This window comes from Trachurus trachurus (assembly GCF_905171665.1).
Source record: "Trachurus trachurus genome assembly, chromosome: 16".
NCBI lineage: Eukaryota > Metazoa > Chordata > Actinopteri > Carangiformes > Carangidae > Trachurus > Trachurus trachurus.
In genome coordinates, this window is record NC_139902.1 from 19,290,744 (window position 1) to 19,351,691 (window position 60,948).

Consider the following 60,948-nt stretch of genomic DNA (forward strand, 5'->3'; position numbering starts at 1 on the left):
GTGTGCGTGTGTTTGTGTGTGTGTGCATGTGCGTGTGCGTGTGTGTTTTCATCCTGCAGGGCTCCTTTGCAGCTAATTTTATAGTCGGCCCCACACACTAATCAGTGTGCCAGCAGTAATGGAGTTGTTATTGGAGTCCATTACAAAGACCTAGGTTGGATCAATGCTGGTATCAGTGTTCACAGATGCAGTTGGTTCAACCCATGCAGACGCAGAGATTCAGAGGGGAATGTATGTGTGTGTGTGTGTGTGTGTGTGTGTGTGTGTGTGTGTGTGTGTGTGTGTGTGTGTGTGTGTGTGTGTGTGTGTGTGTGTGTGTGTGTGTGTGTGTGTGTGTGTGTGTGTGTGTGTGTGTGTGTGTGTGTGTGTGTGTGTGTGTGTGTGTGTGTAAATGCTTTCTCACAAAAAAAAAAGAAAATCAGACCATAGGCTCAGTGGTTCTTACAGAGAGGCCTTTTGATTACAAATAGTATAAGTATAATGCATTTCCATCTGGGATAAAATTCATTCAGACCAAAGATCCTTATCGTCTTTGTAGTTGAATGTTTTGACTGTTTACAACAATATAACATGGATGGCCTTTACCTTTTCCACCTGAATCACAAATTGTCACAGGTTCCTTCTGTGAAGTAATGTAGTAAAATGTTGTTACAAAGTCATTTCACAGATGAACTCAGAGTTCATCACGAGGTGGGGTTGTACTGCAGGCGCTGGGCTGAGCGCAAAAATATATGCGGGGAAGTGTTGGGACAATTTCTGTGGCTGGTTTACAGACGTGCGACCACCAAATTCAGCCAATAATCACCCGCTGTTCAGACAGTCAGTATTATTGGCAAGCAGATGAGAGAAAATCCCTGCAAGTGACACTCAGTCCCTTCACGAGTAAGAGCTAAAGAACACATGGCTTACTCTAATGGACAGTGACCTCATGTATTGACTCACTTGCACCTGCATGTGTGCACACAGGGATATACATGTACAGTAACGCACTAATGCACACACACAGACACACACACACACACAATATCCAGAGGTCCAGTATAACACTCCAACATTTCCTACATTGATACCTTTTTTAATCATGTTATTTTAATGTAATCTACTCTTTATTAAGACAACACAGTCTCATTTCATTGGATAATTCTTTTTTTTCTCCCCTCCACAATCATCTTCACTCTTCTTGTCCTCCTCTTCTTTACACTAGCCCACCCCAGCCCCTCACCCTACCTCAATTATTCATTCTCCTTCTCTCCCTCCCTACCTCCTACAGCCTTTCTTTTCTCCTCGTCTCTCTCCTTTTCCCTGTTTCCTTCTTATTTATTCCCCTGATTTCTTTTACTACATCATACCATCTCCCCTTCCTTATTTCAGGTTTTCCCGTCTTTTCCCCCTCCCATTCCTCCCTGCCTGCTCTCCCTCCATCTCCGTTTCCCCCAGAGTCACTCATATGGTATTTAAGTGGAATGGGGCCCATTAACCCTGCCAGCTTGTGTCTCTTCTCTCCTCCATTGATCAGAATGCACACTGGAGATATTTTATTACTGCTGGGTGTGGGGGACTGGCAAACCCATTTAAGCAACTCTTCATTCGTAGTCATGATGGAGCGGAATTGTGTGTGTGTGTGTGTGTGTGTGTGTGTGTGTGTGTGTGTGTGTGTGTGTGTGTGTGTGTGTGTGTGTGTGTGTGTGTGTGTGTGTGTGTGTGTGTGTGTGTGTGTGTGTGTGTGTGTGTGTGTGTGTGTATGTTATGTGAATGAATATAGGATTGGACACAGATTAGGAGGAAAGTTGTTCCCCTGGGACCTATCAGACTACATTATGGGTGTATAGTTAAGCTGGAAATGGTTGATGAAAAGAGACTTTCTTTTTTAATTACACCTTTGTTATTGTTAATTTGTGTCCTCGATCATTCCACCAGTCACTATCAAATGTTGCTTGAACTTACAGATTTCTTTATATTGTCTTAGCAGTCAATATTTCCTCTTTCCTCTTTGTCTGTTCATTGTACTGAACTCTCAAAATACAATTGTTCTTATTGGCTTGATATTCTTAATATAGTATCTTCATATTGTCTTGAATAGCCCTGAAGTGATTAAACTTGTTTACCTTAAAGCCACATGTTGAAAAGCTGAAAACAGTGCAGTTGTGGATCTCTCTGTGATGTTTCATCTTTTATTTCTTACAGTATATCACTGGAGATGGATCAATGGCTAAGTTTGGCCTCAAGCATCTCTGTCGATTTTTGATGTGGTAAACCATTGTATCAGTTCTGATTCACAATAAACCTTTGAAACTAGAAGGAGGAACTGGCAACAGCATGTAAACGTGTGTGAAGAGACATCGGGAGAAGCTCTCGCAGGTAAATGTCAAGAAGGCTCAAATCCAACTGCTCATAACTCTGCATAGATAAGATTCATCCATGGCTCTCCATGGCAATCCCATAGCTCACAGGGCCTCTCTTTTTGCTGTGATATTGGATACTCCACCCCGCTGCTTCTCTCTCTTTCTGCCATGGTTATTCCATACCCTTTAGGCAGGATTGCACAAAGGAAGAGTGGATGAGTCATGGAATAATCCTGGGCTGAAGCACAGTTCAATTATTAGATGCTCTGAAGTGCAAGATCCTCTTGGAGTACTGTTCAGTGTGTGCTCATATGCTCATATGCTAATAGAAATATCGAGAGGGTTACCAAAGGACATCATATATTAGCTACTCACTCTGTTTAAATAATCATAATTATAATCATAATAATAATGTAGGTGGTATAAGGTGGAAATGTTTGTGGACGCCACTGAGGTGTGTATTCTAATGGTACTGCATTGGATGTGTTGAACCATCCAGTAACACAATGGTGGTTAATATAACATGTTATTTTAATGACGATTTTCTTTAGAAGCGATGACCATGGTAACAGTGCAGAGTTTATTTTCTTTACTTTTTTAATTAAGAATTCCACGACAGCTTCTGAGATTGAAAGTGGGCGTTCAGAACTATGAATCACATGGGGACAGGAGCAAATGAGGAGATAATAGGGGATGTGAGCCTGGGGAGAAAGTCAAAACGGAGTCAATGAGTGCGGTCCAATTTATCCTTAGCGCAGCAGTTCTTGGCGTATTAGTTAGACTTGATTCAACATGAGGAGATGTCAAATTGCAGGTCTTTTACCATAATAAGCACACATGGAGGCATGCACATGTATAGAAACGCAAATTCTGCAGGTAAGCCATGTAAGCATTAATACAAATTTTACGCCCTTGAGCTTTTATCACCTGCTGAGATACAAATGGTTTGTTTTTTTAAGTTCCAAAGCGGAAAAAATAAAAATAAAAAAACTCATGAAAACTGGTAGAGTGATTTTCCATTTTAACAGTTTCATTCAGTGTAATAACCCACAAGGATGTACACTACCACACTACAGTACCACAAGCTCTACATAATAGATTGCACTGCACAAGACTGTACAGTGTACCCTGATGTATTTCATTGTAATGTATCTTGTATGGCACCAGACCAAAGTGAGATCTCAATCATTCACGCAGAGCAGTTTTATTGTTATTGTTGCTGACATCTACGTGTTGACACATTGTCAGCAGGAAGAGAGAGAGGGGAGGAGGGGAGGAGGTGGGGGGGGGCTTTGGCAGCTCTGTTCCGTGTGGAAAAAAAAAATCAACTGGACGTGGCTCAGTCGGCTCAGCACAAGGAACTGGCCAATTATTTCTGAAATGGCAGGGGAGTTTTTGAAATGTGAGAATATTTCCCCGGATATACACCACAGACAGCAAATAAATGACAAGCACATAAACAAGACATTCGAGTGATGACTATTTCCCCTTCCTTTTCCCCTCTCTCTCTTTTTCTCTCTCACACACACACACACACAGTGGACAGAATACTGTTTCTGATATCAAAATTATTGACTCAAAGCTCTGACCGCTCAGTATATGCATTCTGTGTTTATGTTTTCCGTGTGTGTGTGTGACGTCTCTGTATGTTTGCTTGTGTGAGCTCACAAATTCCATTCACTTGAAGCAGTGTTTCAAAGGTTGGCGTGTGTATCATAAACCTGTGCTGTTTGACAATTGATTAAAGAGCATTACTGCCAATCAGCAGAGCGAGATGCTGAGCGTTGGGTCACACGGGTTGTGGATTCTTTCCCTTTGCTATTGACAGGCTGCCCGGATAAAAATATTTACAAGTCCATGTCTGCAGTTAATGTGTTTATGTCCACAATCAATTGGTTACACATGACAAAGTGTCATGACCTATATGGGTAGGGCTGACCTCATAGGGTTAAACCCTAAAAACAACAATTTATTTTGGAAGCATAGCTCACAAATTAGCATCAATTTCTTTTTTAAATTGTGGATACAAAAATATGCTGTGAGGCAGGAGTTGTCTTAGTATTTGAGACATAAATATGCTGCAAAACACATTACCTCCAAAAGAGAGGAAAGACAGTTGGCCACAAGTGGTGCACTACCCAGAGGTGCATTAAACCTGGTGAGGACATGGTCCCAATGGAGGGAAAGTAAAACCATTATGTCAAAGTGTTTTCTTTCTGTATTTGACAAGCCAAGCAGCATTATTACACACTTTTACATTCTCAAATGACTCCTCATTCAATATTTAACTTACTTTCTTGGCCAACTGCTTCACAAATAGATGATCCTTGGCAGTTTGATCAAAACACAAGAGTCAAGTATCAGACTGAAAGAAAAACACCAGTATTTATTTGTTTTCAGGTCAAGCTTCTTCAACAATAAAAGGTTGACCCCTGACCCCTCTCTCCATTAATCAATGTAGAGATGAATAAATAAGTGGGATATCTGGCAGCTGGCCTTCCAACAAGCTGTCTACAACCTTCCAAACCACTTCAGAGTCATTTGCCAAGGGGAGGCCTATAGATCAGCCAAATGGAGTTTGAAACCTAAAGAGTGACCGGGGGATTGGAGAGGAGAAGAGGGGATGAAAGCACAGCAATCTGCTACTGGTGTGGGGGGTCTCACCGGTGAAGGAAGACACAGGGAGAGAAAATGGGGGACAGGGAGACGAGCGAGTGTCCTGGAATATTTTAGAAGGGGAAGATGAAGGATGGGTGGGAGGTTAGAATGGGAGAGGAGAGGTTGTGCAACAAGAAATCAGAGACAGAGATGCTGGATAATTTGTTGCTGTGGGTGGTCTGGGTAGGCCAAAACACTGAGAAAAGAGGCAGGATGACTAAAAGGGACAAACAGGAGGAGAGGAGAGTATTATGAAGGTGGACTGCATGGTGAGGAACTTGTGTGGGAGGAAGAAGTAAGATATAGTTTTTAAAGTGAATTACAAGAGGAAAAAGTGACTGTGTTTGAGTTGGAGAGGTGCTTTGACTCAATATTTTTGGTCTCCATATTTGTCATAATGGGCAGCATAGTAACTTCCTGATGCAGGAGGAAACGTTGGATTAGCAGAGCAAGGATTGACAGAGAGTGGAGAGAGGGATGGAGTGAACAGAGGAGAGGGGGTATGTGAGTTCTCCACTCCTTCTATTATTGATCATGATCTGAGCCCACCAGAGGCACCAGATGTTAACCAGGCAGTTTAAGTTTCCATTGGCCTGTTTAAAGCTGCCAAAACTCATCTCCCTCTGTCATCTCCCCTATAATTTTCCCTCCGCGCTACAAAATCCCAGTTGTTTTTATTGTATTTTTTTCTTTAATTTCATATCCTTGGAGGCTACTTCAGCAATTCATGGTACTTCCATTAAGCTTGCAAGGAAAGAGAAGCAGCCTAATGCCATCTCATAGCATTTTTTATTTTGTGACCAAAACCACACCCACCAAAACTCCAGGCATCAGTTTGTGAGGAAGGGTTTCTGTTGAAAACCTGCGGTGAGACTGATATGAGCGTGATGATGTCAAACCTTTGCTTTCACAGAAGATATTAAACGTTTTTTTCCCCACAGTCTATAATGACTAAACTTTGTGTTTAAATTGAGTGAATTTGCCCTTTAATGTCTGGTCACCACCGTACCCATTCTTACATGCTGTGCATGTTTAATCTTTCTCTCTCTCTCTCTCCCCCTCTTTCTCTCTTTGTGTCCCACTATCTGCCACCCACCGTTATTGCTAATGGGCAAATTGATTTAGAGCTAATGACATCTGGGATACAGTGATACTCCGCACATCACAACTGACACAACAATCACAGAATGGAAGGAAAACTGTCTGTGTGTGTGTGTGTGTGTGTGTGTGTGTGTGTGTGTGTGTGTGTGTGTGTGTGTGTGTGTGTGTGTGTGTGTGTGTGTGTGTGTGTGTGTGTGTGTGTGTGTGTACACACCTCTTCATGCTGTACCAACAGTAAGTCTCTGTTTCAGAGTGTGTGTGTTTTACACTCTATATTTCTCAGGTAGTATCAGTGGGACACATCAGGAGCATCCCAGTGACCTGATCCTGAACAAATGAAATAGTAACGCTTCGGATAGGAAACAAGAGCAACCACATAATTCTATTTGAAGAGAAAATCAATTCAACACCAAAACACAAGCCACTCATCCAGCACACTGTGTCTCCACTATGGCTGAAGATGAAGTCATTGTCCCAGTTTGTGTGATGTTGTTGTTGTTGTTGTTGTTGTTACTTCACGTTATTTTAAAATGCATCTTTTTTCAGGGATATTGGTTCATGTCTCTCTTTGATTTCACTCTGGCTGTTCTCTTTTAGTTCTGTGGCACACTTTATGCCATGGTAAAGACGGTGGTGCTGACTATGAGTTTGAAACTCACTCACTATTACCATGTCTCTCCTTTTTCCTGCACAATATCAATATCATCATACTGCCTGCACCACAGGATAGTAGTGTATATGTATGGTTCTTTCACTATATTAAAAACAATTCAGTAATAAAAACCCACATAGAAAAGTGTAGAGTTGTTACAAACATTGTATTAGTGCTCCTTTGAAAGTTTTGTATAGAAGCATTTAGTGGTTACACCTTAAAGTTACATACATTATGGCAAAAAAGTTTTGTTTGTTTCATTATGTGCATTTCATTTCATGATATTGAACATTAAAATAAATGCAATCAAGTATGTGTCACATTAAAGTGTGTTTGACCATTTGCATCCACGTGGATGTGAACAAGTTAATAATAAAGCTGGAAGTCTGTACTTAAACTTCATGGAAGTGACTAAGATCAGATCCCCTATGTAGGATTATTATTACAAAAGAAACAGTGTTTATGTCCAATAAGGCGCAATGTAAATTGGAAAAAGGCAGACGCACACATGCAGACACACAACCATATGAGACACACATGATCAGACAAAAGAGGGAGATTGTTTTTTAGTAAACTTCACCTCTCTTCTCTCAACCTATTGATTTCCTGACAGAGGGACCTATTAAAGACCATTGTCTGGCGTCTTAAAGGTTAACTAATCAACAGTAATGGAGAAGAGTGAGACACTTTAACCTCACCAACACACACTAGTACATTTGCATCACGTTTAACTTTTCATACAATAACATTACACCCAGTGTGTCCATGTGTGTTTATGTGTGAGGTGGATTTTATGCAGTCACATGAAAATGAAACCCACTTTTTTCTTTTTCTTTTTTACATGTTTTGAATTTGCAGAACCACATGTAGGATAAATGAAAGTGGGGAAGGCAACGTACATTTGTGTATGTGTGCATGTGAATTTCTTTTGTATGACTGTGTATGCAAGTGTAAATGTGTGGGTTGCATCAGATGCTTAAGTGGTATTAAATCACATTTAGTTTTGCATGGTGCAGATGTGATGTCCAGGCCCGTGTTTAAATGTCGCAGCATTGATAAGGTGTGACTGGACCCAGTCAACTGTTAAGCTTTTGATGTCGTATTATAGAGTGTTTAGTTCTGCGTTAATGGGCTGCTGCACAGGAGAATGTTACATTTACATCAGTCAATGTGTATCTCATGTAGGACATGGATGAGATTTTTTCATGTATTTTTGTATTTTCTCAATAGATTTATTGTGCATGGATGAATGCATTTTGTTTCAGAGTATTCTTTAAATTACTATACATATTTTGTTCAGCATCTACTACTGCTTTATGCATATTCAGTGTTTCAAAAACATTTAGTATGTGAAGTTCCCCACAATCATCTACTGTCCATTCTATTGGCTTAGAATATAAAGTAATTAATTTTATATTGCATCATTTGACCTCCACATCAATAGATAATTCACATTTGTGTCCATATTTCTTTGGCTGGTTCTTGCAATACAAGCCCACTATGTATGCAATTTTTTTCCAGATTTTGAGAAGCACAGTTGCAATACTTTAAGAAACCAGGAGGTGGCAGCTCTTATACTGTTTCCACAAGCTCCTGACCCAACGACTAGGACGCTCACTCCATCGGCAAGTCTCACCCCATCTGCAGAATATGACTATACTGTAACTATTAAACAAAGAAATAGCTAATCAGAATAATAAAACAAAGTTATTTTTATTACCTTTTTTCACTCAATATTTTTGAATGAATTTAAGTTGAAATAAAGCAGAATTTTTGCCAAATCAGGAATGTAAAATATGACAGTTAATTGTAATATTTCTACTGTAAATGTCATTCATTTCACAATTCCATGCTTTATTTTCAATAAACAAAAGAAGAAAAAGTAAGGATATTTAGGCCAAGTCAGTTCAATTCTCCCTTGACATCCCTAAGTGACTGACCTGACTTTCAAACTGCCACACTAACACCGCCATCATCATATCCTGAAATGTTCTGCAGTGACCGACTTGCAGGCACGTAAAGGAACAATCAGCCATTGCCTCGTCCAAATACCTGTTTTATTTACATTATAGGAATTGAGAACCTTCCCAGGGGGTGTTTTGTGTCCATTTAGTCCCCCTTCTTCCTCTGCGAGAGGTCACACACCCACACGGCCAGTTTACATTTCCTCTGTCACAAAAGCAATACACTGCAATTTCCCTGCACGAAATACACCCTCTGGTCACCACCAACAGAATGACCTTTTCTTTCTCTCTTCTTTCTTTCTCCTTTATGTGATTTAAACACTGACAATCCATCTTCAAATAAATATACACACTTATGTTTTTTTTTTCTTTCTTCTCTCCCCCACTCCTCCAATCCCCTCTATCCATACAGGAATGGAGGGTAATCCACCTTTAAAAAAAAAAGACATGTGGGGCTCAGAAACCGAAGTAGAGGAGTGTGCATCCAGAGAGCAAATCAGGAGGAATTCATCGCTGACCTGCTGCAGCAGCGTGGATGGGCAACAAGAGCTATTCCCTCCTGACTTCACCCTCTCCTTTCCACACTTCTCCTCTCCTCCCACCTTTTCAACCCTTTTCCTCTACTTTCCCCTGGGTGCGTCCTCGCCTTTCCATAACCCCCCTCCTCTCCTCTCCTTCTCCTTTTTCACTCTGTCTCCCACTTTTCCCCCCCTCTGCTCTCCTCTTTACTTCACTTTACTCTTCTTCTCCTCAACCTGTCTCTCCTTCTCTCTGCTCTGTCCCCCTGTAGCCTTCTTGACTTTTCTTTAGTTTTTTCCACCACTTCTGCTTTTCTCCTCTGTATTCCCTCTTCTGCGTCTGGCGACCATTTCTTCACTTTGCCTTTCTCCCTATCTGGCCTTTCTCTTCCTTCTTACTTCACTCTTTTCCTCCCTCATTCCTCCCACCCCACACATCCACCTAGAGCCACACACACATACACACACGGAGCACTGTTCCCTCTCTTCCCCTCTCTCAGACTAACACAGGGTCTTTCCAGCCCACTGCCTCTCCTGTTCAAATGTAACAATGCTCAGCGTGATTTGATGATGGCCTCAGTTCACTGGCCTGTGTGTGTGTACTTTATGTGTGTCTGTTTTGTGTGCATATTGTTATGTGTGTATACCCAAACCTCCCACTATGGCTGAAACTGTGTATGTGAGCAAACACGTAAATGGAATAATAAAGAAATAAGCAACAATATAATAGAGTTCAGTATAATTTTAAGTAAATGCAGCATAACATATATGCATATTTTACCTTTCTATTTTCTCTCCATCAGTTTCGCTTGTCTATTTTGTCACCTGTATCTTGTGTACCTTTTTATTGTGTCCTCTTGTAAGTATGTTCAGTAATTTTTCACGTTTGTGTCATTACCGTCACTCTATCTTTGTCAATATGTCTGTTTTCCTTTAATGTTCATCACAGAAACTAATTGGCCTTTTATGACACATTCATCTATAATTCTGTTCATGAATCTTTCTTTTTCTTTAAAAAAAAACCCCTGCTACCTGGTCTCTCGTAAAGTAACTGTATATCCCTCGATATGCCAGATCTGCTTTTAATGTGAGAAACACTCATTTTCTAATGATCTGTCACCACACGCTTCACGTGCGTGTAACAGTAGGGTTTATGTGTTTTTCATCGGTGTGTTTGTCTTGATCTTTGAGAGTGTTTGTGACTCAGTGTTTTTGTATTTGGATGTGCGTGTTTTTGCACACGTACAGTACAGTCTACAGAGACATGTGTCAGTAAACAGTGCACCGTTGTTGCATTGTCACCTCCTGCAAGCGACCAGTGCAACAATAAATAAATACATAGATAAAAATCAGCTGCCACCAACTCCTTATGTAAGTGCAACCTGCATCACAGAGAGAGAAAGTTAACTTTGATAACAGCATCGTGTGTGTATGTGTGTGTTGTGTGTTTGTGCAGGTGTTGGCTCTCCTCTCTATGCAAGCGCAGGCATTAAAACACATCAGGAGGCGGGGGGATATTGACTAGGCTGTGTCTCCCTCACACTCGTGTTTGGTCGGCAGGCAATCTACCAGCCGTCAATCACACAGAGGCGACCCAAGTTGGGAACCATCAAACAGCCTGACTTCTGGTGTCAGTGCTGAGGGGGATCTATTTCAGCGTGACACGCCATCAGCAGCAAATCTAAAGGGTGCTCCATTGTCAGAGAGGGGAAACACATAAGGATACACATATTCATGAATGAGCGAGTAGATGTGCACACACATGCAAACACTGTGCTCCTACCTACATGTTTTATTTCAGATGGATAGATTATTTACATTCAAATTTATATTTTTTTCCCCATTAATAATAGTTGGTGCATTAGAGATGTGATAGAGGATACATTCAGTTTCGAAGAAGATCTATTGATATTGAAATTTCTATGAATGATTTAGAGAACGTTTATTTCACATGTATGTTTTTATTATTGTATTGTTTTTATTTCTTTTGTTTTTACTGTGAAAACAACTTTTTTATGCAGCATATTTTGTGGGGTTTTATGTATTTTAATCATAAAAAATACATAATTTACTCATCAATTAAATAATGTTAATCCATAAACTAGATTAAAAATCAAACATCCACTTTCCTTTTTACCTGTGTTCTTAGATTGGTTTGAATGAGACAATAATAAAGCATTGATACCTCCGGGGCTTATAATCATTTGAAATCGATTGATAGAAAATTACTTTTCCTCCTGTAATAAAGCATCACACTTTCCTTAACCTTTGAACTCTTGCCACCGTTGCCCCTGGCTCCTCAGCAGCCATTGATGGTAAAGTTCAACATGACATTCAGACACATTTAAGTGCTCTCAAGCTTTGAATACAATTAAAGGGTCGCTCTGTCTTTTTCAATGAGAGTGACTGAATCAAACCTCATGGGAATAAATGCAGACCTTAATGAAAAATTAAAGAAATGCAGTTGTTGACAGTGAAACAGATAAAACAGTTTTACAGTAAAAATAACATCTTAAAAAGTGTATTTAACTACAAAGTTTGGCATATTGGTTTGGCATGGTTATGAGTTATTAACTCCCCTTAACACCCTTTAACACCACTGCCTTATATGAATTCCTAAGGTGTTACTGATCTCAAGGCCTTACACCAAAGTCATTGCGATACTTAAACTGTGCTCCCAAACTAACAAACAACATGTCCTGTTAGCATAAAGTATTACTTAAGCAAAACATATTGATCCTAATTTAAATGTACAACTATATGCACATTGATTATCTGAAAAACCATTAACACAACGATTCAGCAAGGAGAGGCATAACTTATTGTTAATTATTCCTTAGATAGATAGTAGGTAGACAGTAGGTTGGGCCAGACAGTACAGTGATTTACCTTAATAATTATACAAGGGGTAAAAAGAGGAGATAAATGTAAATAGTTTATGATGCATGGAGCAGAGTGTTCTTGGAGAGTCCTTGTGGCTGATTTGTCATTTGTTGTTTGTAGCAGGGAATAAACAGAGAACGAAAAAAGGGAGGGAGAGAAATTGGATTTCTCACTTACAGTAACATAAGCTGCAAAACTACTGTGGACCACCATCGTTGAAAAGTGCGAGGCCAAAAACAAAAAAGTGATTTACAACTGCTATCAATCTCACACTTATCCCTCAAAACACATCTCTTCTTTTGACTTAAATTGCCTTTCTGTTGCCAAAACACTGGTCGGAAATCATGCAAAAAAATTAAGATACTGAGCAACATTCTCACAGTACCAGGGAATAGCAGGTATACTGCAGTAAATGAATGAGCCTCGATCAGGAGTGAATGTTGACAGAATGAGACATTGTACTTTTGAGCCATGAAATTACAGGCTGGTAAGCCCAAGGCGGTCGCCAGGTGTGACTGATGCGATCGGGGCCTGCTTGGACAAACGCAGCAGTGCACACCAGCATTCCTACTTGTCAGTCATGTTATAGATCTCCAGGATATAACTCATCACAAGCACCCGAGATGAATGATGGAGTTAATTGATGTGTGTGTGTGTGTACATTCCCTTCCAGTTTTAAACTATAGAAAATTAACTCCACACAGTAAAGGCTTGCTTTCCCAGGCACAAGAACTGTATTGTAGATTTTTAACTTAGTACAGTTTTTTCTGTTGATGCACCACACATACTCGACTGGGGACTTCTATAATGGCTGCAACTGTAATTCTTCTGGGTGCACACTGGTTTGGCCTTTGATGTAGTTTTTTGTACATGTATTGGCTTGGCCTCTGCACTGCACTGACAATTACAGAGAGGAGTTGATAAAGTGAATTAGAAATACTGCAGCAGCCAAAGGCAAGATAATAATCTCCCTTGCCTTAGATCTAATGATATAATTGTTAAGAGAGCAGCTGATATTCACAAATGTGATTCTTTGTAATTGCAACTTAATTAAATCAAGCAGGTTCTATTTTAAGCATTCTAGTGTGTTTGAACAGGGGGTGGTCTCTGCGGAGAGCTAACTGTGCTGTTCTTTACTGCACTGTGACAATTACAGTGAATCAAAGCTGCCGTGTGGGGGCCTTTAAACTTCCCTCTCCCTGGTTCCCACACCTGTCCTCAGGGCACAAAGATTTATGTCTCTGTCCTGCCGATGAACCACTGTGGTCCTTACTTACAATACCACTGTCTGTGGCTGTGTAGCTTTCGCCTGTGAGTGTGTATGTAAGAGAGAGAATGGATGTATACTGGTATGTGAATGCTTGTAACACTACTAGGGGGTCCCATATTGGAACAGTGAAACTTTTGAATAACATTGAACTCAGTTGTCTAACAATCTCTGCTGGGACATTTAACTCCCTGGACAGGAAAATCATCATTTCAGTTACCAACCAAATCAGGATGCTTTCTTTAAAAAGGATGTACACTCAAGTTATTGTACAAATTAAATATTTGTCATAATGTTCGGTCAACTGAAAATGTTTGTTGATGATAAAATGACCGAAGACCAAATTATTATCAATCAAAATCAACATATTTCACAAGTGATATAGCTGCAAATTGGTGTTACAATGTGACAATAACCTCTGCGATCTATGATGATGTGGCTATGGAGGTGAAAACTGTGTCGCGCATAGTGCGTTCACCAAACGCCAGCAACAATTAGAGTCATCTCTTCTCCGAGCTTCTGTGACACTCTCCTGATGGCGATAAAATGCCGTCCTCATAAATATGATGGGCTCTTAACGGACCCACAGGACGCTGTTTAAATCCATCTAAAATATGCATAATGCTCCCTATCAGCTACAGAGAGAAGTGAGACAGGAGAGTCATGTCCTATATAGCCTACTGTAACATCATGCCACTTGCTCATTTAGGCTCACACACAGCTTTGACTTTGATATACACCAGTGTCATGTAAATGTTATGTCTTGATATAAGAAACAAAAAAGATTTTTGTCTTTTTATTCACTGATGGTTTAAATTGTTTTACGGAAAACGTTTAGCCAAGATATATCAACAGTGCATCTGTAACGAAAATTGTAATTTTTCCTTACATATGCTACATAGGCTCAAACAAATAAATCTCCAATATTTCCAATAATGTGGAAGTGAATAAAGTTACACTGCTCATCAAAGCAGAAGGAAGCCACTCGACCCCAGACTATCGAGGAATGGAGCGCAGAGGGAAACTATCGAGCTTTAAACGGTAGCTTTTAAAAGGTAAATGGAGTCAAAATGCCTCAACCAATAAATTTGCCCCTGGAGACAAGAAGGGAATGCGTAGCGGGCAGAATAATACATGTGGGTGAGGGGGTAATGAATTGGAAGGGATGTAGAAAATGTGCAGTGCCGAGCATGGCCCTTTGAAATGGATGGGGAGTTCTCAGAAAAGACCGCTCACATGCCCTCTGAAGCATCTTCCTCCAAGAGAGATGACTATCCTCCAGCCGATTCTGATGTTATGGCTCTCTGTAACCACTGGATACGGCCATGTTGTATATGTACGCTGGTTTCTGCCATCCTTTAAAAAGAGAGTTTGCTGGGCAAAACATTTTCTGCAAAATGTAAGGTGAAAGAGGCCGAGCGCACAGCCATCTGTCCCACAGTTGGAGCTTTCTGTCGTGCTCAGGGCTCTCTCATTTAAACCCATTGATGGGATTGTCCTTAAATTGCAGTCTTCTAAGCCACTATTGTTTGTCGCACTGACTTTGATAAAGTGAGTCAGGGATTTGTGTTCTCTGCCAGTCCACTTGAGCCGTTTGTTCATTTGAGAGGGCTGAAGTGATGCTACATTTTTACTGAATCTGTCATTTGTAGCTAAGAGCCTCACATGTTGTGCCTGAGGTTTAGAACGGTGCAGCTTAATGCCTGCTTCCCTTTTCCATTCGCCTCCCATACATGCTCTGGCTTTATGGACTTCACACCATCTTTTCTGATTCTCAAGGCAGCTGTTGCTCTATTGTGGCAAAAATGTCAAGCCCCTGTAACTGAGGCTCACGTTTTGGCCAAAGCAAAGCATATCAAATATGTGAATTGGAGCGCCACTGAAACACCAGGGGTGCTGTTGCTTGAAAGGCTGTGTACTGTAGTTTAGTGCTTCAACTATGTCTCCCGCTTCCTGTTTGATATTACCGGACCCTGTAATGAGATCTCTGTTTTCTCTGGCACTCTAACACCTTTCCAATAACTTCTTCAGGTGTGGAGGTTTTACCAGCCCACACGGGATCAAGATACTGTGTCATTAACAGCAATACCTCCTAACAGTTTGGACTGCATCTATTCTGCAGGTTAATTGGTTAGACCCCCAATGCATGCAAGCCCACAACCTTAAATATCCATATAGATTCTTATCATAAGAATGTACCCGTCTTGAGAATTTAGTTTGGACAAAAGCCCAACTGCTAGGGTAGGATAAAATAAAACATGGGAAAGTTAGAAACTGTCTTTTTTTGTCAGCATCCTGTGCTTTGTTGAACCAGCCTCCTCAGATTGAAGACTTTGTCACTATCAATTCACCTCTCCCTTTGCTCCTGTGAAAAATGACTACAGGTCACATACTAAAATGTAACCATGGGTCCACAGGCTGTTTCTATGGGCTTATGATCCTAGGACAGTCTTGCATAAACCTGTGTATGCCAAGGACCTAAATCGTCATGTAAAGGGAACCCACAATGATGTGCTGGGTTCCCTCTATCATCTGCTGCCACTACTGTTGTGATGGACTGCACATAATATATAATATAGACAGGGCATAATAACTAATGTGATATTATAAAGAGTCTGATCACCTGATTTTTTATGTTTTACACGAAAAGCTCCTTGAGATTTTTTTTGTTAAGAATAAAATTGAATACATTTCACTTAGGTTGGATGGCTCCATTCTTTATGACTTTTATGGCTCCATATACTGTATATGGCTATATGGCTCCATCAACAGCTGCTGTTGCCTTAAAAAGAACAAAGACTAGAAATATAGACTGATATTTAAAAAAAGACAAGAAAAAAGGTATATAAAAAAGGCATACTTCCATAAGCAATGAACTGCATTCTATGTCATGTATTTATTGGTTTATTTATTTATTTATCTTTCCATCTTTTCTAATTTGCTGCAGGGACTACGTATATCGCTAAAGAGTGAGGATGAGCTTTGTCTCTTTTTTACTTTCTGGGCTGCTGAGAGAGGATGCTATATCCTAAAATTTCATGGAGTGCGCAGGTCTGACAAGCACTTGTAGTGGATGGCATTCTCTCCCGAGGCCCTCTGAACTTCTCCCTCAGTCAACTGATGAAATATTTAGCATTACAATAGCAGCCTCTTTAAGGGAGGAGGGTGTCACTGACTTGGATCCATTGTTGTGGTCCATTGCTGTTATTGTGTGTTTTGGATGATTATCAGTCATATTTTAAATCACCCTTGTCACAGCTTTTTTGTGATTTTCTTGTAATCACCACTTTATGAGATTGGAAACAATCACCTATACTTTAGTTTGCCGTTGAAAATTTCCATGGTATGGCAATGAGGGTGACAGTGTAATGAAGTCTCCAAGAAGCAGGAGACACACAGGCTCAGTTACAAGATGTGTAAAAAGCTTGCTCTCAGCTGCAAATATGTAAAGATTGCTGTTGTAATGACAATTTTATGACAAAAAACAGCATGGATTTCCTTGACAGAATACAATCCAAAAGTGACTTTGGGATTTAAACTCTGCTTTTATTTCTTTTTTTCCCCATCTGCACTGTTGAAAAATAGATGGAATTGGGGACAGTGCAAGGTGTTGTATTCAATATATGGGCTTTCATGTGATAAATTGAACGTTATTCATATATGAGTGCACACTGTTTTTTGGTTATTCTGGAGAGAAGTTGCTTCTCGCTGCCCAGGGACCCTTTTCCTTTTAACTGAGAAGCAGCTCAGGAGCGGTTTAGAAGGGGGGTGGGGTGGGGTTGGTCGGGCTGGTGGGTGGGTAGGGAATCTCTACAGACCTTGATACAATTACTGTGCCTTCCCCTCTCCTTCCGCACCACTTCTGGCCACGCTCTCACCGCGCCGTTGGGAATAGAAAGGCCCAGCTATCTGGCAGAAGATTTGGTCAGTCAGGCATCAAATGCAGGGCCCTCTTCTCACACTCTGTGCCGGGGGTGGGCACGCCAGGGGACCTGCATTGTGCATTTTCACACACTTCTCTCAGAGGGGCCGCAGGAATCCTTAGCCTTCGGAAGGAAAAGTGGGTAGAGAGAGAGAGAGCGAGAGAGCCTGAGAAACACAGACGGAGGGAGAGTGATGGGGCGAACGGGGGAAAGAGATGGAGCAAGAGTGAGAAAGATCGAGGGAGGGAGATGGAGAGAAGGGAGTAAAATAAGTCCAGAGGCTAGACAAAAAGCATCAAGGCTGCAGGCAACCTCAAGGAGACAAACAACAGCTCATCCGAGACTGGAAGCCTTCTTTCCTTCTGTCCTTCAGTCTGTTTTTCTGTCCATCCATCTACGCAGCCCCACCGCCACCACTTCTCTTTGAAAGGTAGAGAAGGTCTTACTCAGGGGTTTGGAGAGTTGACCCTTTGTGGGTGTATAACAGTAATGGCTGTGGGCTAAAGGGCTCAGGGTCAGGGTGGAAGCAGGGAAATGTATTTCTATTCATGGTTTCAGGGCACAATACTTGTTCCAAGACTAATGTCATACAAGCATTTTTTTTTTGTTTGGGAAAAGGAAGGTGTATAGGAAAACTCTGGGTAAACCCTCAAGCAACAAATCTCCATCACTGGGCCAGGAGACCCTCTCATTTCCCTCAACTGTCTCCACTGAAAATGTGATTATTTCTCAGATCAGTTCAAACTTTTTGACAAGTAGGGCAAAAGGCCATCACATATTATTTGTCTGTGAGCATTGAGGCAAAAAAAAAAATGAACAGAGAAAGTAATGAACAGAGAAAGTAATAGAGTAGTTTATGTTGTATATAACAGCTGAAATAATATTGCTACTCAGATGTTATTCACTTGCCTCAACAGATTAGCCTGACTGAAAAGCTTGCATTATTGTGTTTTTTAATCTTCATTAGCAAAGCTGTATGTTATAGAAAAAGATATAAAATATCAATAACATAATATTAAAAAAACAACAACAAAAAACAAACAAATGTCTCAAAAACGCATTGTTGCCACAAGAAAAACAAAAAAACAAAAAAGAATGGAAAAAAAGAGCATAAATAAAATGGTCAGTCTTTCAACTAAGGCCAAGCCTAACATAGTTCACCTCTGTTTATCTATAAAATAAAACAATGCAGCACCACAGTTCAGTTGTCATGCTTCTCAGCTCTGCTTTGGCAGGATTGGGTGGAGAATAATGTTCTCTTTTATCATTTTAGCCAAAACACATGTTGAGGGTATTGTAAAGCCTAATGAAAGAAGTTGATGATAAGGAAATGCCGTGACACCTTGTCTAACCTGCTGTGTGTGGTGGGGGGAGGCCAGTGGTATGGAGATAGGTCTGGCAATGGAAGACATGCAGGTGGTCTGCAGCTGTGTCAAGGTGGAAGAAAGAGTGATGGGACCTGAAATTAATTAATGTAATACAGAGGTTCTGTTCCTTCCATTATCATAATAATGCAGTATCAATGTAATTATTATGGCATTTGCTGCAAACATCAAACATTCTGTAAAAAGTTACTAGATGTTTCTAAGAACTTTCTGAAGGAGAAAAGAGAGAAACGAATAGAAAGAAATATAAATAACTGCTGTTTTTCCTACATTGCAGACATTTTTTGATTTTAACAATCATTTTACTTCCATCAGACCTTGAAGTCTTAACATGGATTTGACAAAGCCTCCTCATACCTTCTACTATAATTTATTTCCTTACAGTTCACTTTATTATCCACAGTGATAATAAGATTTCCATGAGAATTTGGCAATTCCCATTCCAATTGAAGGTAATATCACTCTTCTCCTTTGCCTCAAAAAGTTGTCCTTGTATCAACACATAAAAAAGAAAGAAAAAAACAGCCTCATTCACACTGGATAAATCTCAGCTACTAACATGCACATCTTTAAAGGGATTATAAAGTCAAACGAAAGGCCCCTCTTCTAAAGGCGAGTGGTGTATGAATATTATTATTGTTGTGCATCTCAGTGAAAAAGGGAGAGAGACTTCCCAGCCATCTTTATTGCAGTGTTAAGGCCCAGGTAATGCCTCAGAATAATGCATGATAAGGCAAACATAGGCACTCCTTTCAAAATATTCAAATGTGATCGGCAGAGTGGAAAATAAAGGAACGTGGATGGGTGGAATGACTTCCCTCTTCTCCATACTCCTTCATAATATTCATATCACCACTCATTTTCTCTTTTACTTTGTCTTTCAAAGTGACCCTGACACTGGAGCAACACACATTCTGATGTTTTAACCCTTAAACAGGCGGGAGTGGAAAATGAATTGTGAAAAATTATTTAATACAACTTATCTTTTCTGGACCAGAGTAAAACATGGAAGATTTCAGTCCATCTAGGCATAACAAGCATTTTCTTTTGTCAAAACATATACATTCCCTTCCTCTTTCCACGATATGTGCAACTGCAACTTGAATGTCAATGCAAAGCAGTGTTATAAGCAAGTATATGATATTTATTGCAGCTAACTTACGTCCAACCGTACCCTAAGTCTATATTTTACATCAGGGCATAAAATTATTATGGATAGCAAATTATTAAGAGGGTTATACCTCACTAAACCACAGCCACCTGAGCACTATGTACATTATGTACATTGCAACAGTATAACTGTTGTCAACAACCACACTACACCAGAGAGTGATACATTTCTTGACCCCAGTAATCTGCTGATTAGAGTGAAAAAGTTCTTGATCTCGAGTCAAATAAAATCACATTTCCGGCAACCCTCCCGGATCTGCCCCAGATATCAATATGTCCTTACAGTAGTGTGCCATGTGAGGTGCCCTCTGCAGAAGGTTTGGTTCAACTGGGACCAGTAGCTTTTGCGTAAGCAAGCGGCAATGCTCGCTGACAAAATGAAAAACTTTCTTGACCCCGGGGTCAAAAAATGGAAATGTTGCTGACGGCTGAGAAACAACGCAGGTGAAAATTTACCATCCAGAGCCATTTTTGTATCTGCTCATGACCAGTCACTAGTTGCATAATATGTTTGTTTGTTTTTATTTAGACAGTAAGTGAGGCACGTTTTACTTTTATTATTTGTGTGAATTTCAGTGCAGTGTGTTTATTCACCCCAAATAGAAAGAGTACTGGCTAAATCACCTATCTATCAACTAATGTACAAACTGTGTCAGTTTGTGTGGCAGTTCTGCTTCTGACTCATCTCACAACTCACCAGGGACTCTAGTCCTTTCTGTTAGTTTATTTTCCTCCTGTCATTTTATTTTTCCTTCCTTTCCGCTGTCCTCATTTCCCTTTTGTTTTTGTACATTTATGATGCAACAGTAAATTCATGAAGTCCTGGGATTTGCGCTCATTTTCCACTCAACTTGAAATAGTCATATCCACTTGTGTTTCTTCTCTGACTTAAATGCAGTTATTCCTAGCTCTAAAATTTGTCATGCATTCTCTGTGAACCCTTCTTGATTTGATTGTCCATTTTGTCTATGGTGGAAATGCAGCGACAATTTCTGAAAGCTGAAAAATGTTACTAAGAAACACATGTGTGTCTGTGGAATGTCTTTAATAAATTGTTATCTCTAGCCAAGCACAAGGTCAGGACAACAGTTATCAATTCATAAAGTAGTTTGTTTTCATCTTCTTTATTTTTCTTATTACCAAACCTCTTATTCAGGGGGTTTCTTCAGTTGAGTCTTTTTGCTGCTCTTTCTGAAGTTGGGGTTAGAATGGGCTTTATGCACAGCTCCACAACTTCCTGAAATAAGCCAGCTGGTTTATTTCCTGTTTTACATTATTGGACCAATTGATTAATCCAGGTGTGTCTGACCTCACAACAATGGTCAGACACACCTGGATTAATCAGTTGGTCCAATAATGTAAAACAGGAAATAAACCAGCTGGCTTATTTCAGGAAGTTGTGGAGCTGTGCATAAAGCCCATTAACTCAGTGAATTCAAAGATCGAGGAGCAATTTGTACGTTTTGCTATAACTGCACATAGCCAATATTGGCATTAACACCTGATTACTTACCAGTCTGGAGGAAATATTGTGAGTTCAGGATCAAATTTCATTCCTTCAACTTGCCTAGAGCTGTATCCAGCACTGTAGTGCAACCCATTGTTTCACTCCTGCTTATATCACTAATTTTCCTCTGCTGAAAAGAGCATGCCCAGCTGGCACAGCTAGCCTGTCCTGCTATTTTCTGAAATCGAGTAACGGTAGCATCCAGCAGGGGTGGACAGTTACAAAGTATTACTGTAAGTATGGAGCAAAATAGAGAGCACCTCTAGTGTTAAGACTCCTCTGAAGAACAGGTCCTATGGCACTAACAGTGGCTGATGCTCTTGCCACGACTGGTAAGTAAGCAGCTGTCAGTGTGACATCAGCTGTGTAGCAATAGCAAATCTCATCCGTAGTTCCTTTAAGTATTTGCCGCCTTTAACCTATGGCTCAAAAACCATTGATTAGTGGGGGCTTTCTGTAAAGCAGTACATACAAGTTTGGATTACAGCTTGTCTGAGCAGCTCTGACATGGACAGGGGCCAGAGGTCATGGTGGGGGCTGGTGTCCAGCATACATCAGAAACATTGAAGAGGGTCTTAGTTCCTTGCATTCTTTTAAAATTTGGCATTAACCTCACATCTAAATTACATTTGTCTTCAGGTGAATAGATGCAATAACAGCTGATCATTTATGACAGTTTACCTCCATACTGTGTTTGAATTCTCTTCACAGACTAAACTGCTAATTGTTTCCTAAGACTAAGTTGCGTAAATGAACAGCTTTTAACAGTTTTCTGGTATGAAGAAAAGAACTCAACAAAGGGAAAATAAAATGAATTATGAAGTAGTGAGTTCTTTGTGTGGCCCAAATCTTGGGCATTTATAGCACAACCAAGACAACAGAACAAAGACAAAAGCCAGAATTAGACTGCTGGGAGAGAGAGCAGCCCACTCAGCAAGTAAGATCTTAATGCAGCGATTAAAGCCAGGGAATACTGCAGACGTGCCTGGTTGAAAAACCATGTCATGCCCATAGCTGCCACAGTTACTCCTGCATTACCTGCCTGTTTTTTACGCAGAACTGCAAAAATGAGAGGCACAAAGAGCAACTGCATGTTAAATAGGTATTAAAATTGTATAGTTTTAATACATCCAGGTAGAGGAAAATATTTAAATGCATCCATTCCCTCTTGTTCTGGTTTTGAGTGATTGAAGGAACTTGTGATTGGGTTTCCACACAATGCTCCCATCTGCACATGCCAGCCCTTATCTGCCTTGATATTAACATGGCTCTTTCATTAGAAACCCAGCCCATTTTCTGGTTTATGGGTAAAATAAGATGCAGAATGAGACAATAAAGTGCATTTGTGTTTCAGTGGATGCATTATGAATAAATAATTGTAAGTGCCTGCCTAGGCGGTGTCGTCTTCAGGAAGATAATCACTGGCTATAACACATTCTCTGCCCCTTAACGCAGCTACGCTCGATGTACTAGTTCTATTATGTAGGTGAATATTGAAAGAGGATCATGACTTTATAATATCCACGTGCACCAGGCACAGAAACAAATGGAAAGTGGTGAAAGAGGATGAAAACAGGTCATTTCTGGTGATTCTTGGTTCTTTGGTTCTTTTTAGACAAAGAGAAGGAGAAAACAGAAAAAAAGAAAATAAAAATAAAAACTGAAACAGGACAGCACTCAGGTTATCACCATGTCTTAACAGGTGTGTTGTGCGCATGGTGAGGTCCTGTCCTAAATGACTATTGTCCTATCCTCAGATACAACCCAGAGGAGCGTACAAGTGTCACTATGGTAACAATAAATATGCTGTTGATATGGAATGGGCACCAGAAGATGTGGTTGTCTATGTAGATGAGTGTTTACTTATTTATTGTAAACTCATAACTTTCACTTTAAGAAATAGAAATATTGTAGCAACCATTACCAACTGTGGTTGGGTTTTAGAAAAGATAAGTAGCCTTCTTCATTAAGGTTATAGAAGCTTGGTTGCCATTACAATAATCAACACGCGTGGAATAGTCATGGATAAAAGAATCAGTCTCCTGTGTGAAGTGAACCTCCATCCACGCCATCATCCCTCTGCAGGCTTTATACAGACTAAACGGGCTACTTTATCACCTAGTAATAAAAGGTAACTATGGGTCATAAATACTGCTTCACAAACAGCTGATGCGTTAGTTGTTGTTATTTTTTTTGTTGTTGTTGTTTTTTTACAGGACAGTTTTGTCCTGTTACACTCAGATATAGTAGCTAAAATCATTTTTGCCATTGAATAATCATCATTAAATTACTTTAAATAGAATGACCTTGGATTAAGCACCAAGGTGTTAAATTTTTGATTATGGATGATAACATGCACATGGTATGTCTCTTGTCAGTGGCATCTTGTCATTATTGGTCTGAGAAAGTGTCATACTTATGTGCATTTGTGGGGCATTGGTAAGAGTCACTCTTTAAAACCATGTTACAACCATCAAAACAGCCGTTAAAAGCACCACCTCAGTGACTTGTTCAACAGTCTGTGTATTAATATTAAACAAAATGTTTCTTGCAAATTTCAGATGGTGTAAATGTATTCAATATCTGGTGGCTGCACATGGCTGCAGCTGGGTTGGCTGCAATGGCAGTGGCCGCAGGTGCTGCGGGGTTTGAGGGAGTCAGTGGTCTGGTCTCGGGTCTGTCATGACAGAGAAAGCAGCCACCTGGCTATTGCCTTTGTGCGTGTGTGTGTGTCTCTGTTTCTGTGTGTGCGCATCTCACTACAATCAGTGTCACTCCAGGGTCTGACATGATGGGTCTGCTGTTGGTGACACGCACATGCACACATACACACACAGAGACACACACACACACACACACACACACACACACACAGGCAGAAAGGTGACTGACAGGTCTCATTGTTTGGTCAGCCAGCATGTTTGCATTTCCCCTCCTGAAGAAGAGCTGCGGAAAGAAATAATTGTAACCTTTTGCTCTTGTACCTGCAAAATATTTTTTTAAGAACTGTAAAACACTGTTTCTTGTTTCCGTTATACTCCTCTGCTGTTTTATTTAAATCCTGGTTACAACTCAAAGTTTGCTCAGAATACAGCCTCTAATGATTTTAAAAAGGTTTGTGGTGAAAGTCAACAACACCCTGTGTCAGCACAAACTTCTTAAGATCCAAAAAGTTGTAGTGAAACAGAAGAGCCCAGTTTGTATATTTGTCCTTGAGGCAAAGTGGCTTCTTTTGGCAGCTTGTATTTCTTTGAACCTGACACAGTTTTAAAGCCAACTTTTGCTGGGGGCAAAAAATAACTGCTCATCAGCAGTGATGACAAAAAAAAAGCTGATACAATATAATGCAGATAAGAGACAAATACAACAGTAGCTATATCAAAGTAATAGTGGACCTCATAGAGCATCAGTTTTATGTATGTATTCAGTTACAGTTATATAATCCTAATCACATTTTCTGCTTCATAAAAAAATGTATTGATCACATTTAATAATGTTCTAATGCAGTCGTTCGCAAATCATATGTATTGAGAGTGAAATAGCATGTTTCCAATCAAATTCCAATAAAGAGATAACCAGCCTCATTGATGCATACGTTGTCACTAACAACATGTATTGTAAAGAGGAGATAATCCCTTACACTCAGCATTTAAATCACAGGGGTGACTGACCACAGAGGAGCAAGTGCAAATGCCAGTGTTACACGACATCTGATTGTTTTCACTCGTATCTTGGACTGTGTAATGGGCAGACACACATGCTGAGTCCAGGAACACAACCAGTGAACAAGGGGCCAACACCAAGATTTACAAGACACATTGGGTTCACATTTTTGGGGCTTGGGAGTCTACATACAGTGCTTCAGTGTTTCAGTCCCTGGCAAGTTGCTAAGGGAACACCTGCAGATAGCTAGTTAACTAAGTGCAGTGAAGATGCTCCCATTGTGGCGATCAATTATGGATGCGCTGAGAGAACTTTGACATGTTAAACCTCTTAGAGAGGCCAGAGAGGAGGAACTGCAAGAGAGAGGGGAGTGAGAGGAGGACTGAGAGAGTGAGAGGAGCTTGAGAAGACTCATCTCAGAGATATTATCATGATGTTGTTAAAAACTTTCATCAGATTCCACCGCCTTTGCTGCACACGATTCTGGAAAACATACACGAGGGATAATGGATTGCACAATTTGCATATTGCATATTGATGCCCACCTCTGTGATGTGTTTAATACAATGTAGCATAAATCCATACCCTCTCCTTTGGCTTCTTCTTTTGTAATGATTTACCTTGTGGCTCATAATTTACAGTATGCAAGCTTTGAAAGATGAGAAAGATTTTCCAGCAGAAGCAGAAAACTGACAAATGTAACAAACTGGGTAACATAATGAGGTTGAACCAGGAAATGCTTTTATTAACAGTCCACACTCACTGTAACTACACTGTAATCACAGTGAAAGTTCACAAAGGTTTACAGCCTGAATCAACTAGATTTAGACTGTAATGAGGCAGTATCATTCCAGACACAATGCTCTCTGCAGACTGGAATGTACAACTAAAATGTAATTGCTGCTATATCAGCTGGAATCACTGATACACAAAGAAGATTGTCATCCTCTGAATCAATAATAACATAATCTCTCTCATAAAGGTCAGTTTTTTTTCTGGGTATAAATACATAGTTTTGGTACCTCAGTTTACTAGTATCTATCTGGCACCTATAGTACCTACATAAGTGGGTTAAGAAATTACCCATAGACTGGTCAAGCTATTTTCTTTTTAAAGCACATTAGGAAAAATTAATGATCAATTTAAATGAAAATCCAATCTCAGCACAAACCACCCAACAAAAGAATTTATTAGCACCAGGAACCATCTTCAACAGGACCAACAAAAGTCACCATTTTTGTACAGAATGCCTAAAGGAGCCCAGACTACAACCCAACTCATGCAAAAACCATTAGGGCTTTAGGGCCAAAAGAGGAGGAATGGGGGGGAAAAATCATTGTGTTGCTCAAGAGAAGAAATAAGAAATACATTGAGAAGATCGTTGGAGATCAATATTCCATTTGGACTCCAAGACTAGACTAGACAGTAGATAGGCTAATGTTTTGCTGGATAAGCATTGTGTGTGCGTGTGCATGACTCGGTGTGTGTGTGGGTGTGTAAAAGAATGCTTGGACATTATTTCTATGACTGCAGAAGGAGAAACATGGTAGCTATTGAAAAGCCTGGGAGCTGCTCGGGGCTTCATGTCACAGAGCGAGTCGGCCTGTGCAGCTGTCTTCACTTATTGAGGTCAGCTTGGGTTTCTACATTGTTGACTCCAAAAACAGCGTATGAGACAGTGGACCCTGAGACATCAGCTTGCAGAGCTGTATCCTCACAGGGTGAAATAGAATAGAACTAATATTTCATAAAGTTGGAAAAGAAAATACTAGAACAAAACAGAGTACAGAAGCTCGGTATCTGGCTAAACATTTCATTTTTTGACAACCACAGCAGACGGCAGACAGAACGAGTACTAAAGAGATACAAAACAGGGACAAAACCAAGTTCTTCTTTCACCTGACGCCAACCCACACTGGGGAGTTTTAACATGGCACCGGTCAACATCAGCACTGTCACTGAACCACACTTGATTGAGGCAAGTTTCCTGTCTCAGTGTGCACTCAACTCTCAGCAACGTCCCAGACTCGGAGAGGAACTCACACATTTTGCTTCTGATCTTAAGACACCCCAATCTAAAAGTCAGAGAGGATGAACTGTTCACTCAAAGTTCCCTCTGGCACAAAGGGGTGCAAAATTATACTGATGGAAATTTGTGAACGAGCAGTTCATTGAGCTCCAATTAACACTGGCCAAACGTTTTCATCACATTGACCAAAATCAGACAAACTAGTTCTGAGTTACATAAAATTAAATAAAAACATCTGTGATCTCAGAAGCTCTGGTCAGTAACTCTGGATCAAGAGCACCAACTCTCTTCTAATAGCAATTATGTGTACACACAGGGCTGCCGCCTTAACCACTGCGCCAAGCACCACCCCAATGAAAGATATTTATTGTCGAAAATTTGGATTATACTAGACAGGCAATTTACTAGTATCCAGTCAAGTGACTTATATAAAAAAGAGCCTCAAATCATAAATTTGATCTTCACAATCACCACAGCACACAGTCTCTGGTTTTCTTCTGAGACATCACCTCACAACAATGTTCTGACTTCAACAACACTCAATCAATAATTATGTGTTCGTATTTCACTAAAGAAATGTCCATTAAGATTTAAAATGACCCATCACTGTCACAAAAGATTGCACTTGCTATACTTGACCTTTGTTTTTGCTCCCTCTCTAAGATGACTGAACAATTTTGGGGATAAGAAGCAGTTTGAGCCTCCTCCCTTTACTTTCTCTCTCTCTCCTTCTCTCTCTCTCTGTCCCTCCCTCTCCCTCTGCTGTGTCTTTCAGAGACATAAACACACACACACACACACACACACCACACCACACAGGCTCACTCACGCACTCCCCTCCTTGAGGCTCATTAATCAACCACAGATTATCAGGAAAGTGACACCTTCATGATTACAATGTTTCTTGGGGAACTTTTTAATATGAGTTTAGTTGGAAAGGGGATGCAAATTAGTGGGCTTATACTTCAAAGTGCAACACTGTTATTATTCAGATTACAGTAGTCTGAGGTGGATGTTAAATGGCAAAAACCAAACTCCAATACATAACTAAACAAACAAAATCTCAAGACCTGGAAGAGTCAATGGTTGAATTTATGACTGCAAAGTAGTTTTGTAGTACAGTGATAATAATTACCCCATTAGCGGGTCTAATTGGAGTGAAAGAGTTGATTTATGTTGCTCACTGAACATGATGGATGCACCTACATTACATCACTGCTGAACACTGCTATCTGTCCTTATCTCTAAGGAGGAACCATAGCAATCAATAACAAATAACTGATAATAACTTTATTTCATAAGAAAAATATGAAGAAAGGAAATGCAAACAGTGTGTCATGCTTTGCATCTTTGACCTGATGTGGAACTGCTTCTTATCCCTCACTTGCTCCACTTTAACGCAGAGCATCACTGTTTCTCCACATCTGTCCAAGAAAAAAAAGAGGAAGCTTCTCTTTTAATCTTTAAACGCTAAACAAGCATGAACTCCCGCTGTCGCCTTCATTTTCCGTCTAAAAGCATATACTAGTGCGCCTAAATATTTTATTATAGGCGGCCGATAACACTGGGTAACGCAGTGGATAATGAAAAGGTATACACCGAGGGGAGGAGGGAGGGTGGTGAATGTCTCTATCACTATTTTTTTTTTCAAGCAATGTCTCCGGCCTAATGCCATACATACACAAGATCAGAGCTGCATGCAAAGGCCGATAAACATCTGTGATATGTGCCACTTATGTGTGAGAGCGCGTGTGTCAGGTGCGCTCATATACCCTCCCCAACGTGTCAACACTTTCTCTTTCGTCCACTGTGGGTGATGTTGAAGATAAATTGGGTCCCGCCCTGCCTTAATGCACTGCGTGTCACATTAACCCCAATGAATTTAAAAAAGAAAAAGTCTAAATTAATAAGACAAAATGGAGCTCAGAGTGTGTGCGTGTGTACAAAAGAGAGAGAGAGATAGAGGGGTAGAGAGAGAGAGGTGTGAGTGAGTGTATGGTTGAGCGCTTCAGACGGGTTGTTAATGTTAAGGTGGCATTAGAGTTAATGCAAATTAAAAAGCGCTGGCTGATCCCCCTCGGACCACCCACCCTCCCCACCCACCCCCTTAAAGTTCACAACGTTAATGCGGCCATTTGCTCGGAGGTACTAACCCCCTATAATTCAATTTGTCAAAATGAATGAGAGAACAGACATTTATACAGCCGTCCCGCCCTCCCAGACCACCCCACCCTGCTGCCAAAATAAAGGCGACAAAAAGAGAAGAGAGAATAAAAAGAAAACAAAAGTTACTTAACCGGAGCACGAGGCTTGCCATCTTTATAGCTCTTTATTACTTCTTTCATCTGTAAATGAAAGCGAGCAATTATTGCAAGGTGCCGGTATCATATTATTATGTTGGCCCCGGTCCCCTAGATAGTCATCAATCACTCTCAATCGACCTGTCACCGGCAGGCAGAGATCCAGCTGGAGAGGAGAGGAGGAGGTGGAGGAGAAGGAGGAGGCGGCGGCGGAGGAGGAGGAGGAGTACATCATCATTAATTTGAGGAGTGACCCCCGGGGCTATCCACATGTCTCAACCCGGGATTCTCCAAGCAAGGCAGCTCGCACCGGTGCCGGAGTTGTGGCAAGCCAGTTTTTTGGGAGATGTTTGGCCGTTTGTGCCGTTGTGGCTCCTGCAGCTGCACAATTTGATCTGTGCAAAACATGATAGATAGATAGATAGATAGATAGATAGATAGATAGATAGATAGATAGATAGATAGATAGATAGATAGATAGATAGATAGATAGATAGATAGATAGATAGATATGCTCACGTGAAGTGGTGCTAAGTTTCCCTTTACATACTTTTGGGGAGGAACTGGTAATTATAACACTGTAGAGCCTCAATACTCCAAGGGGAGATGAAACAGAAATATGATCTGTTTTAAGTGGTTTATTATCTGAAAAATACTAAAAAGCATATATTTTTTATTGATTTGTGTTTTGTTTGTTTTATTTCTCCAGTCTTGCGCATTGCAATTATTATCTCTGCTCAGTGTGAAAATATTCTTTACTAATTAATTTAAAATCAATTACTTCTCCATGTGATTAGCATCAGTGCGGAGGAATGATAGAAATGCGCTTAATTAGGCCTAATGCATTTAAACTGATACATACGTTTGCATATTCATGACACTGATTGGCCTAATTGATTGATAGGGAGTGCGGATTAATCTCTTGGAGATTTTCCTGTTGAGTTGTTCCTTCTGTTTTTTTGTCGTCATCCTGAGGAAGAAAATGCATATTAAAGTTACAGTCTGGTCATTTTTAGAGTGGGAAACTTCTGACGTCAGAGTCGCCGCAGTTTAAAACAACCTGCCTCTGCTGCTGACGTCTTTTATACTACTTTTTTATAAGGCAAAAATATGTACCTGACAACAAAGTGATTATTTTAGGCGAAGAACGCGTGTGTCATCTTCAGTCATTTATTTATTTATGTCTAATAGAGAAGAAAAGGGAGTGCAGAAGATTTCCTTCATTTATTTTTTTATTTTTTTCCCTCGTTCAGAGGCGTTTGAGTGGGGGGCATTTTACACAAATTAAACATGCTACTCTGCTTCGCCCTATAAGCATCCTAGGAGCCTGTGCTTACCAATCAATTGGTACAGTCAAACAGAGCCGCAGCCTGCCTGAGAGTGGAGACCTTCAGTCTCGCTTTATTTCTGGATATTGGGGGACCTCTCTACCATGTCATATCCACAATTTGGATATCCATACTCGTCTGCTCCACAAGTAAGTTGACGTGACTACCTTTGTTGAGTTAATGGTTTGTTTTGGTTTTGATATTGCAGCGATTGATTATCTCATCGATTTAAGGCTTGATGCTTTTACGCACTTTGGCCAAGAATCAGGGAGAGACACACACTGAGCTTTCGTCTATCGGAAAGGTTTTGCGTTACAGCCAGTGATACCTGCGCTCCTGCAGCGACAGAAAAAAGGCAATAAGAGGGGGTAACCAGAAACCAACGAGACCCCCCGACCTCCCGTTCACTGATTTCTGCAAGATAATAGCCGCTCGGTAATGTCAACCATATGTTTATTTGCGCTGGAACACACATGCCAACTTGTTCAGCACACGCTGTGTGTGTGTTTTTGCGCCATAACCCAGCTGTTGTTTGGTTTTGGCTCTGAGCCATAAAAAAAATCATTTGGGCTTTACTTTGGGTATCTACTGGGCGATGTTGGGAAACATGTTGTATCTGTTTGTAGCGCATGTGTTTCATTTAGATGAAAGCTAACAGACGGCTCGTTCTGGACACGTTTTACGCGCATATTATCACAAGAATATGACGCGCCATTCGTCACAAAATAGCACTCATTTGATGCTCTATTTTAGTTCTTGGAGATTGAAAAAAGGGGAAAAGGCTGCGAATAAGGACGTTATATAAGAACATGAGAAATTATGTTGTGTCCAAAACTTCGGCTACTTGAGTTAATGTGTAATTTTGCGCTTTATACAAGTCAAACTGTGCCGGAGACGGAGTGAAATGTTTGACTTTATTTCACTGAGGGGTTTTTCTGTCACATTAAGTTTGTCCATAACTTTTATTTATTTTAGAGAGCAAACTGCTGAAGACTCACGCATAGAATCGGGCTTGGTTTCAATGCAGCAACTTTTTTCCCTTCTTCTTCTTTTTTTTTTTTTTTTTTAAAGAAAACATATTTCTCTTTCTCGGTCTCCACCTAGTTTCTGATGACAACCAACTCTCTGACCACTTGCTGTGAGTCCACCGGCAGATCCATAGCCGACTCCGGAGTAGCCGCGTCCGGGCAGACACCAGTCTACTGTCCCGTGTACGAGAGCCGGCTGCTGGCCACGGCGAGGCATGAGCTCAGCTCCGCCGCCGCGCTGGGCGTGTACGGGAGCCCTTACACCGGCGGTCAAAGCTATGGGAATTACGTTACATATGGCACGGACGCCTCGGCTTTCTACTCGCTGGTAAGTCCTTCATCTGATCCCCCTTGGCATTGATAAATGGAGCCGCAGGGTGCTAGAGACTTGAGCCAGGCACACCTCTCCTCTTTACACCGCAAAACACCAGCTTTACTGTCGGTGATTTATTCCCATAGCATCCTTCAAGACAACTTCCCTTCAATAAATGAAAAATGCTCCTCAGTACTGCAAGATATATGCTCACTTGTTTCAGGTGTATATTAACTTGAGAAAAAACAATTTTTGAAACAAGATAGAAGAAACATGAAATAATTACACTGCCAAAGTATCTGTTCTATATCGAAAATAAGCAGCAAAGTAGACAGACTTTGAAGACTAAGTATTTGTTCAGTTATCAAACTCTATTAACATCAAATTTGAAACCTCTTGATCACATTTTATTATAAAATGGGCCTTTGAGTCCTAGGATCCTGCTCTTGTGTTGAAATTCTTAGAGGGCTGACAAATATGATAAGGACAATAAGAGTACTTTTAATAATCTCTAATGGGTGAGTTGTGTTATAGCAATTAAAGCATTACTGTACATAAACTACTTTGCAGGTCACTCTCCTGGTCCTCACACAAATGTGCACTATATAAAAGCTTAGATGTTATAGTTTCCCTATAGTTATAGTTTTAACTTCATTTATTTTGAAAGTCTCCTTAAAAAGATCTGTCAGTTATTGCAAATGATGTGTATCTGAATGCAACCAAGCCCATGGAGAGTTTGTCATTGGTGTTGTTTCTGCAATGTTTAATTAGTGTAATATTAGGCTACTCTTGTTTCCTCGGTAATAACTCAAGCGACTTTAACATTCACACAGCACTTTTCAACTGATCATTTTTCAGCTTTAATTTAATAAGACGAGACAAGACTGACTTCCACTTCACATATGATTGCAGGGGACATTTGATACTAAAGATGCCACAGCTTCTGCGCATGCGGGAATAACCCAAGCAACAGCCTACTACCCATATGATCCTACCCTGGGACAGTATCAGTATGACAGGTATGTTGTTTTTGTGTCTTATTTTTTTCCAATGTAAGAGGCTTGATTATTAATGCGAACTTGAGAAAATCTATGGTCGGGTCTGTATTTATATATCTTGAGAAAATCTAAGTGAACCGTACATGCTATGTGTGTTTTCGGACAAGTGATCTGTCCAATTACAAACTCTTCAATCTTGAAACGTGCAATTTGCAGAGGTTTGCAAGCTTCTGTTGGCTTTTTTGTGACAAAACAATATGTCAGTATAATCTTGGAAAAGTGCAATGCTAAAAGTACTGTTCAGAGGTGTAAGGTTAGGGTCAGGATTAGGGTTAGTTTGACTTTTTCAGCATTAAATCAATCATCTCAGAGAGGTTGACGCCATTCTCATCACGTCTAACAGCACCGGGTGATCACCTTCAGCTCATGACATATTTCTTCCCTCATGGTGTGAATTGCTTCACGAGACCCTTGCCCCTTTCAGCAAAACACGAGGCCTCTTCGCTGTCTGAGAGCATGCCTGCCACATTGAAAGGTCTTCCCAATAATCAGATGACATCCAAATTAAGTCTGTGATACGGTGAAAGTGTAGGGCATGGATGATAACAACAGCTGATTACGTTAATTAAATCATGCTCTTCGAGAAGAACCAGCAGCTTTGCAGGAGACAGGACCACTAGAACTGCATGGGAAACCACAGAAAACACCAAGCTTTAAAAGTATCGTGTTGATTAGCCTTAGCTTAAATGACAGATCGCATCACCAGGAAAACAAGAAACATTTTATCCATCAGTTTGATTTCAGTATAAAGTGCAAAAGGTGCCTGCAGGCATTCGAAGAAGTGCACATACAGTAAAAAGGCCTAAGTCTGAAAGCCGAACATAAACTGTAGCGTTCAGATAAACAAGCAGGCCTCCAGCAGCACCACTCTGTCTGCACCCCTCCTTTACCTGAGGGCTCATCATTACACTCAATAAAGCAATTTTACAGTCTATTTTATCTGTGAGGGAACAACCCGGGGTGAGGAAAGGTACAACGCTCCTCTCCTTTTGATTCCCTTAGCAGTGCTTGACCTGCACTAAGCTATACGGAGCAATAAAGGCCTCATAAAAGCCTCCCCTGAGAGGACTTTTACAGCTCACTGCTGACTGAAAATCAACACTGTGCATTTTAAATGTAGGTCTATGGATAATATTTGTGCGAGAGAAGAGAGTGGGGAAGAAGTCGTGCCGCATGTGGAATGATTTTAACAGACAATACATTGAAAAAGGCTGGAAAATAAAATATAGAGGCCAAATACACTTCGCATTTTTATTTTACTAGGAAGAATAATTTTATAGTTGGAACGGTTTAATGGAAACTATGTGCAGCAAAGGCACCACTACCTTCCATCTAGTCAGTCTTACACACTACTGCACATGGCCCAGTGTTTGTACAATTATGCAAGGTAATGTTTTAAAGATATTAATGTAGTTTTCAAAGGAATAGAAAATATATATTGTACAGTGCGTTTAAGTTTAGAAGTTGTGTCTCCTACAATTCATTTTACTTTCAATTTCAGAACATGAAAGAATAGCAGCAGATTGGTTTGTGTGGGGGACTTGTAAAGCATTATATGCATCATATCAAAAAGGTCCCAAGAAGCAGAAAATCTCTTGTGGTTTTCAGTACAAGATAAAACTTGTCATGCAACAATCAACACTTATCATATTTATCCTCCATTCTCATTTTGTTTCTTTTCTTCTTCTTCAGATACGGATCCATGGATGGGGGAACAAGGCGGAAGAACGCCACACGTGAGACAACAAGCACGCTGAAAGCCTGGCTGCAGGAGCACAGGAAGAACCCGTACCCAACTAAGGGCGAGAAGATCATGCTGGCCATCATCACCAAGATGACCCTGACACAGGTTTCCACCTGGTTCGCCAATGCCAGGAGGAGGCTTAAGAAAGAGAACAAGATGACATGGCCGCCCAGAAACAAGGGCTCAGAGGAGAAGAGATATGACGAGGATGAGGACGGGTCTCAGGAGGAGCAGATAAAGAGCGAAAACAACGAGGATGGTCAGTGTCAAAATGTCTTGTTGCTGTTGCAGAAATAAATTGCAAGGGTCAAGCCTAATGCTGAGGTGTTTGGTCAAACACCACATGTATTTAGTCTCAAGAGTGTTCAGAACAGCTCTCAAAAAAATACTGTTAAGTCGTCGCAATTGGTATCAGAGACTTCAATTTCATTTTGACTACAGATTAAATCCTCTCTGAGGTACCATGAAAATAGCTATAAATCAAATACATACAGATAATCATGATCAAAGACTGGGATGTTGTAACCATGATACCACTTATTTTATTTCCATAATTAAATTATTATTTTTTGTTTGTCACCTTATTTGACTTTTTATAGCTTCTGTAAAAGGTCGTCTGTATGTACATGCTGTTGGTGTAAAGTTTTGATTCTCTAAAACTCAGACTTTTTTTCTTAATAATTATAATAACAATATTGCTGTTTGTGATGCAGTTATCATGTGAACTAATGCCCGGTGATGAAAATTGCAAGTAAATGGCACTGAGGCCTTAGAATTTGAATGACAAATATATTTTTATGATGTACATTGAGCTAAAACTGCTACAAATTATCACATTTCAATTATGCCCACAAGATGAGACTGTTCATCACAGCCTTCTCACAAAAGGTCAACGTAATGAACATGTATCTGTGCAGCAACTGTCAGTGAACAGGCCTCAGTCAGTTTTACTCATTGTAACTTCGAGCATCTCTTGAGTGATGAGACTCACTTTTACTTCTGCTGATTTCATACATGATAATTTCAGTCAATAAACTCAAGTACAGCAAAATGATACAGGCCTATGTTATAGAACAGATTCATGATCTTTTTTTAATAGTTTTGAAACATCCATTTGTGCATATTCATTAAGCTTAGACGATCAGGCTATAACACTGTTTTAACTGCTGTCATTTTACAGACTGACTGTAAATTCAGTGTTTCACTCCACAATGTCTACCCCGGATGCTTTTTTTTTTTTTTTTTTATCAGATCTGATGCCACATCTCTCACTGACGCCTCTGCTGTCTCCCCTCTCCTCTTTTTCTCCCAGAGACCAGAAGTCGGCCTGATAAGGACCTCCAGCTGAGCGACCTGGACGATTTCGACACGCTGGAGTCTGAGAGCTCGGAGTGTGAGCTGAAGCACCGATACCACATGAACACACACATGTCAACGACAGCCGACTGCCCCACCGAACACCTCATCAAGGACTCTTCTCTGAAAATCTCCATCCCCGTTTCTCTGGGAGGGGAGCAGGACTTGAGTAAAAGTTGTCTCAAAACGAGCCCAGAGGACTTCCAGGCGGACAGCAGGCAGCAGGCGAAGGCGTGTTATAATCAGCAGCAGCAACAACAACAACAACAACAACAAGGACACCAGATATTAGACGGCAAACCCCGTATCTGGTCTTTGGCCCAGACTGCGACATCCCTGAACCAGACTGAGTATCCATCCTGTATGCTGAGGTGCCAGCCACCGCCGCCTTCCTCCCTCACCCCGTCCCCCGCCGCTACCTCACCCGTCGCCGGCCTGGACAACAGGCAGGACTCGCCGGTCACTACCCTGAGAAACTGGGTGGACGGGGTTTTCCACGATCCCTTGTTCAGGCACAGCACTTTGAGCCAGGCTCTGACCAACACCACCGTCTCTTGGACCACAAACACCAAAGGCGCCATTCTGGAGGCTGAGAGGAGCGCGGCGGTCTTGCAGCAGCACCAAGACTCCTCCAAAGACAGTGCCATGAGCTTCCCCAAAACTATCAACAAACTTTTCTGCTCCTAACGAAACCAAAAGACGCTTTTATTGCAAAGAAAAATACTTTTTGTGACCGACTAAGAGTCGGATGGAAAGAGCCTGTTAACGTCCCCATGCCCCCCCTCCCAATGTTTTATTCCTTTTTTTAAAGCAATGGTAGCTACAGTATATCCTGTTAACATTGGCGTCACACAAGTGAAATCTCCCGATCGGTTTTGGCTTATTTGATTCAACGCACGCACAAAACTTATCGAAATGTATAAAAAGTTTACATCTTGGGTAAAAAAAAAAAAAAAAAAAATAGGCCTAAAGGTTTACATGGTTTTTATTTTTGATTTACTATGCGCATGCAAATGTAATTGAATATTATTTAGGTCTCAGCAGCTGAGTATCACTATTAAAATAATGATAATAATAATTGAAAAAAAAGTCTCACACATGCACAGCTCTCTTTAGGAGGTGGATGAGAGCGTTTCAACTTTGTTCACTGAAAATAAAAGCAGTCGGTTTCTGAAGAGAGGCTTGTGATGTTGCTGTCCATGGTGCTGGAATTCAGGCCTCCCCCAGTCACTGTCTGCTATCCATATAAAACCAGTTCCTTTACGACTGGGGGACACATGAGGCCTTCAACACGGCTAAGCAGAGAGAGACCTTTTAAAATGCAATCTGCTGTTAAATAAAGCAGGTTTCTCACCCACTTCATTTTTAACTCCTCTAAACAGGCACAATCTCATCTCCAATCCTCTTATTTATTTATTTTTCTCCCCAGAAAAAACATTCACTCTCAGTTAGTGACAGCGAGAAAATGAGGCAGCTCAACCCTCAAGACAGAGCAATATCAGTATCTAAGATCTGCCTCATTAATTCCCTCTAAACAGGCTGTAATTGGGATGTTTGCAGTCATATTTCATGTCAGCCTATTGATTTCCCCACCTCTCTGCTCTCAGATAATATTATCGAAACATCTCGACACCGCACGTCCGCACGGTGCAGCTGTCAGAAAGGGTAAGTTATTCGCCATACGTCCATTAATGGGTTCAAAAACGGGAGAGCGGGGCAAATAATTTGAAGTGAGGACTTTTCGTTTTGACACTAACCCCTCAATTTCCTATGGCTGGAGACTCGAAGGGCCCAGCACAAGAAAAATAACAGAGAGAGTGAGAGGGGGGGGGGAAACAGCCTGGATGCTGAGTCCTCCTCTGAAAAGTGAAAGGGCTTTACGGGGAGAGGCACTCACGTCGTCTAAAAGTGAAAAGGGCAAAGGAACTCGAATTAGTTGTTGTAGATAAAAGGGCAAAACGAAAGGAGTCAAGGGTACTTGACAGTAATGGCGAAAGTGGAGCTCTCGGGGGACTCTTGGCTGTCCTGTGAGGGGAGGCAGGGGTGTGTGTGCTGGTGCTGGTGGTGGTGAGAGAGATGGAGGTGGGGAGGTGGGGGCTTCAGTGATGAATTTTAATGGGAAAAGCCCAAACGATTGAGACCCCCCATCCCTCCCATCTCTCTCTCCCTCGCTCTCTTTCTCTCTCTCCTGGAAGAAAGTGCTATGGTGGACAAAAGGGGGTTTTCTATATGTCGGAGTCAGGATGTATGTTTTTATTTGCTCTCTTGCCCGCAGCATTTCTGAAGTTGACATGACTGCAAAATAAAGTGGAGGAAAGACACACCGTGTCCTAGAATATAGCTCCGTGACAGCTGTGTGAGGGGTTAATAGGTGCTCCTGGTTCCACGGGACCTGTTTATTAGCCTACATGCAGAATCGTGTATTTAATTTTTTTTTCATAGCTCCTGTATAGAAAAATTAGGCCAGAGTTTAAATCCCAACAGATAGGGACAATAAAGCCGAGGCATTTAATTAATTTAGCAAGAAGACAGATTTTATTACACCTCTGAACCAAGTGGTTTTTATTTGAGAGAAAGAGTAAGACATAAAGGAGAGAGAGAGAGAGAGAGAGAGAGAGAGAGAGAGAGAGAGAGAGAGAGAGGCTATAACTAAATCATTCAGCCGTGGCAAATACGAACACACAGAGGGAGCGAGATGGTAAATTAACAGGAGCTTTTTACATAGAGACCAAATAAAACTGTAATCAGCGACGCGTTACTTTTCATTAAGCGGGTTTGACAGCAGCATATTCAGCCACTCCGACACACGGAGCGAGGTCCGGGGCTGAAATAAACTGCTCTCAAAGCGAGAGTCATAAGATAATTCCTTAAGCTCCATTAACAACTCTTAGCCGCAGGAAATGGGCTCCCCCTGAAAACATCTCCAAATCTAAAAGCTTTATCGACCTGGCAAACCTCAGCTGATGGCTTCTCTCTCTCTCTCTCTTTTTTCCACCTCCCACCTCCCTCCTCCCTCCCACTACTTCTCTGCCTCTCTTTGTCACTCTCACTCTCTCACCCCCTCCCTTTTCCTTTTTTTTTCAACTTAAGGGACAGAAACGTCCAGCTGAGGTAATAGACTTTGACACAACACATTAAATGGGAAATGAGAAAAGGGAGAAGAAAGGGCACTCTTAAACGCCTTTTAAACGTTACCAATTAGAGGTTTAAAACTTGAATAAGATGTACGCCTTTGGCATATGCTTGACTGATGGGACATTTAGCTGAATACCTTCCCCACTTGGTAAAAGCAGCACATAACTGAGCACAGTATGTCGTCCTCCTGTGAGGCAGCTGAGTCGAGGGATTAATACAAAGCTTTATCTGGCGCTCTCCACCAGTCTTGTGCAACATGATTGTCTCCAGATAACTTTTTTTTCTCTCCACAATGCTATAAATGATATCCCAAAAGTTAGTTCTTTAAACAAGCGCTCTCTCACACTCACACACACTCACACAGTGTTTTTGGAAGTTAAGGGCCCATAGAAGCTGACTGAAGCACAGAACAATCAGCAGCATGGAGCTCCCCCCAGAGAGAAAGACAGAGTCTGGGTCAGGTTAATACCACTGTGACCCTGAGCCATAAATATATTTACACATCATTACACATCAACATACACACAGTCAAAGTCACACACACACACACACACACACAATCCCGCTTGCACGCATTGCCACATACACAAAGCTTAATTGAATATTTAATCTATTCATTGACTAACATTAATATGGTGAGAATAGCAGTAATGTGAAGCTTAAATGAAAATATGAAGCATGAGTACACACACACACACACACTCACACACACTGCTGTGGCCCCTTTCAGGAATCAATGCAATGGCCTTTTATTCCAATTAAAATGAAGCACATTATTATTAGAAATATGTGCATTCACAGCTACAATAAACAAAACAGCCTGTAGGTGTGTAATCATATCATTTCAAAAACACAATCTTTTTCTTGAGATTGAATTAAATCTAAATGTCATCTGACAAGAAGGCTTGGCTCTAGTGATCTTAGCAAATTCAATATATCGGTAAAATACACCAACTAGATCAACAGAGGAGCTCGAAGAGTCAAGTAAAATAGTAGAGTAGCTACACAAAAAGTCAAAATTTGGATTTCACCAATCCACTAAACTCCAGGTTTTGAGGTCTGACGACCATCTCCAGACAGGCCTCTCTGCAGGAGCCTGGTGGCTGGAGTCTGGCAGAGTGATTCACTTCTCCTGGTCTGGCTGCAGAGTACAGCATATAGCTGACAGCAGTCAACCTGTTTCCCTCTCCCCTGGATTCCACACCGTTTGGTTTTGATTGTATTTAGCTTGATTTTCTTCTTAGTTATGTAAAATAAAGTAATTTTTAGTCTCAAACTCATGTGTGGTCCTCCCTCCTTTGTCCAACCAGGTTGTGACAATTGGGGTCTAAGATGAGGTTTGGCATAACTTGGTCCAGTTTGGTTGGGATTGTGATACCTCCTGGAGATGTGCGGGTTCTGTCATTTAGGATATGGTTTCAAGACTGTGGAGTCTGCCTACCTGTTTAAAGGGATAGTTCACCCAAAATTCAAATTTCACTCATTATCTGCTCACCCTCATGTCGACTAAGCGCTGGGAGAAGTTTCAGAGTCCTCCGTGCCTTCTCGGAGTTACAGGGGGGCTCGGCGCAGCACTGCACTGCCATATGACGGTAGCGAACGGGGCTCACTTTTCTTCGTCCAAAAAGACACACCAAAAAACATCCAAATACCTCCATAGTGCTCGTCTGTAATGTCCCTCTTGTATTGAAGCCCCAACATGAGAAATTGTTCAGAAAAAATTGGGAGCTTCCGCTACAAACAAGCTTAAAATATAGACTTATTAAATTTTTTTCTGAACAATTTCTCATGTCGGGGCTTCAATACAAGAGGGACATTACAGACGAGCTGTGTGGAGGTATTTGGATGTTTTTTGATGTGTCTTTTTGGACGAAGAAAAGTGAGCCCCGTTCGCAACCGTCATATGGACATGCAGTGCTGCGCGGATTGGTGGGAGTTTAGGAAACTTTTGGTATGATATCTGAAGGGAAAAGGGACATAATTTAAATTATTCATCATATGGAATATCAATTTTAAATGTTACCTAATACTTCGTGGTGGTACCTCTCTGCAGGAGCCTGAGGAGTGACGCCTGGTCGTCAGAGTGATATACTGTACTTCACTGTAGCTGACAGCCTGATCCCCTCTCCTCTGGTTTCCACACTGTCTGGTTTTGTTTGTCTTTAGTTGATTACAATTTTAGTTTAATAAAAGAATCCTGTGGGCGGTGTTTAGCTCAGTTGGTAGAGCCCCTACCCCATGTGTTGAGGCTATAGTCCTCGCTGCAGGCGGTCCCGGTTTGAATCCCGCGTCAGACAGCCCTATCCTGCATGTCATTCCCCCCATCTCTGCCTCCCATTTCCTGTCACACTCTCAACTGTCCTATCGAATAAAGGCATGAAAAGCCAAAAAATAAATAAATAAAGAAAATAATCAAAATCTTTGCGACAGTGTCAGTGACATGTCTAAATCTGATGGTTTGCTTTATTAAGATGAGATCCAGACTATCAACCTCTTTACTTTTAGACCTGAAGTGAATCTACTTACTCTCCCCTCACTGCTTAGAGAGATGGCCCGTGTGTGTGTGTGTGTGTGTGTGTGTGTGTGTGTGTGTGTGTGTGTGTGTGTGTGTGTGTGTGTGTGTGTGTGTGTGTGTGTGTGTGTGTGTGTGTGTGTGTGTGTGTGTGTGTGAGATCATGTGTGTGTATTTGTGGCTGTGCTCAGAGCCCTGCTGCCAAAAGGACATGTCCAGGATGTGCCTTTAGGCCCCAGTGGCTGGCCTCTATCAGCGCCTTGCTGCCATCACCTCCCTGCAGTCATTCCACAGGTCAAGAGGTTTCAGCCTGAGGGGCATCACTTTTCACCATTTCAGTCATCGCAGTTCGACTGACTGAACTCTGAGTGCATAGACAAAAAGAAAAAATGCATCCATGTAAAATACAACCTTTTAATATTATATAGTGTTACATCTTCTTGGGTTAAAATACAAATGTTGGCCAATTAGATTGTGTTCTTCTCATTTGTGTTAAGGGTTGGTCTCCTCTCAGCTGAGAGAATGAGATAGTGATTTCCAATATTAGAGTGTGGCATAAAATGTGCACCAATGACTGTGGTCTCCACCAAGAAAGTCCAGGATTGTGCTCTCACACCCACTTTAGGAAAGAGGATAGGTCAAGAGAGTCTTATCATGGGTCATCACAAAACACTTCAATTCTGTCTGACAACTTAGACCCAGTTAAGCTCACCAACTAGATAACTGTGATTCTCTGGGCAGACATCTAAGCTGCTGTTTTTATTTATACCCTGGTATAATAGTCAAATTTTCTAGGCTCACGAGACATAACATCGTCATGAGAACACACTCATCTCTAAAACAGAGGATATTCCAGCAGCTCGATTCAGTTCAGTGGAGGAAACAAAGAGCCAATATTGCTTTGTTAAACATGTTGTTAAATGCTTGTTTGATTGTGTGTGTGTAGTTTCTGTCACATTGGTGGATTAAATGAAGATGAATACTTAATATTTCCATTGGGCATCTTGGGTAGAGCACCCGGAAAAGACAATCAGCATTCAAAAAACATATATGTGCTTTGGCAATGAGGTTGAAGCAGTGATGCTGAATCAGAGCTTGTTGCCCTGGGAGTTATGTAAATCTACTAAACCAATGTTGCAACATGCTAATCATAATGCAGTCGTCTGATTCCACTGTGAGGAGCTGCATTTTTTAAATTTAACTAATCTATCATTATGTGAGCCAGTCATATTGAGTAAGGTGTAGGTATAGTTACAAACAAAAAGAGAAAAAAAGAAAAGAAAATGAGTTGAACATTGTTTTTTCATCTACAGTACTGCTAAAGCCATGTAGAAGTAATTGCTAAAGGTCAAAAGAGACTGTGTTTTGCCAACACATTTGTGTTTATCATTCAGGACAGATCAATACAATATTGTTGTTTTAAAGAACAAAAGCCAGGGGAGACTTAACACTGACCTTTGCTTCCATTTTCCATTGTGTTCAGGAGGCCCAACAAAACATACAAATGAGGCCCTCAGGTTTCTCTGGAAACAAAAGGTTTTGTAAAGTGCTGGGTAGGTGTTTATCTGTGAAAAGTATTGGATACTGTTGGAACAATAAATCCCCCTTTTAAAAAAAAAGAAGAAATCAGTAGGCTGTTGTTGCTCTGGATTTTTGCAGACAGATCTGAACCCAAATTTTAAAACTCAATAAATTACAGAGTCAATGGAACTAGCTACTTATTATCAACCTGATGTTGTGTTGACACATTTGTGCAGCAAAAGTGCTCTGTGCAAGTCTGTTTCCTGTAAACTACAGATACAACCAACTCACAACAGCAAATATGTTTTTGAAAGAACCATTAATCACTGGAGGGATTATTTTCAGAGACTGTATTTTGTTTTGAATGAATGAAGTGTTAGATTAACAGCAGCAGGAATCTCCAGGGGATGACTGGGGTGGATGGTGGGTGAACACAGTGCACAAGTACAGCACCAGTCTCGTCTGTGGTTAGGTGTGGGTAAGAAAAGCACTTTATTTAAGAATAGGGAAAGAGTGGTTTTGGTCAAGTGTAAATCCATACACTGGCTGCAGTCACTATCAGTGGATGTTTTGCAGGGAAAAAAACACATTGTACTAATAGGCCTAATATCAGTTTTACTATTGGTCACATAAGAAGAAATATACTTTGTAGAGCATATGGTTGAAATGGAGCAAGCCCTGGCATGCTTACTTCATTAACATTAAAGGGACAACGAGGAGTTTTGGAAAAGCGAAGCGTTTTTACACTACATTTATGAGCCTCCGCGCGCACAGTAAAATTCTTTGACCGGCGCAAGACGGACTCATGTTTTCATTCATCAATAATTAAAGTCAGAGGTTCAAAGAGGTTCACATACCGTCGTAGTTCCGACCATAAACGGCGATTCGGCTGCGTTATTCTCATGACTCGCCACGAAGGAAACGCTGGTCGGCTCGACCAGCATTTCCGCCACCACTAATAATAACAAAATAACGATAGAGACAGAACAATATATTTATCGAAAATGGGCCCATTAACAAGTGTGGGTAGCGGAGATTCATCCACATTAACGTGAGACTTTTTTATAACCGAATAGAAACTCCTCGTTGTCCCTTTAAATGCAACAAGTCTTTTCCTGAAGTTCATTTATTATCTAAACCTGAACCTTGTACAGCCATCATATCTCCCTATGAACTGAGTGCAGCACTGTATATAAACATAGCACTTCACAGGACAAAAGAAGCATTACCTGTGAGTATAACCCAGTTGGGATTTATTTGTCCTTTCACAGTGCAATTAGGAAAACTAATTATTATTGTGACACCTGTGAAAATGGTCACATTTGCTAAGAAAAAAAAAAAACGTAATTGTGTCAGAAATATTAACAGTACATTCCACTAGAGTTAGGAAATACATATTGCTATACACTGTTGCTGTTTCTTATCAGCCATAACAGGCTTGTCCAGCTGCGTGGGTGCTGATAATTATTGTTGGTGCTTGTCTGATCATGTGCTTTGATGCAAATGAGTTTGATCAGTAATGGCTGTGGTTGTCAAGTTGACATTAAATTCTGCTAGCTTTTATGTTTCGGGTCGACTCTTCTAGTTTCATCTTGATCCACCGTGGCAGTGATGGCATTGTAGCCTATACTTGTTTAGCACAAGTATAAACAACTGTCAGACTGTCCTCCAGTAAAAGATTAACCCTTAAGTCATTTTTTAGGCAGCTTAATAATATGTTGTTTTTCTGTGTTTTTTTAAGGCAACACTTAGTGGCCACAGTATGGCAGGAATACAATGATATTATTCAAATATCATCCACATCTGGAGCAGGTTAGGGTGATTTGATGGGTCAGACCCAGGATTTTCATGCAAAATATAGGTTTGAATCTTTCATGACCTAAAAATTATGCAGGAGAGTTACCCAAAACCATGTTTGTTTGTTCTAACCAATCAGTGGTTGTAAAAAAAAAAAAAAGAAGAAAAAAAACAATTTGATTGTTAGTACATCTACTGTACAGTATATATGATGCTTCTGTAACTCATGATCTGTGTGTAATGTCTGGTGTGATAGTTGGTCAAATAGTGAATCCGGCTTTCATATGTGTGATCAACTCTCCGCCTAACATTAACTTTACTGTGTTGGCCATGTGCTCACACTGCATGAAGTGGGAATTAGAAAAAAATCTTTGGCAGTATGAGCATGAAAAACTTGAACTTGATCTATCCACGTGCAGGCAAACACTCCTTGTTTCTCAGGTGCAAGTGGAAAAATCCTCCCCCACTTTAATGTCTGTCATGTCATATCATGTCTTATTAGATTGTTTGCCAATTATATTTTCAGAAATTCAACAGTGTTTTTCCTTTTCACCTGCAGTGGTGACCTTTGTAGTCTCATTAGAGTGAAAAAAGTTTTTACATTGGCACTTTCATTATTAAAAATGTTAAATGCAGAAACACTAACTCTCAGTAAAGAATGTTGATTCTATGAAAACTAATGTCCAGAGTATCCCATGAATATGACTTCTTTCTGATGCTGCCATGTTTGCTATCCCACTTTCACCTTTCTTAGCATCACTTATTTCCCATCCTGTCCTGTTTCCCGCCATTAAATGAAGAATTCATAATGTGTACAAACACCAGCTCTGCAGTAGAACTGCAACCTTTAAGACCCTGCGTACACATGTGTGGACATCACATTTTGGGTTGTCTAAACCATAATACTTAAACATGCTTAACGGGACCCTGTGTCCACGTACATGGACACTTACACTGCCAACTAGTGGTGTCAGAGGAATAAAACACACTACAAATAAAATCCAAGATGGTGGGAGACACACTGGAAAATTCAGGTGGCCATTCCTGACCCAAATATCGACCAGGTAAAAAAATCCAATCAAATTTCATGGCTGATTCTTGTTCAGATATTCATAAAAGTGTTTGATGTATGTCTTGGCATGCAAATTTGACAAAAGTTTGTAACAGATGTACTATGCTGCTAAATGTTTGATGTCCATGAATGTGGACAGAGGGACTTAATTATGTTGAAAATGTCAATATCTAGCATAAATGTTAGTAACAAAATGTTAGTATGAAAATGCAGTTTGAGGAGATTTTGATAGAAAACAATAACAGCACAAACAGAAATGCATTGTTTTTAGAAATAATCTACATGGGTTTTTATTAGATTTTTCCTCATCATTTTATTTCTGGAGCGTATTTCTCTATCAAGAGAAATGTGGATATTGGGGACAATTGTTGTAGACAATTTAGAGGTGGAAGATTTGTTTGGCATTGATTATCCTGTAGGGGATGCTAATTATCACCCCACCCCCCCACCACCACCACCACCACCACAGCATTCATGAGAACAGTAGTGGGGATGAGGACCCCATTCCACTGTCCAGTGTCCACGTCTCCGTGGACTTGGTGGACAGAATGATGAGCTATTACTGCATGAAATGGACACTGCAGATGATGCACTTCATGGATCTGGCTTTAGCCAACAGTTGGCTACTGTAGCACAAAGACCTTACTGTGCATGGTATAGTATAGAAGTGCATCATGCTCTAAGACCTTCTTGGTCCAAGGTGACGACGCAGGCCTTGTGGAACGGGCGGACAGCACAAACCTTTCAGAACAAGGGAAAAGTTGTCTAGTAAAGGCATTGCTCCATGTCACAATCTGCAGGAGGGCTACTGCACATCTTCCAGAGGTAGTAAACCTGAAGAATGCAGCGCGCGGCAGAGCAACAAACTGCTCTGGAAAAACTGGAGTGCAGTGTGTGAGTGTAGTCATGTTCAAAAATTGAAATGAAAAGTTTTAGATAGAACAGTGACAAATGTAAAATGTTTTATACTTTGTTACAGACATATGATGTCTTCCTGCAGCTGTTTGCAGCGCTCCAAATGAGCCATATTTTGGATGTAACTGTGCTGAAAGCGGCAGTGAATATCACTGTGTTTTTGCACTGTGATGTTCAAAATATGTTCCAAAACATGTTTATTTCTGCATTGCAGTCTGAATAAGTGAGCAGTCAGGAAAAACACTGCTGTGCGCAGGTTGGAAATATAGAGTTTTACATCTTATTACACAATAGGGACATAGTAGTTATTCTATGGAAGTTCAGACCGCAAGTTCACATATGTGGACATCGTTTTTCTCAAAAACTACATCATGTCAAAAGATGATGCTAAGTTTTTATACTTATCAGGTCCCAATAAGCCCAAATAGCAATGAGAAATAAAAAAATGCATATCAAACCGGAGCTCGGGTCTTAAGAGGTTAAAGCACATACAGAACGTTATTGTACATGCAAATTGCGTAGCACCCGCTGCTATGAAAACATTTATAAATTGTACAGTTCAATTTCTCTCGAATTGCTTTCCACCAGGAAGTCGGGGTTTAGAAAGTGTATGGTATATCTCAAGGTATTTTGCAGCATTCAGAATGAAGGCAGAGAAGTTCCAAAATAGCACCTCTAACAAGTCCCGCAGAGAGAGGAAAAGAGACACCTTTGTAGGCCCATTGCTCCTGGGCTACAACATGTAGTGTGACGACTCAGTAACTCCAACAGGTCGACTTTAGACTATTTGGGGAGTTTTGAGAGACAGCCCGGCCAACTGTGAGGATGTGCTCTGACGCGCTAGGTGATTCTCCGTCTGCCATGCGTCTCAATCAAGCCTAATGTCCGCTTTCCGGCTACTCCGTCTCCCCCTCCCCTCACTCGCTCCTTCTCCTGGCTTTTCCCTCTATTTGATCTCTCCTCTCCTCAGTTGGAGGAAGGGGGAATCATTTTGCCTCCAAATTGTGATGAGTCAGCCAAGCGATGTGCTCTCCACCTTTTTCAGAAATAACTGTTTGACTCCAACCTACAAGCTGTAGTTTCTCTTGACAATCCAGAGGGAGAAGAGAGAGACAGCATCTTTGTTCACAGGCTTGTAACTGCACTGGACTGGTTGTGACTGAGCTTACAGTGTCCACAGGCTGTCAGGCTAACTGGGACTTTACGATGGACAAGCCTCTTGGTTTGCTTCTTAGTGGAATATTTTGCAGACGTTTCTGTTTTTGTATCCCATTTGACAGGTGACATTTATCCATGACCTGGCCACTGAAAATGCATGGCCTTCAATACAGAACTGTTTTCTCAGTTCCAGAGGAACAATCATATCTCTGAAAAAGCTAACTGAGGGCTTTCTTCTCTTTAAGTTTTTTTATGTGTCAGTGTTGATGGCTATTATAATTCAGAGCAAAATGGACATGTTTTGTGACTCTGTTGCATAGTGCAAATATACAGTGGTATCAAAACACTAACTTGGACCTACCAGGCAGGCACAGACCCAAGGGCTTAAGGGGACAAGAGAACCAGGGAACACAGTTTAAAGTGGAAAAAACCCAGGGGCCTGCTGTCTCAGTTATGGCTAACTGGCTCTGGTGTTCAAGGGTCCAGCTTTCTTTTTTGTAAAGTATATTTTTTGGGCTTTTTCGCCTTTAATTGACAGGACAGTTGAGAGAGAGACAGGAACCGGGAGGCAGAGAGGGGGGGAATGACACGCAGGATAGGGCCGCTCGACGCGGGATTCGAACCGGGCCCGCCTGCAGTGAGGACTATAGCCTCAACACATGGGGCGGGTGCTCAAAGCGATACTTGCACTACTGCAGAGGGGACAGAAGTTGAATCACTCTAATGAACAGACAATTTATGATCCAGTTTACATCAGTAAATTCAGACTTGCAGTAGCAATTGAAAACATATTTGGTAGCATGAGATATTAATAGCATTTGAAAATGATTTCTGGCTCCGACACTTTACCTGCTTTGTTTCCCAAATGATGAAGATAAACTTTGATTGGCTTCTAAGTACGTACAACTACAGTTTCGAGCAAAAGACTGAAGTGAGGAGGTTTTCAGACAACAGGAGCGGAAGTCTATTTTTCCTTGGGTCTGGTCGAAGGTGTTAAGGTTAGTCCCTGCATGAGCAGCGTGTGGGACTGGTACAGTGGCTGCGGCTGACTGACCTGCCTGCTCATTAAGGCACTAGCGAGCACATTTGGCCTGCTCCTGTAATGGGAGTCTGTACTGTGTCAGAAACACTTATTTGCTCCACAGCCATCACAGAACATTAACATTCACGACAGCCCATCACATGGGGGAGGGCGAGGGGGGTCAGAAGGGTGTCTAAGAGGGTCTGCTCGCTGCCCCGACCTAGTCACACACACACCCCCACACACACACACAGTTGATCCACATTTTATATAAACACATAAACAGAAAACACACATTGCACATTTGACTCACCTCACTAACGCACCTGAAGACAGGCACCTGCAGCATAGCAAGGTCTTACATAATATGTATGAACACTTGCATGCACACACTCACACACATATGCTCTTACACATATTCATTCTCTTAACACACCCTTTCAGAGATCACATTCTCTCTCACATACACATACACACACCCTTCAAAAGCTTGTGTTCCCTCTCTCTCTCTCTTTCTCTCTCTCTCTCACACACACACACACACACACTGAAACATGCAATCAGCCCTCTAAGTAAAGGTCACATTTGCAATGCAGGTGACTTAAGCAGGAGGCTGCAGGTAATTGGCTGATGGGACAGGGAGCACTAATACCTTGTCTCTAAAAGATAATGTGATGGATGGGAAATTCTTGGCATTGGGGTAATTAGATGTGTTTGGAGGAGAGGACACCAGGCCAGGGCCCCCATTTATGGAGAGTGGAAGTAAAGAGGAATGAAGGGGGGGGGCAGTTAAAGAGAGAGTTTTAAGGTTGAGCAGCAAGGGTCACACAAGGCCTCCACTAAATTTAAGAGATCAGGAAACAAAGACAGGCATGCCAAGCTTCACATAAGTTGTGAGATTTAGAAGACTGCTGAATGGACTGAACTTCAGTACATTGTAAGAATTCTGAAAATTAAAAATATGATGGACAATGACCAGATTTCATCTGCATTTACATTCAGTCAGTTGGCAGGTGCTTTTATCCAAAACAATTCGAGGGACAATACTAAAAGACTTGATGTAAGTACTACTACATGCATCTATTCACTAAATCTCTATAGCGTTTTTTTTTTCACCCTGATATTTACATACTTCCTTTTCCTTTCATTATCCTTCTTTAGCTTGTCTCATGGATGAACTTCAAGATTCGTGAGGGGTTGTGTGACAGAAAAAGATATGAAATGCATGAAGCTCAATGTGGCGTGTGACTGTAAAAAAATGGATAGCTCATATAGAGGAAATCAGTTCTACTGTTGCTGAAATTGTGCAAGTGGCAGAAAAGCACAGAATGACTGAGGAAAGAAAGGAAAAAGATGAGTGCAAAGTGTTCTAATTGGAGTGGGCCAGCTGTGGTGGGGTGAAACCCTTTAAGACACATGCATTATTTACATAGTGTGTGTAGGCCTGTGTGTGCGTGAGTGTGTCTGTGTGTGTCTGTGTTAGACACCCTGTCTGCATTGCACCTCCTTTGGAGAGGGAATATATTCTATCACAGGGCATCCGAGTGGAAACAAAGACTCAGCCATTCTCCATACAGACAATCTACAGCTGGAGAGAGAGAGAGAGAGAGAGGAGGATCAAAATGGAAATGCAGTCATAACTGGGGCTGGAGAGGGAGGAATCAAACATTTTGATATTTTAAGTGAGAAAAGCACCAGTTACACCTTAGAGAGAAATCAAAGTTGAATTTAATGTCTAAGTGAAAACAACTCACTCTCACAACATGTGAGTGTCTGTCGCAGTCTGGGGTTAGGGTTGATACAAGCTGTAAGTAGTTTATGGTTCTGTGGGTCACGTGTGATAATTTATTATTAGTAGTATAAGTATTAGTATCTCAGCACCCTGCTGTTGAAGAATAAAAAATACACATATTCATGTTTAAAAAAATTTGTTGTGGTATTCTCTTCTCTTATTTCCTACTCTCCTCTCCTCTCCCGGCAGGTTATTGCTACTGTGTGCAAATAAGATTAGCAGGTTGTATTTTCTCAGGTCTCTGCATTGAAACAGTAAGCCTGGCTGTGTATATAATTAGAGAGAGATTATGGCAAGGCCACTGCCAACGACCATGGCCAACTGACATTTTGTGTGTACTTGTGTGAGCTGGCTGTGGTTGTTTTGCCGTGGCCTCTCCATAATCTCTGTGTAACTGCGACTGTGTGTGTACGTGTGTGTGTGTGTACAGGACCACAGGTGATGTTTGAGGTGTAGGGGTGCCAATGCTGAAGCCATGACAATATGATGTCTCTGAAAATATGTAATGTATAAAAGGTAGACCTGCAATGTGTGGTGTAATTTACCGTAAAGTGATAATAACTGGTATGAACACACTGTATGGCAGAAATTAAAGGGTAATTAGGTGTAGATCTTCATGATAGAAATGTGTTAATTTGCTTGTCAGCGCTTGCCCTTTGTTACTCCAGGCTTCAAACTCAATCACAGTGTAAACATGCACCGCATGAACTTGGCAGATGTCTGTAGCCAGTATCTATCCTCCTGATGGCCCGAGTGTTTGACTTTGACACCATCGATATCCTGTTTATTCAGTCTGCATAGGAATAATCACTTCAGTAAATGTGTGATATTTCGCAGGATTTATAGGTTTGTAGGTCAGACGTGTTGTCAAACACACTTACTGGTGTGGTATTTCAACTTTCAAATAATATTACCACACACAGTTTCATAAATATCAATATAATAATAGAAATATGTTTTCCTTGATAAAATACTACTTGGCAAACATGTATCATTTTCTGACTTTCCCTTGTTTATTTTCTTTTTTCTTTCTTGTATCAAATACTGTAAATGCATTTAACACTGAATACCAGGTTGAGATTTAGATTTTTTTGTTCACATGTTAAAATGCACCAGTGTGATCAAAACTGTTTAGATTTGATAGAGGATTGGTTTGCACTTAATAAAAAAAAATAAAATAAAATAAAAAAAACTTGTTTCTTTACCTTTGCTTCTTCAAAAAATAACCTCTCTGCAACATCACCAATTTCTTAAAACCAAAGACAATGCCTTTCTTTCTCTTCTGCGTATTTTCCATCTGCTTCCCATCACTCCATGTTGCCTGAAACTTACTAAATAATAGAAGAATTATGGGTATTTTATTCAGCTATTTTTCACGCGCAGTTTCACACACATTTGCGCTCAGAGCGCTTTTCTAACTGACTGAAGAATCTTCATCGCGGTTTGCTGCTGCCTCTCTCCTAATAGATGCCTCACAGCTCCCCACTTTCACCTCTCCGCAATTAGTTTTCATTGAATGCTATTGATTTTTACCCCCTTTCAATTACATACACAAAAGTCAACCACATAGATGTTTGTAGTCATTAGGAGGTACTCTTTGTGTCTTCTCCAATACTAATTATGTCTGGCTGCTGGTGTTTGTTATCCTCCCTGGATGAAAGAAAAAAATAAAAACTCCAAGAGAAAAAAAAATAGAATCACTACATGCACCAGTGGAGATCTGGGCTCCTGTCGTGTGTGTGTATGTTGTGTATGTGAGTGAGTGTCTGAGCGCATGGCTATCCTGCCACCATGAAGCCTATGGAGAATACACTTAATAAAATAAATATGACTTGGATAAAGAAAAAAGAAGAAAGTGTTTGTCCCCTGGCACGTCTCTCTCAGAGTGTGTAATGTATTGTGTTTTCTATGTGGCTTGGCATTTCTCCTGCATTGTTAGAGGAATGTTCAAAGAAATGTCTTTGTATTGTATTTCATTCCAAGGAAATCCCGACATTAAATGCCTATTTCCTTTGAACACAATTTGAGGATTTATAGTAAAATCAGTTTGAACATGAGAAGGAAAGGAAAGGAAAGGGAAAAAAGCACCACTATACAAAATAGAAAAAAAAACATTCCTTATGGTGACATAAAATATTATTCTGTATGAATTTATAATTAAAGGATAATGCTTTCCACTTTTAATTATGGGCTGTTGATGGACAAGAAGTTATTATACTGTACATACTGTACATACGTATTGTCCTATTATCTGTACTCTGTCATTTTTCATGTTCTCCTCTCCCTTGCCCATGTAGTGGAAATGTTGCAGACTGGAGTAAAAGGTTGCACAGATCTCTGTGTTTGAACTAACCTCTGTCTGATGTTTACACATCCTCTAAACAGGAATGCCATGCATATGTACAGAACAGATTTGGCTAGCATTTCTGAAATGAATCATTATGCCCTTTCCTCTGTGTGGCAGAGGTTCAATGATAGCTCTGACCGTGGGATGCAATGGACATATGAAGCTGACTCTGTAGTATAGTTATTTGTCATTTTCTGAATGTTTCTTTCTAAGACTTTGAAAGTGCCTTGAGATAACGTATATTACAATTTGACACTATAAAAATGAGGCTGAATTGAATGGAATTGTAACACTAACATACCACTCCCATTAGCATTTGAAACTGCTAAACTTTTTACCGATATCACATAATTAAATTGTAATGTACAAATGTAAAGTAAGTGATGTAATTCTTTGCATCACAGACATGAAAATACATATATCCTCATGATCGACAGCAATCCATGCTGACAGTGTTCACCACTGAAAGAGAGAAAACCTGGGTCATTCAAAGTGTAAAAATTAAATAAATAGCTCATAAACTGTGTTGAAGCATCCACTTTTATTTAATCCTGCCCAAGTATACGTAAACTCTTCTCCAAGAGAGTAGTGGCTTGCAGCCAGTAGAAATAAGAAGAAGCTCACTGATCGACCGTATGCTGGTGGCTGGCTAGTATGTTAGCTAATTTGTTACAGACATGTGCCATGCGAATAGGCCATTTGTCATTTAGTTTCTACAAACCACAAACCTCATAAGGACATGTAGGTGAACTTTCCTAAGTTTAGGCTTACTTCCAGCTCATCAACAGATGTCCATTCATTGTATTTCTAAAGCTGTTGCAGTATAATAGCGCAATTTGTTCCTGATTTTACTCAAATGAACATACAGTTATCACATCTGTTTTGGATTGCTCCTGTCTGTTTTCTTCAGCGTGGAGAAAGACTAAAGGGAAAACCAAACAGTATTTATGGAGATCATGGATTGTAACCCCAAATACGCTGCGAGCAAACATCACGAGATCACTCAATCATCTCAGTGTACCATTCTTGTTTCAGGAACTGCAGAATTTGAGTAATAAGCTCAAGAGCACTATGGCAGGTTGAGTGATCACCACCACCAGCAATACCACTTGCCATGCACAAAGCGTTATTTGTGCTTTTTTTCCCCCCACACACTTTGACTTTAGCACTTTGTTATCTCCAAAGGTTAGCATTTAGTAAGTCTTTCTGTGACAGCTAATTAGAATAGCTTGTTTGACAGGTGTTCATAAGTCTAATATATGAACTTCATGAGAAAATACTCTTATCAATTGGATCAAAGTCAGAGAAATCCTCTAATTATGATGAGGCTCAGACTGGATGTCTCACTCTCCTTTCTTGCTGCTCCCTTGATCTTTCCGTCGTTGACTCTGCCATCTATCACAAAGTGTTCCTTTGATAATTACATGCCAAAATGACTTAAAACTCCCCCATCAGGTGTAAGGCATTACAGCCTGAATGGCATGCCAGCTCACCTTAAGGACTTTTTAACAAGGGAAGTCAGGATTATGCCATGCAGTCACTCACTCTTTTGCAAAATTGCTCAGCAACACCTAATTACAGTCTTTCATAATCCACTGACTTGTTATTTTGACTAAACAAGTTCAGTATGAAAGCCACTGTGGCAGTCTGCCATCTCCCTCTTTCTCTCTGCCTCTCTATATGTGTGTCTATGTGTGTATCTGAGTGTGTACACATTTTGTGGGTTTAAACACCAACCATGTGACCAAATGGGACTAAAGCCAGATGCCAATAAGGTTGAATATCGTCTTTGGAGCCCTGGTTAAGGATAGAGTTGGACGGGTTATGCCAAGGGAAGTCAAAGCAATGTCCTGACAAGGATAGCTGTGCAAACGTGTGTGTGTGTGTGTGTGTGTGTGTGTGTGTGTGTGTGTGTGTGTGTGTGTGTGTGTGTGTGTGTGTGTGTGTGTGTGTGTGTGTGTGTGTGTGTGTGTGTGTGTGTGTGTGTGTGTGTGTGTGTGTGTGTCTGCGCGTGTGTGTAAAGATGCAGGCAGAAAGTAAGGTAGAGGCAGTCTGCCATTCAGTGAAACAGATAATTAACTGTTGTACGGCAGAGTGGGGATTTATTTATTTATTTTAACAGATTCAGTGGGCAGGGAAGATCCTCCATTGTGTTTGTCAGACGATGGAAATGAGACTTCAGGAGAGAGGGGCAGACAGGAAATAGAATGTTGATGGGCCAAATGCCAAGCCCTAAAGTCTCTAGTGAGTTCCTCCATGAGACTGTGTGTGTGTGTGTGTGTGTGTGTGTGTGTGTGTGTGTGTGTGTGTGTGTGTGTGTGTGTGTGTGTGTGTGTGTGTGTGTGTGTGTGTGTGTGTGTGTGTGTGTGTGTGTGTGGACACAAACCCCCAGAAAAAGCCAGCAGAGCTTGAACGCTTGGCACTTGCAGTTCATGTGTTAAATGTGGGCATGGTTGTCAGCGTGTATAGAGGTGTGTTGAACTTGCTTAGCATGTCCCATGGACACTTGCACACTTTGTATACTTTTACACAGCATGTCTGGGTTATGGAGGTGCCACTCTCTCACACACACATACACACACACACACACATACACACACGCTCACCGAACCCAGTCTGCTTGGATATTTACATATACACTGAAGCAACCAGTCAATTGCGTGCATGTGTTTTCCATCTTTTTAATCATATCATGGTTTATATAAACTAAACTTACAAGTGTGTGAGTAAATGTTACTCCAACAAAATACATGCACAACCAGTGACCGTGAGTCACATTTAAAGTGGAGGTATTTTACTATTACAAAGCAAAGCCCTAATAGGTGCAGTGATATATGATACAGTTTTAGCTACATTTTATCTAATCTTTCTACAGTATGCTACATCTGCCAATATAAAGTTGCATGTTAAATACTAAACTAAACTAAAACTAACAACTTACCAAATCTTGAACATAAATTAGTGCATCAGTTAATGTCACACGTAGGACCCATAGGACATTGATAGAATATCTGAAACTGTATGGGTTTTAGGGCTTTGAGTTGATCAAATGCCTTCTATGGAAACACAATACATCTCCTTGTGCTGTATTTACTGTATTTCTTCAAAGACTACGGTTAACAGTTACTTTGCAGCAAAATGCAATTGGAGTTTACAAAAAAACAGGGCCATTTTCCAAAATGATTGCACAGTACCATTTGTGACCTGCCCAACTAAAGGATAAGGAGACACTACGCCATATGAGTCTGCCTTGTAAAGGTCAACACACAAATTAGTGTAAAGAAATTTGGACAGTGAGAGCAGAGGTAAAAAATTATTATTATTATTATTATCATCATAAAAAAGGTTAAAGCCATTCTAATGAGACTAAAGCAGTGTATTACTATTGTGTTTTAGTATAAGATAAAAGAGTGAAACGAAAAAGCAGGTTCTCAAATGCAGAATAGCAACAATAATGAGATGTTAAAATGCAGTGCTGGTTCTGGGCTGACTGTCAAAGGACCAGTCTTTATCCAACCTTGTTTCACCATGTGTTTTCCTTCACATCTCAAAATTTAAAATGGATCGTAAAATACTGAATATATGCTAGATCATAAAAGAAAAAATATAAACAACAGATAGAGTTAGACAGGTAAGGTAAGGTAAAAGGCAAAAGAAAATATATACTGTAGCAAACTATCCTAAAAATGAAGACAAGGAAGGTTAATTTAAAAAAACTGAACAAAATAGAACAGATTTCCTGGGGCAGCCTTCAAATAAAGTAGATAAAGTTCATTGTTTGATCCAACCTCTATGAAGGTCACACCTGACCAAAATATGGCACAGCTCAAATGCCACCTCACTGGGCACTTGTATCACAAAGAAACTTGCATTTTTTCCCCCAGTATTGATCAATACAGGAATAGGGTTGGCAATAAAACAACCACCTGTGATTTCTTCCCCAGGTGCTGTCTACCTCATCTGGCACAATGCCAAACATTCAGTGCTATGGTTATTTAATATGAAGAACAAAATGTTGGTTTATCACAAAACAGGACAGTGCACTGCATACACCTTAATCAGAATTCAAACTTCTGATCTGCCAGTTGAATGGTTCAGACTTGGTAGCAGGTTTGGTTAAATACACAATAGCTGATGACAAATATCCCTCCCTGTGTATGTTCTGTGGGGGAAATGAAAATGTGCTCAGACAGCTGAATAGTCAAGTTGTGTTGATTGTGTGTTTAAAGTTGGTGTGTTTTCCTTATGTTAAAAGATAAAGCTGAAGAGAAAGGAGGAAATTACATAATATGGCAGTGACCAACCAGGTAAAAGTAGCAGGTCATGCACTGGGCAGGTTGATGTGAGATGGATATAGGAACATACCTCACTATCATTAACTTTAATGTTTAAAATTTGATTCCAATATGTTTGTCAAAGGAAACATTTTTACTTGAGGGGTTCAATATATTTCCCACCACATGCTCGCTTAACCACTTAGTGTTGTGGTTTGAAACAGCTGCAGTAGTTCATCAAAGTTTCTATAATGTCGGCAAAAAACTTGGGGGATGTTTCTAATAGGTTCACCCACATGAAGTGTTGCTGAAGTGCTTTAAAAAGTGTTTGTGGTCAGTTTGAGGTTATTCACCACACACTCTTAAAATGTATCTGAAATCCACATGTAGAAACCTTCCTCTGCATATATCACAGTGACCGCGAAAACTGCATTTAAAAGTAGCTGTATTACGCAGTTCACCAGATTAAATTACAAGAAAAGAAAAGAAGAAACATTCTGAAACCAAAGCGTCATGTATGCAATTTAATGAAAAAGTAAGCAGTTGTTCAGTTTTATTTGCGCGTTAGTGTGTGGATGAGGATGCTTTAAAAGATATGAGGGCAGGTTTACAGAGCCCATCTGTTGTAAGTAGTATCTAAAGCAACAGTGACCTCTATGGTTTGAAAAGGGAACTACAGAATTAGAAAACATGAAGTTTGAAGACTTGGCTTTAAGATCAAGAATAGGTTCCAGAGCTGCCTGAAGTGTCCATGTTATCACAGTTTTTTTTTCAACAGCTACTTCAATAATGTGATTTTTTTCAGTTACAGGGAGAGCCATAGATACTCTTCTATAATGTTTAGAAAAAGGGCTTAATTTCATTGCTGTGTGTGTGTGTTCCTGGCTACTTGCAATGAACAGGATGTGCGTGTCTTTGTCCGTCAATCCTGTCTGTCTCTACATCTGTCGATCATCGTGGATTTGTATGTGTGTGTGTGTGTGTGTGTGTGTGTGTGTGTGTGTGTGTGTGTGTGTGTGTGTGTGTGTGTGTGTGTGTGTGTGTGTGTGTGTGTGTGTGTGTGTGTGTGTGTGTGTGTGTGTGTGAGTGAGAGCGAGAGAGAGAGAGACTGACTGTCAGACTGTCTGTCTGTCACCACTGATACTAGCAGTTTGCTGGAGGGGAAACATCCAGATATTTCTGCTTGACCGTACATCTGCCCAGCCTGACACAGCCTCTTCTCTTGCTTGGCCCCTCTACGGACTTCTGTGTGTGTGTGTGTATGTGTGTGGTGTGTGTATGTGTGTGTGTCTATTTATGTGTGTGTAAGTCAGACAAAGCAAGACAATGTGTGGCCGGTTGGACAGTGATTTTGGAATCTGTTTCACCCTCAGGTGACTGTCAAACTGTCAGAAGAGCAGGTTTGTTCCAGCTCGAGATGTACCTCACCATGTTTATATTTGCAGTTATTTCCCCCTTTGAGTGCTAACATCTTGTTGACAACGCTGTACACAGAGAGGCTGGACAGGTAAATAAGTCACACAACTCTCCCGATCTGCAGGAGCATTTCGACAAGCAGGATTAGTAAGAGAGCCATACAACAATAGTTTTTTGTTTGTTTGTTTTATTTATTCAATTATCTATTTATTCCATTTCATTTTGTAAAGGGGCTGCGTCCATTATTAAGCATAAATGTTACCATTTAGTGCATTGTATCAGAGTAAGCTATAGGACCTATTTCCATCTGCAGTCCCTTGCCAGATCAGAGATTTTAATTCTTAGAGTTTTTTTTTGTTAATGTCTTAATGTCAACTTTTCAGTTGTAGTTATTGGTCCATAGTTAGCAAGCAAATATTTCTTTAATTGTTAAGTATGAAATAAAACAACATCACTTAGTAAGAAAAAACACTACACAATCTATTACAGTGATTGTACCAAAAGTTCACGCTTTAATCCAGTTGAATGTGGTCAGATTGATGCCAAATTGATTTAGACCAAACTACACAGCAGCTGTATGAGTGTTGTATCAGAACCATCCATGTGGTTTATCACTCTACAGATAATAATGAGCCTCTTAGTTTATCGTCATACACAAGACAATCTACTCCGCTCATTGTCTCCTCTCCCTGGGTGAGTGCGCCCTGCTAATCACTCCCCTCATTCCTCCAGCAACAAGGGCAAAGTGAGGGAGAAGGGCCTCCATCCTTACAACACCTGAACACCTTTGTTATGCAGTCATAATGAAACAGAGGCTTTCATCAGAACAAACACCAACCGGCAATGAATGAACACAACGTTTTGGCGTGGAAAAACAGCAACAAAGAGTTTGGTCAGACAACAATCCGAAAATGTTCATTTTTATGATCCAGGATTGTAATGAATGAAAGCATGTGAGATTAGTTTAGGGTTTTGTTCAAGCCCGTTATCAAAGAGGAACAACAATGTGGGTGAAAGATGGAACAGGCTGGTGCAAAACAGAAAGTTTTTGTTTTTCAGTTTTCAAAGCCTTGCCTAAGAGTCACTGGGGGAAACAATCACCCTGACACAGGTCCATTGTTTCCAGGCGGGTACAAATACAAGAGGCCTAATGTGTCCGTTGTTTACAGTCTCTGGCTCTCTGTGTTCATCATTTCCCAGTAGATAGGTGATCAAAGATAGAGACAACTGGATGCCAAAGAGATATCACAGAGAATGTGAGGATTTACATCTGCACTGCTCATAAAACCAGACGCTTTTACAATGGAGTTCCAGTGGGCCCAGAGGACTGAGCAATGTGAGAACTGTGTGTGTGTGTGAGTGTGTATAATGGATTTCCAGCTCCAAACCAGTCTCCTGTTATTATCTGTTGTGTGAGAAACACCTATGGGAACCTCAACAGAAAAGGCAATATCAGCAACTTAACACAAAGGACCAAATAACAGAATTATGCTTTCAAAAAAAACCTCTGTCTTGGATGGAAACAAATCCATATGCACACATACACACTTGTACAAACTTGCACAAACACACACAGCCAGATACAGGCACATGCACATCACAGAGCACGGGAGGGATTACAATATTTCCCCCCTCAGCCAGATTAGACAAGATCAAATTATTTCCCTTCTGTGATGCCAGTTTGCTGCTGTCTAATGCCGGCTTTTCAAACAACACAAGGTTTTATTGTGGGAAGCACATAATGCAGCAGATTTCAAATTCCTGTCAAATGCGGTGTGACAGAATACAGTAGCTCTTCT

At 40.7% G+C, this 60,948-nt stretch overlaps 1 protein-coding gene across 1 annotated transcript; it reads left to right on the top strand.

The window, feature by feature from the left end:
• Window positions 1-30,794: 30,794 nt before the first annotated feature.
• Window positions 30,795-36,876, top strand: irx4a (iroquois homeobox 4a; the record flags this gene model as incomplete). Its single annotated transcript, XM_083989165.1, has 5 exons — window positions 30,795-30,839; window positions 31,795-32,046; window positions 32,944-33,050; window positions 34,782-35,092; window positions 36,146-36,876. The coding sequence occupies 5 exons, from the start codon at window positions 30,795-30,797 to the stop codon at window positions 36,874-36,876; spliced, it is 1,446 nt and encodes a 481-aa protein (XP_083845291.1).
• Window positions 36,877-60,948: the final 24,072 nt, after the last annotated feature.